The sequence below is a fragment of the Lactuca saligna genome, chromosome 2, assembly GCF_052625555.1.
Source record: "Lactuca saligna cultivar CGN05327 chromosome 2, ASM5262555v1, whole genome shotgun sequence".
Classification (NCBI taxonomy): Eukaryota; Viridiplantae; Streptophyta; class Magnoliopsida; order Asterales; family Asteraceae; genus Lactuca; species Lactuca saligna.
In genome coordinates this window covers 135,467,349-135,539,437 of record NC_136418.1, presented here as the reverse complement: position 1 = coordinate 135,539,437, position 72,089 = coordinate 135,467,349, and the positions used below count along the sequence as shown (strand labels likewise).

The window sequence follows — 72,089 nt, the reverse complement described above, 5'->3', positions numbered from 1 at the left end:
TAACTATAACAAATGATTCAATCTACATCCACAACATTGAAGAAGAAAGCAATATTTGTAAGAACCGATCGAGATGGTTGAAACATAAATAAATCGAATATAATACAAAATAGATGCTAAATAAAGAACTTATGGTGAACAACTCACATATCCGCCAGATTAACACGCAAACACACACATATATTAATTAGTAATTAGTAATTATAGATGAACACATATTGACGGGAATTGTAGACACACAAACAAGTATTCTAGGCCAAGATGGTCCTTCGATTATGCATACCGATGGGAATTACATATGAACACACACATAAATCGATCGATCCGAGCATACCAATAGGAACATCCACATATACACCAATCGATTTTTGGATGAACGACACAATGAGAGCGTCAATTTTTGAATCATACTGATGGGAATTCTAGATCAAGGAGTGGTGTTAGAGTGGGAGGAAAAAGCAACACAAATGTATTCATATTCAATTACCTTTTGAGAGGGAGAAAGAAGCATGTTGTATAGAGAAGGCTAAAGAAGCATCACAAATGAGGAAGGAGGAATAATCAGAATGGTTTGGAAATTATGTTTCTCTATCTTCATTATCTATTAATTAAACTAAAGGGTAAAAATGTCAATATATAATGTTTTTAGTGAAAGAATAAAAAATATAGGTGAAAAAATCAAAACCCTTTGAAAATTAAGTATTTCAGAATAACAGTTTAAAGTTCGAATCTTACAAACTTCAACTTTATAGTGATCTATTTTCAAACGATGTTAACTTTTGTGCAAAACATATATTCTTAAAATCTTATGATTTTAATATAATTTACTTTGTAGCAATCTATTTTCAAAACGATGTTAATTTTTGTGCAAAACACATATTCTTAAAATCTTATGATTCAAATATAATTTATTATTTTAAATTGATTGTTTATTGTATCAACTATGAATAGCAATATATCAATCAAGATCAAAAAGAGTTTTATGTTATTATATCATAATATAATTGATTTATAAAAGCACAATCAAGAAGGCACATGAGTTGTCCTTCGACTTTTAAGTTAAATATGTTTCAGAGTATCAAACTTGTAAAGATTAAACAGCACAATTAAATGCACAATTAAAGGGATGAAAGAAATTTATTAGTTAAGAGTAAAAAAGTCGACCAATTCCATAACTAGATGTTCCCACTTTCCATACCGACATAAATTTGCACTAAAGCCCCTGTAATATTAAAGTATTCTATTAAGGACCTCTACATTTTTATTTTTGTCCCCAGCCATTTTTCTGTGTCTTCCTCCCGAATTGTGTGGCTATATAATTGCTCGTCCCACGATCTCCTTCTTCCACATTCAACTGCTCCCCATCTACCCCTCTCTCTCTCTCTCTCTCACACACACACACAAAAAAACACACAAAAAACACGCACAGAAACACAGTGAAACAACAAGCATGGTGTTATCGAAGGCCGTGTCGGAGTCCGATGCCTCCTTGCACTCGACGTTTGCTTCACGATACGTCCGCACATGTCTACCAAGGTGCAAGCTCCTCCGATCGACCAGATCTTACAGATTCTGAAAAACTTTTGTATTGAAATTTGATTTCGAGATTAATTTTGATGATTGCAGGTTTAAGATGCCTGACAATTCGATTCCGAAGGAGGCTGCGTATCAGATAATAAACGATGAACTGATGTTGGACGGAAATCCGAGGCTGAATCTAGCGTCGTTCGTCACGACATGGATGGAACCGGAATGTGATAAGCTAATCATGTCTTCCATTAATAAGAATTACGTTGACATGGATGAGTATCCTGTCACTACTGAACTCCAGGTATCCTCATTTCCTCTCTTCTTCTTCCTCCGATCATATGCCCTAATGTTTTTTTAATACACCAGATACCTTGACTAGATCATAGATGACGTCGATCGACGATAAACAAAAGCGTGAAATTAATCAAACGTCATCGTCTACATCTGAACTAATTTAAAATTTATATGATCACAGGATTTTGATAAATATATGTTTGAATGTAGTCAATGGTGATGATATAAAAATGTTAGAAGAGTTGATACTCCATATCCGAGTGTTACTTGTTCATATAAATATTTGTTCACCAAAGTTATGAATCGATTCAGATACATGTAATTACAACTTAAAACTTATAAAGCTAATTGTTGATCAATTTAAAAATAAAAAATATTCAGCAATATGTATCACTATCTGGCCAGAAATAAGGATTATGATGGTTATAGATAAATATACACCTTACATTCACGAAATAGGGCATCCCGCATTAAAAGGTTTGATGTAAATTTGACCAATTATATTGGTCCTTCACATTCCATGCCATTTTGGTTATTTTAAAAAGAAAAATAGTATTTGTCCATATTCTGATATTCTTATTTTGATTATTCATTAAACCAAAGGCCAATATGTATTGTCGCCGGTTCCCCTTTTATTTAACTGATTCCATTCTTTTCGATTAAATTAATGAAATTATTATTATAGAGATACTAATCATATCAAAAAAATTTACTTGATCAAATATTCTAAAGGAGGGCTAGTTCCGTGTTTAAAAAAGGTAAAGATATTTATCATAATTTTTTTTCTTAAAAAAAATTTGTGTACTTTTTTTAAAATTTCTTTTACAAATCATCAAAACAAAAGGTTTAAGGATCAAAAATCTTTTTCAGACTTTGTTATTGCTATTCAAAAACTTTTATTCACATCAAGTTTATGGTGGATCGATTCAAAGTTCAGATGATGTTTATTTTGAAAATAAAATATAATAGTTTAAAAAGCTAAAATTGCAATTGATTTATATTTTGAAAATGAAAGTTATTAGTCAACAATTAACTAATTGCTAAGAGGAGACTATAGGGGCACTATAAACATAGATCTGTCCATACAACTATACTAGTTCCACTATCAAATAACCCAATCTTTATATTGGAATTACTATTTACATACAGTATTTTTTGGAATTCTTGTAAACATAAATACATAACAATAAGATAACAATTTTTTGGATTATTCTATAGCGTTTTAACTTTTTACTTTCTTGTACACTCCTGTGAAAAAAAAAAGATTTAAAAATAACAAAATCAAATATATGTGGATCAGTGGATTACTTTTACTAACGCGTTTCGACAAAAGAAGACTTCTATTTGAAGATATCGAGATAAACAGCAGAGGTAATTGATTAATTGATTTTTTAGAATGCATAAAAAATACTATAATATAAAACTATTTGATTTTGAAGAATATTTAAAATTAAATACAAAAAGAATTGATAATAAACTTTTTTTAACGCTTGAAATTATAAACGTGTTGTTTACAGAAAACATAAAAATAAAATAAACGCTTATTAAAAATATATATGCTATTTACATAAAATCAAAATATAATTATATAATTTTCTTCATTATTGTTATGATTATTATTATCATCATTATTAGCATTATTATTAATATTAATCCTGATCTTGAACTTGATGCCTAAAAAAGCATTCCAGCAAAAAAAAAAAAAAAAAACGTGACTAGGACGTTTAAAACGTTTGTGCAAACTGATTTTGAGTATTGTGTTTCAACAGATAATTTAATCTCCTTTTTTTTCAAAAAATTAATATACAAATTTTAAAATATGTATCATAAAGTAAATATGATCAAAAATTAAATGCAATTTGTCTTTGAGAAGTATTAATAAAAACCTTTAGGATTTGTCTTGATTTTCTGTTTTCTTTCTTTGTCTTCAACAAAACTTTTAGATTTTAAATGATTTTCCTGTCTCCTTTTCTCTCCTTGCAATAATTTCAAAAATATCATCATAACTGATATTTTGATTAGACAGGGAGATTGATAAGAAAAATCTCCTTTTCTCCCCTTGCAATAATTTAAACAACTGATATTTTAATTAGACAGGGATTTTGATAAGGAAAAAAAAGTAGATGGATATTTAATTTCTCATTTTAAAAAGATATAAATAGATAAAAGAAAATATATAATAATTGATCAAATCCGATTTGACGTAAATATAAATATATCCGATGTCATTTGCCATGCTGGTATACCCAATTATTGTCATGCATTATTCCCATTTCACCCCAATCCACTGTCTTATCCAATTGTCCCAATCCCCAGATGCCACGTATACCATCTTAATAACGTGCACCTTCATTGCCTCATTGGTATCTTCAACGGCTTTAAAAAAAATATATATCACAATAAAGTGTATATTTTAGAAATATTCAATCGCTTTAAGAGTGTACTTTAAGATCATTAGTCAAATTATCGACATGTGATGTATCATGTTATTAGGAAAAGTGTAACTTCCTATTTTGGGATTATCATTTAACATGTTGCCATTGAAAATTTTATAACGTTTCATAATTTAATATCACAAATAGTCGTGTATAGTAAGTGGTGGGGTCGAACTTCATTTTAAATCATAAAAGCAATAATAGTGCCAACCCCATTGTCAATAAAGTTAAATTAAGAAGAGTAATTTATTTAAATTAATTAAAGCACTATCATCCGATTGATATATTTAGAAAGACAGATCATCCCCTGAGAATCAAATCCCTCACAAATTCTATTCTAATCCGATTTACGATTAAAAAAATATGAGATATCCACCAAATTCATACCACATTTCATCAATATAACCATATTTTTAACGCGTGTCTGTCACATGGTTACTTTTTTCACATGCAAACACTTTTTCTAACAAAATCTTGTTAATTTTCTTGAATTTGTAAAGATACATGAAATCCTGAATTTTTTTAGTGTATCCGTGAGTTTAATAGATTTTCATAAGGTTGAAAATTCTCAAAATCATGAATATTAACTAAAAATATAAAAATTATAAAATGTAGCAAAAATGGTTAAAGCGTTTAAGGTTTATGTCGTGGGTACAAAAGACAATTAAAGACTTTTTATGTTGCCTTAACCATCTTTACTACACTATTTTTTTACATTTTTTGAAACATCGATCTTTACATTTTTAACATTTTTTTTCCAACCTCATGAACATATGAATAATATTCTCAAGTTTTCCAACCTCACGAATTCAAGGACTTTTTTTTTCAACAAGTAACACTAAAATATGGTTATTTTAGTTAATAACATGTAGATGTTTGATGGAGAATATATTAAAAGTTCTTATTCATATTATTGTATTATCAAAATAAATACAGAATCGTTGCGTGAACATGATAGCACATCTGTTCAACGCGCCACTTGGCGAAACCGAGACTGCAGTCGGAGTGGGGACCGTAGGTTCATCCGAGGCAATCATGTTAGCCGGATTAGCCTTCAAAAGGAGATGGCAAAACAAGATGAGAGAACAAGGAAAACCATTCGATAAACCCAACATTGTCACTGGTGCCAATGTTCAAGTAACCAATATTTCACCTCATCAATCAATACACATTAAAAAAAAATTGATATATATATAAAACATAAAAAAAAAATTAAAATTAAAAATACAATTTGTTTTTTCAAGGTATGTTGGGAGAAATTCGCAAGGTACTTTGAAGTGGAGTTGAAAGAAGTAAAGTTGAGGGACGACTACTATGTGATGGACCCTGAAAAGGCTGTGGAGATGGTCGACGAAAACACAATTTGTGTCGCTGCTATTTTGGGTTCAACCCTCAACGGTGAATTTGAAGATGTTAAGCGTTTGAATGATCTCTTAGTTGAGAAAAATGCAGAGACTGGGTACGTTTGAAAAATATCATCTGTAATTATGTGTATGTATTTTTATTATCTTATGGGAATGAATGTATGTAGGTGGGATACTCCGATTCATGTGGATGCTGCAAGTGGGGGATTTATTGCACCATTTATCTACCCGGAATTGGAATGGGATTTCCGATTGCCATTGGTCAAGAGTATAAATGTTAGTGGTCACAAGTATGGTCTTGTGTATGCTGGAATCGGGTGGGTGATTTGGAGGAACAAAGAAGACTTACCCGATGAGCTTATCTTTCATATTAATTATCTTGGTGCTGATCAACCCACTTTCACCCTCAATTTCTCCAAAGGTAAACTTATAAATCAATCGGTTACAAAAACTTGCAACCGACTTTAACAGAATTCTGTGACTTGTTAAATATGTGACCTTGTTTATAGTGGATTACTTTGTCTTCAACCATATAAAATAACAAGTTTTATGAATTTGTTTTTCAGGTTCTAGTCAAATCATTGCTCAATACTATCAGCTCATTCGCTTGGGTTTTGAGGTTAGTTTTCATCTTTAAACCTCTTCTAATACCCCTTAATTGCCTATAAATTCTTAGGTCGATATTACTAAATGGCAACACAATTTTTATCCATCTCATCATGTCACAACTTTTTTCTACATCGGAGGCTACAGTGTTTTCTTTTACAGTTTTCAGACTTGGTTTAGAAAAAAATAAAATAAAAACATCAGTAGCGTTGCAAAAATGTTTTTTTGGGTTTTTTTTTTTTGTAAGAAATTCAAAATTTTAATGGTTATATAATTAAAAAAAAAAAAAAAAAAAAAAAAAAAAAAAAAAAAAAAAAACTTTTTCTGGTGGCTATGAACAAATTTCAAACTATAGTGGTTATATAGAATTCAAAGATAAATGTAGCATTTATTTATTTATTTAATTTTTTTTGAAAAAAAAAAAAAAAAAAAAAACTTTCAGAATAAAAAATTATTGATGGTTAATTTTTTTTTGTATGAATTCTTACTAGGGATACAAGAGCATAATGGAAAATTGTCAAGAAAACGCAATGGTTCTAAAGGAAGGACTCGAAAAAACCGGACGCTTCAACATCATCTCAAAAGATAACGGTGTCCCACTTGTAGCATTTTCACTAAAGGATCACAGTGAACACACTGAGTTTGAGATATCAGACATGTTGAGACGGTTCGGGTGGATTGTGCCAGCTTACACGATGCCACCAGATGCCCAACATGTCACAGTTCTCAGGGTGGTGGTTAGAGAAGATTTTTCAAGGACATTAGCAGATAGACTTGTGGTGGACATATCAAAGGTGCTTCATGAGCTTGATACGTTGCCAGCCAGGTTGAGTGCCAAGAAGACAGTGTCAGAAGAAAATGGAATGTCGGTGGCGGCAGTCGATGCTGAACACGAGGTGACAAGGAAGATTACTGACGCATGGAGGAAGTTCGTATTGGATAAGAAGAAAACTCAAGGTGTGTGTTAGGGTTTTGGTTCGTAGTATTCTCTTGTGTTGAAAATTTTAATAAGGTATTGTTTTATTGTGTGGATTTTGGTTATTGTAATTTTTGGTTAATAAGTTTTTGTATGTTTGTTTTAACGGTAAAAATGTGATGATTTTAATGTGTTTGGTTTTCTATTATGAACTTACAATGATACTATAATGTAAATTTATTGATCTATGGAGATTGGAGACATTTGGGTTAATATTATTTACAATGTTTTTTTATATAAGAACAATGAAAAAAAAAAAAGACAACGTGATTTTTCAAAAATTTAAGAAGCTATGAAAATGTGGTTAAGCTATTAAAACATTAACTCTCAAGAAAACGTAAAGAACGGTCAACATTTTGTTATAATGTTTTTTTTAATAACATAGTACGATAATATTATTATGCAGAAAATATTCATAAAAAAGATGCCAAGAACGTTTTGAAGGACAAACAATACATGCCTATATGGTAGGACTTCTTAACCCTCCAAGCAAACAAGCTGTGAGATGAGCTCAATCACAAATCACAATTTCTTAAATTTTGTTTCGGACAATTGCTTATAGCCTACAATTTTTGAAGAATAAATTTTGTTTCGGACAATTGCTTATAACATACAATTTTTGAAGATTAAAATAAAAGATAAAGTGATAAAGAGTAAGATAATAGAGAAAAGTTACCATAGTAAAATGAAAGCTACCTAACTAATTGGAAAGAGGTGGAAAATAAAACATAGCAACGAAACCAGTTTGAGCTAATCTTGTCCGATTTCAAGTTGAAAAGGTTGCTAGTATAAGATTAACCATCGGTCTGTTTAACTCGGTTTGAGTCGGATGGGTTTGGAAAACCGGTTTAAAAACCAAATGTCTTTTGCTTTTTTTCTTAAATGGCCATATAGTCGTTTTTTGCTTAAAATACCATTTTGCCTTCATTTGTTAGTATATAGGTAAATGTATGTGTGTGTGTTTTTTTTTTCTGAACTGTTAACATAAAATTAAAAAGTAACAAAAGCTAGAGAATTACAAAGAGGAAACTGTTAATTTAGGATTTTGCAACCAACCTATCCAACTAACATAAAAATTTGGCTTCCTAGCAGTAATCCAAAAAAAATGATTCAGAAACTATAAAATCTCATTAGACCGCGTTTAAAGGTTGTTTATGACTAAATAGTTGCTTATTCTGAAAATACCAAATAGCCCACATAAGAGTAACCCCCACAACATCCACACACAATCTAATAGGCTTCTTAGAACAATAATCAGCCAAACGACACGTCCAATTCCTAAAATTATAAAAGAACAGAAGATCCAACTCCTACCGAGTAGCCAAGCAATTCCATAAATCAATCGTCTTCTCGTATGTGAAGAAAAGATGATTAATAGTCTCCATATTATTACTACAAATCGGACAAAGCAAAGACTTAATATCAATACCTCTTATATCTAAATTGACTCGGGTAGGGAGCTTATTCAACCCAAGTTTCCACAAAAAAAATATTGACGTTAATGGGAACCACACTATTCTATCTAGTCAAATTAGCATCCATGACCAAAGTATTAGCATCACTGAAAGACCGCATAGAAGCAACCACGAAACCATTATTTCCATTCAAAGACCACATCCATCCATCCATATGACCGGTGAAAGTCACCATACTAATGCATCTACACAAAGACGAATATTCCACAATCTCCTCCCCACCCGTTGGTCTTCTTCTCAAATTTGAGAACCGGTCAAGAATATGAATACGATCAGCGACATTATATTTTTTTCATCCAAAGCATGTACTCGCGGGAATTGATCTTTGAGCGAGTTTTCTCCACACCAAATATCATCCCAAAAAGAAGTGTGCATCCTATCCCCCAACCTACGAGTACAAGCAAACAACATATCCATACATTTCTATTTCAAATGCTTAACCGAATTAAGAATAGCAATCCAAGGACTACAACTAGAATTCAGTAAACGATCAGCACTAATACACCCATCTAAACCATAAATTGCTTGAACTGCTTTCACCCACAAATCATCTGGTTTTGATAGAAAACGCCAAACCCATTTGAACAATAAAGATCTATTTAATGCAAAATACTACCACAAACTTTTACTTCTCAAACAGTTGTTCCATTTTATCCACGTCATCTTATGCTCCTCCATATCACCTCCAATAAAAAAAACTTCTTATGTAACTATAACAGCCCAAAAACCAAGATAAAATTTTTCATTTTTAAACAAAGAAGTACAATCATTAAATTATGCCAAAAACCATTACATAATAACTATGTCAAATCATCAGAGCAACAACATCAATAAGTGCGGAAAATTATGAGGGGAAAATGATGTGCCATAACGCCTGGCCCTTTCCCTTATTGCCGGAAGTACCTAAAAACATAAATACAAACTGTAAACAAAAGCTTAGTGAGTTTCCTCAAGTACCACATACCCTGCAAAAATAAATTAGTGTTATGGGCCAAACCATAGTCTTACAAGTAGTTTCATGTCGAGTGTCAAATATCGGTCTTCCATACAGTTGCTAGGGGTCATCTGCTAGTCTTTTGTACAGTTGTTAGGGGCCAAATCATGGTCTTTCATACACATATCACAAATATAGCTATTACCCTATATCATATATAATGGATCGGCCTTGGTGCCTTCGACCCATTGATATAGTGAGAAAACTCACCTCAGTCGGCTGATAATAACCAACGGCTTGGCTAACGAACTGGAAGATCCCATACTGAACATAAACAAATCACCCTAATCAGAAATAGGTTATAACCCATAACCGTGGGCCTAAATCTCAAATCCATATTCCTAAGGTAAAAGCCCATTTTACCCTTTCATATATTGGACCTAACCAAACTTGGGCCAAAACACAATAATGGGCCCTAAGGCCCAGAAGGTCCAACTCATACAACTTAAGGCCCACTAACATAATTCTAAGGGGTACCTACTCTAAGCAGGTCAAAGCCCAAAAACTAACTAAGGCGCAAAGGTCCAAAGCCTAACCTAAGTCCAATATCCCACTGAGAGGCATACGCTCGGCGTACGCGTGCGTACACGATCGCTTGCAAGTACACATTATGTACCCCTTTGTGTTGACACTTTTTCAAACAACTTGTATTCTCAGGAAATCACTAAACAGGTAATCAAATGCATTTTGAGGATGGGACGTTAAGGCGTTAACATTTCATATTTTGTCAACATATTGTAATTGATTTGGAAACATGTAATTCATACAATGATGTAACTCTTTCAATTATATATATGTTGGTTGTGCTTGCTTAAATTACTATTGCAGTTGTGGTTATGATACTATACATGAAGTCCTCTACCCCCGGACGTTTCTGTCTCCCGATCCTGATCCGGATCCGGATCCCGAAGCAACATGTCTCGTCACCACCATACTGAAATATCTATACAAGTCATCAAATAAATAACATAATGTCGGGAGACCAAAACCCCAAAACCCTAGGGGTTGTGACTTCCTTGCTACGCGTATGGGTCCTGTGCTTTCAAGAGTACAGGCCTATACTACCTTCCACACCAACCCATATTTGTCTCAAGTATCACCACAACGCCCTAACAATATCATCAACATAGGAAATGCGCTCAACCCTCATTCTAAGGGGATACCAATTACCTCGTATCTAGACTCACCACTAAACACGACTCTCACATTCATGAAACTTCCATCATCCCCTGCAGCGCTAATGTACGCTAGCTGCACATAACGTTGGACCCAATAGACTTTTGAATATCCGATCCTTCCCGATTGTCGAATCAACATTCTCAGGCTATAAGGTCTTTATTATGCACAGTTGTGGTGCATACACTAAACATCTACAGTTATGATGTCAATTCCACATACAAGAAACCCTAGGCTAATAGGGATCATGCAATCAGGCAAATCTAACATGTGATTCATGAAGATCCCTGGCCTAGCACTAGCATGTTGTTCTAACATATCAGAATATCAAATAACTGCATGGTATTTTGGGGTTTACTTACAGGCTCTGTCTGATCGTACCCTCTACATCCTCCATCCTTTATTTTGAAAACCATTTTAAAACTTATTTCTGAAAATCTCCTTAATTTGAGATTGGATTCACATGAGTGTTCCTCCAATTCACTCAAACTAAGACTCTAATACCAACTTGTAACATCCATAAAATTCACACCAAAATTAAACTTTTTCAATCATAAATAAAAAACCCACATAGCATTATTTACAAAATGTTTTCAAATCATATCTCCATCAGAGTGTCCCAAAAATCACAACATAAGGATGAGGAGCAATACGATCACGCCATCGCCTTTCCACGATCTCCTGAAGTACCTGAAACAGTAAACTGAAAACTGTAAGTCCGAGGGCTACCCCCAAAATACCAACACCACACTGACAGTACCATAACATCCATAAAATTCACACCAAAATTAAACTTTTTCAATCATAAATAAAAAACCCACATAGCATTATTTACAAAATGTTTTCAAATCATATCTCCATCAGAGTGTCCCAAAAATCATAACATAAGGATGAGGAGCAATACGATCACGCCATCGCCTTTCCACGATCTCCTAAAGTACCTGAAACAGTAAACTGAAAACTGTAAGTTCGAGGGCTTAGTGAGCTACCCCCAAAATACCAACACCACACTGACAGTACCATAATAGTAATAATCAATCAATCAACATGCATACTAGGCCATCGGCCTGACTGGACCGCCCTACCGGGCTTACAGTCTGTCTGGATCTATCCCGAGCCTTCGGCATGACTGGTCCGCCACGTGAGCCTACAGTCTCCTCGGACCGCTCATAGGGTATGTTGGCCTTCAACACAAAGCACGACCTCCTCAACCCAACCAACAAGCAAATAACCATGTGCGCATAACTATCGTATACTGACATATCCAAACATCAAATATATCTATCTCACTTATCACAATCATAGAATTCTCCTGTAACTAGAGTACCAACCTAGCATGTCACTAACACACCAATCCCTATAGATCATAAAAGCATAACATACTGTCTACCTCGATTATGAACTAACAAATCATAACCACATGCAACATACCATAACAATAACAAATAAAGGGTCGGCCTTGGTGTCGTAGACCCTATCGATATAGTGAGGATAACTCACCTCGCAGATGTCGACTCGGAAGGTAAACTCCAACTCTCGGATCACTCGACACCGACCCCACCACCTATAACCATAGTTCAATATACGCATAAGTCTTTAACCTTATAAGGTACTCCATAACCCAATAGTCAAACCCTGATCAAGGTCAAAGTCCTTAGTCAAGGTCAACAGTCCATGTGGACCTCAACTCGCCACGTACACCCAGCTACTCGCCGAGTCCCTTGAAGCACAATCCAAATCGCCGAGTCATCGAGGTGACTCGTCGAGTTCCTTCGAATCCCGATCAGACCTTAAGGCCACCCGTCGAGTTCCCTCCCTGCGACTTGATGGATATACTCGCGAACATTATTCTTGGTTAAAACTCATCCGACTCGCCGAGTTGTTCTTCAGCTCGTCGAGTCTCATGACAATCTTCATCGGACTCGCCGAGTTGTTCAACCAACTCGTCGAGTTCAATGGCCATCTTCATGCGACTCACCGAGTCGACCCTACGACTCGTTGAGTTCATTCAGTCCTCTTTCCATACAAATCCATTTTGAGCCATGCAGCGGCTCCAAATCACAAATCCAAGCTTCTAGGGCATGCTTATCACGTAAAGTTGCAAACTTTACGTGAATGCATGGCTTTAAAGGCTCAAAATGGCAAATCTAAGCTATTGATGGGTCTTTATGCACAAAGGGGACCTCAATCACGACTAAAGCTGCAACTTTATGCCTCTAGAATCCAAAGAGAGTCCAGATCTGAAGTTGCAACTTCGAATCTAGTCCATAACTCATTATACCAACTTGATATTCCATGAAAACCCTAAAACTCACCCAATAAGGGAGATCTATAGGGAGAATGACGGATTGGGTACCTTTTGAAGTTGATATCTAAGGTGAGTGTTGATTCCCACACTCCAATTGCTTCAATCTCCTTCTCCTCTAAGTCTTCTCCCTCCAAGAAGTCTCTTTCAAGCTTCAAACACACACACACACACAAGGCACACACACACGGATAAGGCTCTCAAGGATTCTTTGGAACTATAAGTAGGTCCAAGGGAGGCTAATGTCCCTTTAAATAGGGGTGCAAACCCGTGGAATTAGGGTTTCACTTGCCAGCTCCTACTCGCTGAGTCCCATTATGGACTCGTCGAGTAGGTCACTTAACCCGCGATCCTTCTCACTACTACTCGACGAGTAAGTAAACCAACTCGTCGAGTAGGGCCTAATCCAAAAACTCATATTATAATACCTGAGAATCGGGGCGTTACACATATTCAACGGATGGTAGCTCTTACTTAGATGATGACGATGATATGATGATGATTGCTTTCTTAATAATGCACAATAAGAATTTTATTGACCAAAATCCTTGTAGGACATCTATGCTAAGTGGAAAAAAAATACATTCGAGAGATAATGTGCGGTAATCCTATCCAGTGTTATGAAGCACTTAGGATGAAACCACATGTTTTTTTTTTTTTTATTTTTTTTTTTTATTTTTTTTTTAAATTTGTGTGATAAACTAAAGATGATGAATTTATTGGAAGATCGAAGGGATGTTAGTGTAGAAGAAGGTTTGACAATGAGTTTGCGGATTTTATGTCATGGAACAAGCCATAGAATGATTTCGGATCGTTTTCAACATTCTACGAGGACTGTACATTAATGGTTTAAGTATGTGTTAAGAGCTCTGAAGGCATTTGCTTTTACAGTAGTTAAAACTAGGGCTGTCAAAATTGTACCACAGAAAACCAACCAACATGCTACCAACCCAACCAAGGAAGTTGGTAACCAACATATTTGGTAACCAACATGTTTGGTTGGTAGTACCATACAAATTAAACAATCTTGGTACGGTAATGATATAAAATTTTGAATATCATGTTAATAGCGTACCAACCAATTCATATATATATATATATATATATATATATATATATATATATATATATATATATATCGTATATTTCAATTGTAAATTGTGCTTAGTGTTTACAGTTTTAAGAACATTATAGAAGTTATTTGGTTGCATTAGTCGATAGTTATTACCATGTTAAAACACAAAATTAAAATGTTACTTTAGTGTTACATCAATAAAATTATTTTGTAAATTAAAACAACTATGTAACTAATTTCTTTACTAAACATCAAAATTACCCGGTGTATTTGCTTATTTTAAAATCTTACAATAGAAAATTAAAAAAAGTCGGTATATGACATTATCAATTTGTAACAACCAAACTTGTTGGTAGCAAAATATATTGGTACCAAGCATACTTGGTACGGTACTAGTAGGAAATTTTTTATACCAATTATAGTTTGTACGGTACATGGTTTAAGAAAAAACGAATTGGTACTGTGCCAATTCCACCCTTAGTTAAAACAACTAACAGAGGTGAAGTTCAACCAAAAATTTGAGCAAATTCGAGATGGTATCCATTCTTTAAGGTATTTATTGATCTCTTTGTTAACACTTATACATAAAACCTCTATCTCTCTAACATACATAATTTCAATGCAGAATTGTATCGGTGCTATTGATGGCACTCATGTAGCAACTTGGGCTCCATTATAAAAACAAAAGTCATTTCGAGGAAGAAAAATAGTGCTTGTTACACAGAATGTGATGGTGATTTATCCCCATGATATGATGTTTACTTTTGTGTATGTCGGTGGGAGGGAACAGCGAATGATTCTCATGTATTTTATGACGCTGTTATTAGACCCGAAAACAAATTTCCAATACCGATCGGTGGTAAGACTTCTCAACATTTCTTTACCTAATTTATTTAATCTAGTTTCTAAATACTCGACTTAAATATATATTTGCTTTATGTGGTGTAGATTATTTCTATGTTGTTGATAGTGGGTATCCAAATCTAAAGGAATTTTTAGCTCCATATCGTGGTGAGCGATATCATCGGTTTGATTGGCAAAGTGGAAGTGGAGTTAAAGTAAAGAAAGAATTATTCAACTTTGTACATTCATCTGTTCGGAATGTCATAGAGCGGGCATTTGGTGTTCTTAAAAAAAGATTTCACATTTTGAAATATATATCAAACTATCCGTTGAGACGCTAAATGTTGGTCCCGCATGCTTGTTGTGCACTGCATAATTATATACGGATGGAGGATAGGGCAGACACTTTATTCAATACATACAATGGTGAAAATTTTCAAGAACTCATAGAAGGCTTTAACGTGGTTCAAGAGAGTTTTCCTTTGGATATGACAGATCAAGATGAAATGCTTCAAGTTAGAGATTCAATTGCTAACATGTTATGGGAAAGACATACACAACGTCGCCGGCGACATTCACAATATTGATAACATTAAAATACTAAAACTTATCTTATTAAAATGTTTATTTTTATGTTATATCATACATTAAATTTTATGTTGCTTCTTATATATTAAATGTATGTGTGGGTGGGGGTGATAGGTAGAAAGATTAAGGGTGGTAGGTAGGGTGGGGTAGTGTAGGATGAGTTAGGGTAGAATGGGGTGGGATAGGGTGGGGGTTGGATAGGTGGAGGTGGGTGGGGTGGGGTAGTGTAGGATGAATTAGGGTAGAGTGGGGTGGGGTGGGGATGGGGTGGTGTGGGGTAGGGTGGAGTTTGTGATATTGGTTAAAATAACAAAAAATGGAAAATGAAAATTAATAGAAAAATGCACGTATAAACGCATTTTCTAATTTTTTTAAACATAAAATGAATAATGAATAACATTTAACTAAACGCGTTTTCTAAATTTTTCAATAAAAGATGAAAACGGAAAACGAAAATTAAATACAGAAAACAAAGAATGAAAACTGTTTTTTTCAATTCAACGCAGTTAGTTTATTCTCTTTTTATTTATTTATTTATTTATTTATTTTTTAATATCGTGGGACCCAAAAAATGTGAGAAATCGTTTCCTATCGGGGTGAAATGCCCGGAAAGCCCTCAACAAACTTCGATGGAATCTACAAAGTGAATGACATCTATTTTACATACACATTTATCTGTAGCAGACACCAAAGATGCTGAAGAAAATGGCCGTGATCCGGTGGTTAGTGGTGGCGTTACTGCTGGTTTTTCGCATCCAAGAAGTTCGATCAGGTGCCTCAGATCACAAGTACAAAGAAAAAGAGGAAGTTCCCATATACGCCAACAAAGTCGGCCCCTTCCATAACCCTAGGTATCTCTTATGGATTCTCTGACTAGATCGCTGTTTCATGCGCTTGATCTTGTGCATCATGATGCTTGTTCTCTACTCCATTTCTTCCATTTTCATGCTTTTGCTACAGTTTAGTGGATCTGTTTTGTTATTTGTTGGATCTCAGCTTCAGTAATGTTAGTTAGGGTTTTATGTTTCTGTAGCTGTAAGTATCGATCGGATGTGGTGGTCCCTATACTGCGACTCTGTAACTTCCGTCGGCATAGCAAGGAAAGCTGCCCAATTATGTGCAGCTTTTAATATGGATAAAGTGTATACCTAAATTGAGATACAATTCATGTCTGTCGGACTAGAAGTCTAGAATTTCAAATCATCATTTGAAATGTGTTTGAGCGAAACTGGATGAGTCTATGTTGAACAGAAGGTTATGAAAAGAATGATGGTATAAGATCGGAAGCACTAAAGGTTTGAACTTAAATGCTCCCCCATCCTGAATAAAGGAGCTCTTTTTACTGATTAGTTTCCAGTTGCTAATTGTACCTCACCATATAATCTGTTATACACACGTATATAGATCTTTTATGTCACCAACCCAAACATAAAGACCTGAGTTTGAAGTTTGAACAGATTATGTAGTTTATAATGTCAATCATTTATGAAACCTAAATCACGTTTAAAAGACATTCAATTGGCTAGTAAAAGATTATGAAGTACTACAAGAAATAGGCTTTTCAGTAATGAGGAACTGTTGCCTACATCATGCTTCCAATCTGTATATGTTCTTTGAAGTGCATTTTGATTCTTCATATTTATATACACTTTAGAATTTAAAGAACCTTAAACTCATAGTTTACAGCATATATACTTACATGCCTTCATATACACTCATTTTATATGTCTGTTTTCTTCTACAGTGAAACATACCGCTTTTTTGATCTACCCTTCTGTTTACCAGGTGTGTATGCTTGTTATCTTATTACTTACCTTTCATTATATTGTCTCTTGAATTTGTAAACTGTAATTCCTCATCCTCATTGATGCAAATGTTGATTGCAGCTCACTTAAAGGAGAAGCCAGAAGCTCTTGGTGAAGTACTGAATGGAGACCGATTAGTCAGTGCCCCTTATAAGCTTCCATTTATGGTTGAAAAAGACTCAGAAAGTGTTTGCAGAAAAACACTAACAAAAGAGGAAGTATTTAAATTCCGAAGTGCTGTTGCCAAGGATTATTATTTCCAAATGTACTATGATGACTTGCCTTTCTGGGGCTTTCTAGGGAAAGTTGAAAAAGACAAAAATGACCCTAGCGAGGAGAGATATTACCTTTTTAAACATCTTCACTTTGAGATCCACTACAACAAAGATCGTGTCATAGAGATAAATGCGAAAGCTGATCCTAATGCTGTGGTGGATCTCACTGAAGACAAAGAAGTTGAGGTGGAATTCATGTATACAGTCAGATGGAAAGAAACAAATATTCCTTTTGAGAATAGAATGGAGAAATACTCTCAGTCTTCTTCACAACCACATCATTTGGAGATTCACTGGTTTTCAATTATCAACTCATGTGTCACTGTTCTACTCTTAACCGGTTTTCTTGCCACCATTCTTATGCGTGTCCTCAAGAACGACTTTGTTAAGTAAGAAACGAAATCATTTATTTTATGTACACATTTACAATTACTTTTTTACCCTTTGTTAATTGTTGATTTGTGTAAAAAGGTATGCTCATGATGAAGAGGCAGCTGATGATCAAGAGGAGACAGGGTGGAAGTACATTCATGGTGATGTGTTTAGGTATCCAAAGTACAAGTCTTTGTTTGCTGCTGCCCTTGGTTCTGGGACCCAGCTATTTTCTCTGTAAGTAGAATATTTTTGAATTAAAGGAGAAATGCAAGAAATGGTTATCTTGCATTTAGCCCTTGAATACTTTTGATGTTCAATGGATTAGTTTCTGAATTGTGTTTGATTTTATTCAGTGCACTTTTTATCTTTGGATTGGCACTTGTTGGTGTGTTTTATCCATATAATAGAGGAGCTCTGTTCACTGCATTGGTTGTTATATATGCTCTTACTTCTGGGATTGCTGGATACACTGCAGCCTCCTTCTATCACCAACTAGAAGGAACAAACTGGGTATGTTACTCTACAAATTATAAGGATTATTGCTTCCATATTCTCTTTACGTTTTATTAAGCATCCAAAAAGTTGGACCTCATTTAAACGCCTATAGACTTGCCACATCAGCAACACATAAACATATGCACTTCATAAACCTAACTACACTATGTGAAGAACCTTTTAAAGGTTTGTAAATAACTACCCCTTAACTTAAATATTTATTCAACCTATATTTTTTTATATTAAATCATAAAACAGTTTCTCTTCAATTTTATGATAAAGTAATATAAAGTAAATATCAATAATATTCCATACATGTAACATTTAAAAGTTTTTGATGAGATATTTTTGACTATGTAATTTGTTAAAAGTAATTATGAATTATGTTAATTCACAGTTACCTTGATTAAATTTTTTTGTTAAATAAAAACTACAATTGTTGAAAAGCTACATTTAATTAAAAGGCACTTATTAAGTTAAATAAGCAAAATCCCAAACACCCCCCAAATCAAAAAATATTTCACTTTCTTTTACAAAAAATAAAAACATATTAATATCAATAACATTCGATATCGGTATCATTTTTGAAAACATACTAATAACATCTTTTCACTGGTGAGATTGATATCGTCAAAAACAAGTATTTTTCTACTATGTATTTACAATAACTTATGTTCCATATAAGGAAATAGATAAAGGTAACTAAAGTTAGTCTAAACTAAATTAACAAATTGATCATTGATCTAAAATATTTCAATTTTGATACACAGGTGAGAAACCTACTGTTAACCGGATGCCTCTTCTGTGGGCCCCTCTTTCTAACCTTCTGCTTCCTAAACACTGTTGCAATCGCATACACAGCCACAGCTGCACTTCCCTTTGGAACAATTGTAGTGATTGTTTTGATATGGAGTTTGGTGACATCACCTTTACTTGTTCTCGGGGGTATTGCCGGAAAAAACAGCAAAGCTGAATTCCAAGCTCCTGTTCGCACCACAAAATACCCGAGAGAGATTCCACCTCTCCCATGGTACAGAAAAACCATCCCTCAAATGGCCATGGCCGGCTTTCTCCCTTTCAGTGCTATCTACATTGAGCTTTACTACATCTTTGCCAGTGTGTGGGGCCACAGGATTTACACCATTTACAGCATCTTATTTATTGTTTTCATCATTCTCTTGATTGTCACTGCTTTCATCACCGTTGCTTTGACTTACTTCCAACTTGCTGCTGAGGACCATGAATGGTGGTGGAGGTATGTCTTGTTTTTTTTACCTTTCGAATCCGTACTTTTTTCAATATAATTTATTTTTGAATTATTTTTATTTTTTTCAGGTCTTTCCTATGTGGAGGGTCAACGGGTGTTTTCATATACGGGTATTGCTTGTATTACTACTATGAAAGATCTGACATGTCGGGATTCATGCAGACCTCCTTCTTCTTCGGTTACATGGCTTGCATTTGTTACGGCTTCTTTCTCATGCTCGGCATGATCGGTTTCCGTGCTGCCTTGTTCTTCGTCCGCCACATTTACCGCTCAATTAAGTGTGAATAGAAGCTCAATGTTCGATCCACTATATGCTCAAATAGGTATTATTTCATTACAGATATGGGTATTCTACTTTATGGAAATGTATTTTTATTTATGTATATTTGAAATTTTTTTCAGGGGCAGCTTCTTCAACCTATGAGAACAAAGTGTCCAAGTTAGATGTTTGATGGATGTTTTGATAGTTTATGCTGTTTTTCTTTTAATATATATATTTTTAAAGTTTGACGAGAGGAAGGAAATTGAAAAGTAGCGGCTCAATTTTGGCTTTGGGCATACATACTTGTCTTTTTCATTTTAAATCTGTACTTCTGTAGCTTGTAATTAATGTTTGTATTAGTTCTCACTTATTTACAAGCCCTCTACATCTTTCCCACCTGCTTTTCATATCGTGGTTTTTTTAACGATTAAGCCTAGGTATTGGCTTTTGTTTGCGTATTGTCTCCAACACCCGGTTACCACTTAGGTACATGATTACCATAGTTCACATGGCTCTTCATTTACACATACCCTCTTAAAGTTAGGGTTTTTATTGTCAACATTTTCAGTCATTGAGAGCTTAAGTGAGGACCCAAACAATTCATGTTTGAAGAGTGTTTTTATAGATCTCCTTCCTTGTAATGAAGCCAAACATTGATGCTTGAGGCAATAATTTCTCATTGGCACAAAGCAAGATGAGAGGTAAAAACCTATTCTTATTAATCTTTGACAAAGAATTACAATGGGGTATAAATACAATTACAATGAATGAACAAAAGGAAATAAAACCAATCTTAAATTAGGAAATGATGTTATCCCTTTTCGTCAATACAAAGATGGTTTAGGTGTTAATCTCTTTTGTATCATATGCAAATTTTGAAAGACTTGATTACACTTTCTTATGCAATTTGGTTATATTTTCTTAATGTTGTATATCCTAATTATAGGGTTTGCTTGAATAAACAAATAATATCCTTCCTTATGTGGAGCACATGCAATGTACTAAACACATATATTCCAATTTCAAGGAGGGTTACCGAATTGCTTATGAACATCTGAATTAAAAGAACCACATTACATTGTGCATGACTTATTTTGGGAGTGGAATAGCTTGTAAGGCAGTGGAAGATGGCATTGTTGAGTGTTCAATTTCATCATCTTGGAGGCCAGGAAGAAACCAGTCATAACTATGCTTGAAGAAATCAAATTATACATGATGGATAAGTTTTTTAGAATGCTTTAAAAGGTTGGTAGATGGGAAGGCGATGTATGCCCTGCTGATATTAAAAAGATGAGAAATTTTGGTGAAGATATGAGGTATGTACTTTTTATCCCTTTTCCTTTTAAAGACCGAAAATTATTTTCCCTAAGATGGATTTGGAACTAGGAATGGCTATGAACCCTATTGTGTGGATTTAGGGTTACATGTATGTTTATGTAAGTTGTGGATCATCTGTAGATACCTTGTGTTCATGCACAAACTAATATCTATTACACTCATAAAGATTTAACTAAGTTTATTAGCATTTGGTTTAGTAAGGAGATGTGCAAAGATACTTACTCTAGGAATTTGCAACATGTGAATGGAAATTTATGGGTAGCTACTCCATATACCAAACAACTCCCCCAATAGCTAGAAGAATGCCAAGTAGACCAAGTATCAAGAGAACAATGCATAATTCTGAAAATGATGATAAGTACTACCATATGGGAAGGTCTAGAATAATCCAATATACAAATTGCCAACATAAGGGTCAACAAGGTTTCATGTAAAAATCCGACAGTTGCCCTAAAACCAAACCCTGAAAAAAAAAAAGACGGAGACCTAAGCTGGATCCAACTGTGAGTTACTAGACAAGAGCAGGTCATAGGGCCTAAGAAGAGGTGCTAAGGGTAGAGGTCAGATGTGAAGAGGTGCTAGGGATAGGGGTAAGATGGATAGATGTCCATGTTGTCAAAGGAATGAAGGTTCATGATCACAACAAAAGGGAAAACAATTAAGTTAAGGTGCAGGAAACACAAGTACCAAATGGTGTAGAGAATATGTAAAAAAATACACAAAGTTATGAGCAGCTTATAATGCACAAAAAATAGGAGGAAAAGATTTGGGTAGTTAATTCGAGATACGTGATAGGACTGCACTATTCGTAAGGGAAATCTCAGAAAATTGTATTCAGAAAGCTAGATGATAAACTTTCTTATGTTATTGAGTGTCTACAAGGACAAATTGACATGATATACAGAAAAAATATGCCCTAGAACTCTTCGTTAGAGAATGTATAGGTTTAAGATTACTAATTAGTTTGTATTCTATGAAATGCTTTTGATTTCTTCAAATTTGAAAAACCTTCAACTTATTCAACATATTCAGTTTATATGCATGCTTCTTAAAACCTCATTTCATCACTTTGTCTTCTTATACAGTGAAACATACCGCTTTTTTATCTACCTTTCTGTTTACCAGGTGGTTAATTCTTATTGTATCATTCTTTTCTTTTTTGTTTCTTTGACTTACTGTTCTTGCCACTAAACATCATTGATGCAATTGTTGCTTTCAGCCCATTTAAAGGAGAAATCAGAAGCTCTTAGTGAAGTACTAAATGGAGACTGTTTAGTCAATGCTCCTTATAAACTTGACTTCATGGTTGAAAAAGACTCTGAAATTCTTTTCAAGAAAAAAACTTACAAAACGTGAAGTATCTAAATTCCGAAGTGTTGTTACCAAGGACTATTATTTCCAAATGTACTATGATGACTTACCTTTCTGGAGCTTTCTAGGGAAAGTTGAAAAAGAAAAAAATGACCCTAGCGCGAAAAGATATTACCTTTTTAAACATCTTCACTTTGAGATCCTCTACAAAAAAGATTGTGTCATAGAGTGTCACACCCCCAAACCAGAACAACGGAAACGTCTGGGGCGGATGGAGTGACTTCATGTATAGTATCATAACAATTGAATAGTAATGAAACATAGCAACACAAACATTCATACATTTAGGTTTCAAGTATTACATTGTTTACAAGCACAATTGTTCAATAGTCGAATACAAATAACTGAAAAGTAGGAAAAACATCAAATGATGACGCCGACCCTCAAGAAGGGTTGAGTACCTGCCTACTAAATCCCTGAGAATACAAGTCGTTTTGAAAAGCGTCAATTAAAAAGTTGGTGGGCTCGTAAGCATTTTTGAAAAAAATAGTTTTGCATTTGTTTAGAATAGTTCTTATAGTACTTTCAGAAAATCCGATATTTTCTAAAAAAAAAGTTTGTAAGCCTCGTTCTAAAATCATGAATATATGCATCCATGTCCTTTGTTTTCTTTTGTTATACTTGTAAAGAATGCGTTCCCATAAAATCCAATATTTTCATTAATATGAACTGAAATTGAAAGTAATTCTTTGGTATCTTTTCCTTCTAAAGTAATAATATATAGTTCCAGAAAAATGCAGTATTTTCCTTAAAGATGAATTGTAGTCTTAAACCTTAAGACCACGATGGAAGTGAGTATCATAAAGAAAATAGTTTATAGTTTCATTTCTTTCAATAAAACCAATGACGTATAAGCTTCCCATAAACCAAAATCATTTTCGTTAATCCCTACGTGAGTCATTATAACCATGCTTGATACGACTAAATTGTCTGTGATAACGTTCTTTAGGCGTCAGTTTCGATAGGATATTTGTCACCCTAGACTGGCCCCGTCTACCTGTAGCGAACAACTCATGTGTAGGGGTGTCAACCTTGTATAAGTCTATACACAATTACATTGCTCTCCTTTCAGGAGACTCTGGTTATAACTGCAGGACTCCCGGTGTACGCTAGATAGGTACAACGAAGGAGAGCCTCACAAGAGCGTTAACAGATTTACGTGAACTATGACTCATTTTACTTTTAAAACAAGATACTTATACCTTTAAATAATTATCCGTATCTACGAAAGGTATGGTTTGTGACTTCGAAACCATACCAACTATAATTTATCTTGTTGGTTTGAAACTATTTATATAATCTTTTATATCAATATAAAGGAGTATTCTAGCATGAAATATGAAATCAAAACATAGTATTTTGGTGTTAAAACCCACTAGATTTGTGATTGACTATAATATACCATTTTTGCTAGTCAAGCCATCTTTTAATAAAAGTTCCCAAAAGCCATGTAGTGTTACAAATCATAACTTTTCTTATGATTTTATAACACATTTATAAAAGTAATAGTCATCATAAAAGGTAACTAGTTGTAACATTTGATATAAAAATAACATAATATCTAGGGTTTTAACCCATCAAAATCGTGAATACAAGTTTACGACCATTTTACAAATATAATTATTTTTAGTAAAATATCAAATCACGTATTCATGTTTTGCACCTTTTTACCAGTTTGAAAGTTTTGAGTCAAAATATTTTCATGTTGATTTTTATGATGATCCATAGGATAACATTTCTTTTTCACAATTAGTTGTTCCATTTTCAACATAATATTTAAGATGCATGCGATTGTCCAAAGGTTAAACACATAACACATAGGTACATGCTAATATCTAGTGGTTGAACGAGATTTGACTTGTATCCCCCCCCCCCCCCCCCCCCCCCCCGAAAAACAACGAAAAACACGAAAAGATGGGGTATGAATTTCACCTTGGTTTAGTTTGGTGGATGATTTGAAATAAGTAGAACAAGATTTCGAGCTTGGCACTTGGTTGGAGTGGATGAACTTCTAAGAATGATTATTACCCTAACAACATAAACAAACAATTATATGTGTAAAAATGGTGGAACTAATATATAATCATATATAAACACTAGGGGATTAGGATAATACTTACTCAAAAATCTAAGGAAGCTTGAAGAGTAAATCCTTTGAAAAGTGGAAATGGGTTCTTGAAAGAAAGAGGAACTTTAACAGAAGATGGAATAAAGAAACGATGAGGTCTTTTAGAGATGATCTCGTTGAAATAGACAGAGTAGGTTTGATGTGATGTTTTATTTATCTGGTGGTTATATTATGGATATATGTTGGGTTATATGCGTAGATTACTATGACTTGCATGAGGAAAATATGGGGTATCACATCTTAAAGTCAACTTCTTTTGTCTTATTCATATCCTAGTCCGTAAACCCCATTAACTAAGTCTAATTTGGAGTTGTTTACGGTTGAGGAGTGCCCCATGGAAGGGTTTACGGTCTGTGCATCCCTCATGGAATGTGTTTACAACCATAGGGTGGTCCAATAAGGAGTTCACGGCCAAACCATGGCCCATTAAAGGGGTTCATAGCCAAACATTGATCACTAGGAGGTGTTTTCGGTTCTAGGTCCTTTCCTTTAGTGTTTTTGGCCTTAATGGGTTAATTCTTTTGGGTTTTCGGCCTTAGTGGATCATTAGGAAGTGTTTACGGCCAAGGGATGGCTTATTTGAAGTGATTTTGGTCATGAGATGTTCTACAGTAGGGTACTAGGCTAGATGTTAAAACAATGTTCACATTTCTTGAATTTTGTTCCCCCACTTTGATTATTCGTGTTTTATTAAACTTTTTTACTTTCAAGGGGGTTATCTTATATATATGGTCTTCAAAGTTTAAGTACGTATAATAGCTTATATAAAACATGTTCTTCATGGCTTTCAATATTCCAGGATAGGTGGGATACTAGGCTAAATACTAATAGACAATATTTTGAATCCATGGTTCCTGTTCCAATCTATTAGTCTAGTTTTGCCTTGATAAACTTGTTTACTTTTCAAGAGTTTATCTTATCCATGATTTCCAAACTGTACATAGCCTTATACATGCACTCATGCCCTTTTGGTTTTCAAGGTTTTATTGTAATAGGGTTACAATTTAGACCTTGCTTGATCCAAAACTTTCAGGTTGTCACATCATCCCCCCGTTAGAGGGAATTTTGTCCAGAAATTAGCTTTTTCAACGACTCTTGCAACTAGGAGAAGTTGCGGGTACCTTTGTTTCATATGGTCTTTCCGTTCCTAGAGGAATTTGGGCCCTTGCTTGGTGTTCCGGCAGACCTTCACTATTAGTATTTGACATTGCTCTTTTGGTTTCCTTGCCCATGATCCCACATGTTCTTCTTCAGGGTGAAGGTTCTTGTTTACCTTGATCCAATCGAGTGGGACTACAAGAGGTTGGGCGGTTAGTTACCTATTAGGGTTGGATACATGGAATGTGGTTTGCACGATGCTGAGTCTTTGTGGTAACTGAAGTCCATGGGCTTCTGGACATATCCTAGCAAGGATCTCAAATGGCCTAATAAAGGTTGTGTTCCTGATGTCCTATAGGTAGTGTTCATAGACCTTAAGGATGGTATTATAGAATTCTGAGCCAGTGGTACGCCGACTTTGCTTGTTCCCTTAAAGTTGGTTGGATAAGTTTTCGATTCAGGATAGGGATATCGATCTTTGAGGGTGGGTCTGTTTGACTCTTAGCAGTCGGTGGTCCTATGGGCAATTGTAACGCCTGTGTTTCCGGGCTTGCCATTTTTAGCAATGTAATGGTCTAGGTTAACCTTTGTAACCCGTTTTGAAATAATAAGATTGTATTATTTGAGTATTATGTGTTTTGTGCTTAATTGCTTAATTATGCGGTTTGATTAATTAAGAATAAAAATAAGTGTCAAAATTTAAGTGTAAAATAAACTTGATATCTTTAGATAATATTGTAGTAGTTGAAACAAGGTTTCCGAAGATATAAAGAATGCCGAAATCCGAGTTATAACGAGGAAGTTATGACCTGTCGAAGTTTCGCGACAGAACCGGCACCGCTGATTAACGTAAAAAGTGAAATTTACGTTAGAGCGATATTTAGCCTTAGTGATCTAAACGAGAATCGAAGATCTCGTTGTTAGTATCAAAGCGATAAAAAGTTAGGCGAGAACGGACGTCAAACGAAGAAGTTATGAATTTATAACGAAAGTTTCTGTCCCGGCCTATTAAAAATAAATAATAAAATAAAGTCAAAATTAGCCGACGGAGTCTAAATGAAAGTTGTATAGCGTAGTCTCACCTTTCCGTGGATATAAAGAACGTCGAAAACGGAGCTCGTATGCAAAAGTTACGCAAGTTTGAAGTTTGCTTAATAGCGTACGCCCCGCGTAATTTGGGGTATGCCCAGCGTACTCGTGAACCGCCTCAGCTACGCATGCAATGACATCACTCGAACACATACGCATGCAATGACGTTGCGTACGCCCCGCGTAAATCGCAGATCCAGCCCCTATAAAAGGAAGTCGAGTGCAGCCGATTCAGTTGCTCATTTCTTCCCGTTTTCTCGCGTTTTTGCATCGTTTTTCGTACCAGAAATATCCCGAAGCCCCGGTAATATTCCCGAGTCCCGAAGCGAGTCCCGAGATCCCGAAGATCTTGAGAAGTGCGGTTTCCGAGCCGAATATCTGCCCGCGAGAAGTTCGATTTTCGTAGAGATCTTCCAGATCTGCGGAGGATTACTACTTCTGCAAGTCGTAGTGCTGTCCGATCATCTTCTGATCAAGTGAGTGTATACTACCTTTCATAAACGCAATAATAATACAAGTATGGTTTGAGTGTATTAAGTTTATTGCCGTTTATACGTGTGAATGCGTTGTTACTTTCTTCCAACGTATAATTATGAAGTATTTTATACGAGATACGTGTTATGTGTATATTTTGTTGTTATGTGTGTGAATGTATATTCACTTTCTTCTATCTTACAGATCTGATTATTTCTATACGAAATACGTGTTATGTGTGTGCGCCTCATCTGTTATATGGAAAATGTATTGATCAAGCATGCTATACAGGTTTTGAAAATATGTATAAAAATGTATGTTTTTATCTACTAATATGTTGGGTAGAACATGGGTAGATAGTTGGTGTGTAATAAACAGATGAGAGGCTTCGTTGTTGTTTTGATCCAGTCATCTAGCGGAATTTAGATGACGACCACAGACTTTTCTAGACAGTCTAGTGGAACGCTAGCATGCTCATAACCTGTAGGTGTTAATGAACTTGGGTGTTCATTCGTTGTATTCCATCCCCCTCATGGTTGCCTTATTTGACTTATATTGCTGAGGAAACCCCGCAGCATGTGTTGTCACCCCGATGAAAATATTCTTAGATTAGGTCCCTTGTGTTAGTTATTTTAGGGACATAAAGTGAGAATAACGGGAATGGGTAACTGGGTTATTGTTGGTTGATAATAATAAATTTAATTATTTATTGTGGGTTGAAAACCCTATATGCTCACCAGGCTCCCAAGCCTGACCCACTCAGTTTTATTTGTATTACATGAAGTGGCGGAAGGGCATGAGATGGACGAACCATCAAGTTGTTTTGTTTACAAGTCTGCATATGTTTATATTTGTTGAATGACTTGTAATGTATTCGTTTATGCTTATTGGTCTATATCGGAACATGACACCCCGAGTTTTGATTATAATGAAAATACATTTCTTTTATGAAATGCTTCGGTAAACATTGTTTTATCATGTTTTGTTTTTGGGAACAAATTCCGCAACTCTTTCAAATCAAAAGGATTTACTCTGAAAATATTTAAAAGCATAAATGAAAATCGGTCTTTTCTGGCCGAGATTTTGGGGATGTCACAGCAATTCACCTTTCCTCCTTATGAGTTGGATGGGTGCTTTTTGAGGTTAGAGACTTGGTCTGATAGTTTCCTTACTTGTTAGGTCGTTCTATTGATCGGACAATATCTATCTCTGTGTTGTTGCTAAGTGGTATTGGGGTTTGGCTATGGGGGCGGCTCTAAGAGTCAAGTTAAGTTCGAATTCATCTTGATGCATGGGTGATGTTCTGAAAGACCTTCTGGAAATTACTTCAGGAAGGTTGTAAATTTATGGGTTACCCTTGATGTCTTTTGTTTCTTGTCTTTTATTGCTACTGTGGGGAAAGGGTGTGGTATATCTTACATAGGTACTTATGAGTCCAGACGCAAAAGATGATTCAGAGATTTATCATTATAGATTGAAAGGGTTTCGTTAATTGGTCGGGTGAGGCAAAGGGTCTCTTCGTAGCCCATGAAATTCGGTATGGTGAGGACCAAGCAAATCCTCATAAAAGGACAACGTTGGGACTTCTTATTGTAGTCGATGTTAAGTTGTCTTGAAAGGGAGATGATTTTTTAGAATGATAGTGTATTTTATATACATTTTTATCTTTGTTATTACTACTGCGAATATTTCATACCGAGATTAGTGGGTTCTAACAACACGAGTGCTTGGATAACTAATGATGAAATCTCGTAGTATGTTCCCTACTAGGTCTCTTTATAATGGTTTGGTGTAACCTAGTCGTATATAATTAAGAGTGAAGAGACAGTCGACTGAGTGACCCTGCCCTAAATCCACAACCAGACAAAGAACATGAATTAAGGCGGAATCACATACTCTTAGCCTGTAGAATCTTAATTATACATGTCATGTTGAAACATTTTACAAGTTGGAAAGTAGGTGACGGGGAAAAAAGAAAAAGTAAAACACTAGAGTTGGAGGTGGTATGATAAAATTCATAATAAGTTTTAAGTTTATAAGACAAAATGGAAATAGTTGGTAGGTGGTAAGGAGTAAAATTAAGTTATTTTGAAAGTTTGAACACTTTTATACTTTTCGAGTTTTTGTTTTCGTAATTTGATTCAGCTTATCTCATCCCTAATTTTCATTTTAATTTTAATACTTGAGTTTGACCCATTACAAGTTTATAATATATACTATAAAAAATGATATATAATTAAACGAGTCATATTCGAGCTGAAAGTTTTGACCCCGACCTAACCCGTTTAATTTTCGTGTCGTGTTAACCCATGTACATAAACATGTCAAAATTTGTTACCCCAACACTAATTTCATGTCGCCTTATTGTATTAGGTTTTGCTAGATAAAGTTGTCATCATCCTTTCTTTAAAAATTACTAAATTTAAACGGGTTCTACTAGGGGTGAGCGCAGTGCAGTTATTAGCCAAAACCTCACCACTAATCGCAAATGCGGTTAATCCATTTTCAAAACTGCTTGATGCGGTTATTTTTGCGGTGAGTTTTTTTTTTATTTTATTTTTTTTATTTTTTTATTTTTTTATTTTACGGTTATTAACCACATGAATTTGATGCGGTTATTTTGTGTGGTTTTTAACAACAATTTATAACTCAAACGGTTTTAAGAGTTCAAACATATTACTTGTAATGATAAAAAACCATAAGATATAAGACAATTAACTTAAATCACAAACAACTAATATCTTAAAAACGTAAAATCAATAGTAATTAACAATAAATATCTTAAAATTGTCTAATTTTATCATTTTTCAAAATTAAATATAAAAAAAACCAATACTTTTGTCTTCTAGTATTTTATCCATTTTTCATCTATAAAACTTATCTTATTTTTAATATTTACTATATAAATAATTAATAAAAAATTGTATATAATATATGCGGTGCGGTGCGGTCCGGTTTTTTTACGGTTTTTGTAAACTAATAAATGCACTGCATCGCAAATTTGCGGTTTTTGAAAAACAAAAAACCTCACCATCGGTTTTTATTACGATTGTGGTTTATCGGTTACGGTTTGTACGGTTAATTTTAATTACGGTGTGGTTTTTGACGAGTCGTAAGCTCTACCCATTTAGTACAAAGATCGATACCCCTAAAACGTGAATGTTGCCCGATTTGCCGTTTTAGGACTTGCTAAGCTCATTCTCTTTTTGTTTTCCAATTTTCTTTTTTTATAATATCGTGGGACCCAATAAACGTGAGAAGTCATCGTTTCCTATTGGGGTGAAATGACCGGAAAGCCCTCAACAAACTTCGATGGAATCTACAAGGTGAATTACATCTATTTTACTTACATATTATCTGCAGCAGACACCAAAGATGCTGAAGAAAATGGCCGTGATCCGGTGGTTAGTGGTGGCGTTACTGCTGGTTTTTCGCATCCAAGAAGTTAGATCAGGTGCCTCAGATCACAAGTACAAAGAAAAAGAGGAAGTTCCCATTTACGCCAACAAAGTCGGCCCCTTCCATAACCCTAGGTATCTCTTATGGATTCTTTGACTAGATCGCTGTTTCATTCGTTTGATCTTGTGCATCATGATGCTTGTTCTCTACTCCATTTCTTCCGTTTTCATGCTTTTGCTACAGTTTAGTGGATCTGTTCTGTTATTTGTTGGATCTCAGCTTCAGTTATGTTAGTTAGGGTTTTATGTTTCTGTAGCTGTAAGTATCGATCGGATGTGGTGGTCCCTATCACTACGACTCTGTGACTCCCGTCGGCATTGCAAGGAAAGCTGCCCAATTATGTGCAGCTTTTAATATGGATAAAGTGTAAACCTAAATTGAGATACAATTCATGTCTGTGGGACTATAAGTCCAGAACTTCAAATGATCATTTGAAATTTGTTTAACTGAAACTGGATGAGTCTATGAATGATGGTAAAAGATTGGAAGCGCTAAATTTGCACTTAAATGCTCCCCCATCCTGAATAAAGGAGCTTTTTTTGCTCTAAAAAGTCTAAAAGACTGATTAGTTTCCAGTTGTTAATTGTACCTCACCATGTAATTTGTTATACACATGTATATAGATCTTTAATGCCTCCAACCCAAACATAAAGACCTGAATTTGAACAGATTATGTAGTTTATAATGTCAATCATTTATAATGCCTAAATCAGGCTTAAAAAACATTCATATTGGCTAATAAAAGATTATGAAGTACTACAAGAAGATGGGAGTATCATGCTTGTGGCTCAGCAACACAAGAAATTCACTTCAGCCCTTTTGTATTGATGATTATGTAACTTATTCAGTCAATCTCAACAAAAAAAAATCCTAAAGTCTTTAGAAAACTTATCGTTTTCTTCTATGTAGATACTAGATAGGTTTTTCAGTAATGAGGAAGTGTTGCCTAGTGCCTACTTCATGTTTTCCAATCTGTATATGTTCTTAAGTGCATTTTGTTTTTTCATATTTGTATACTCTTTAGAATTTAAAGAACCTTAAACTCATAGCTTACAGCATATATACTTACATGCCTTCTTATACACTCATTTTATATGTCTGATTTCTTCTACAGTGAAACATACCGCTTTTTTGATCTACCCTTCTGTTTACCAGGTGTGTATACTTGTTATCTTATTACATATTACCTTTCATTATTTTATTTCTTGAATCTGTAATTCCTCATTGATGCAAATGTTGATTGCAGCTCATTTAAAGGAGAAGCCAGAAGCTCTTGGTGAAGTACTGAATGGAGACCGATTAGTCAGTGCCCCTTATAAGCTTCCATTTATGGTTGAAAAAGACTCAGAAATTGTTTGCAGAAAAACACTAACAAAAGGGGAAGTATTTAAATTCCGAAGTGCTGTTGCCAAGGATTATTATTTCCAAATGTACTATGATGACTTGCCTTTCTGGGGCTTTCTAGGGAAAGTTGAAAAAGACAAAAATGACCCTAGCGAGGAAAGATATTACCTTTTTAAGCATCTTCACTTTGAGATCCACTACAATAAAGATCGTGTCATAGAAATAAACGCGAAAGCTGATCCTAATGCTGTGGTGGATCTCACTGAAGACAAAGAAGTTGAGGTGGAATTCATGTATACAGTCAGATGGAAAGAAACAAATATTCCGTTTGAGAATAGAATGGAGAAATACTCTCAATCTTCTTCACAACCACATCATTTGGAAATCCATTGGTTTTCAATCATTAACTCATGTGTCACTGTTCTTCTGTTAACTGGTTTTCTTGCCACCATTCTTATGCGTGTCCTGAAGAACGACTTTGTTAAGTAAGGACTAAGGAATTATATCCATTTATTTTACGTGCAATTACTTTTTTACCCTTTGTTAATTGTTGATTTGTGAAAAAAGGTACGCTCATGATGAAGAGGCAGCTGATGATCAAGAGGAGACAGGGTGGAAGTACATTCATGGTGATGTGTTTAGGTATCCAAAGTACAAGTCTTTGTTTGCTGCTGCCCTTGGTTCTGGGACCCAGCTATTTTCTCTGTAAGTAGAATATTTTTGAATTAAAGGAGAAATGCAAGAAATGGTTATCTTGCATTTAGCCCTTGAGTTATTTATCTAATACTTTTCATGTTCAATGGATTAGTTTCTGAATTGTGTTTGATTTTATTCAGTGCACTTTTTATCTTTGGATTGGCACTTGTTGGTGTGTTTTATCCATATAATAGAGGAGCTCTGTTCACTGCATTGGTTGTCATATATGCTCTTACTTCTGGGATTGCAGGATACACTGCAGCCTCCTTCTATCACCAACTAGAAGGAACTAATTGGGTATGTAAATGTAATGTTACTCTACAAATTATAAGGATTATTGCTTCCATATTCTCTTTACATTTTATTAAGCATCCACAATGTTTGACCTCATATAAACGCCTAAAGACTTGCCACATCAGCAACACATAAACTTATGCACTTCATAAAAGTTCTTATGTTTTGGCCTCATAATTGATTTAGTCATTATATGTTTTTTTTTATTCAATTAAGTCCCAAAAACCGGGAATTGTATTCAATTTGACCGTTTTACCCGGTCAACAGGTCATCCTACTTTCAAAAGTTACATTTTTGGCCCAAATTTTAAATTTTATTACAAATTTGGTCAAAAATTTACTCTTTTGGCCAAGATTTCATAATTTTGTTATGATTTCATCCTAAATTAAGTTTTTTACATTTTTTTTTTTCAAAACAAAATTTCAAATATGTTTTGTTTGTTGTATAAAATCATATTTTTACAAAAAAAACTTATTTTTCACATAAAAAACCTTCTTTTTTGTATATAATTTTTTTAAATAAATACCTATTTTATAAAAGTTTTTAAGGGTATATAGGGGTATAATAACGTATTTTACATATGTGTATTTCATGCATTTTCACATAACTATGTTTTTATAAATAGGTATTTAAAATAAAATAATGTTTTTGTAAATATGTATTTTGCATATAAAAATGTTTTGTTTTAAATATATATAGAAAAAGAATGTTTTTGTGTGAAAATTGTGTTTTTTTTTTGTATAAATATGATATTATCCAACAAAAAAAAACATATTCGAATTTTTATTTGAAAAAAAATATGTAAAAAACTAAATTTAGGATGAACTCGTAACAAAATTTTGAAATCTTGGCCAAAAGTGTAAAATTTGGACCAAATTTGTAATAAGATTTAAAATCTGGGCCAAAAGTGTAATTTTTGAAAGTTGGATGACCTGTTGACTGGGTAAAAGGGTCAAATTGAATACAATTCCCGGTTTTTGGGACATAATTGAATAAAAAACCATACAAGGACTAAATCGATTTTGAGGCCAAAACATAAAGGACTTTTATGGAGTTCTCCCTTATGTTATCTAAAAGTTTTGTTAACTAAAAACTACAATAATTAAAAAGCTACATTTAACTAGTTTGTGAAAAAAATCTAAAAGTCTAAACATGTGAAATCATCAACTTTAATTATTTCATATAACAAATCAAAAAACATTTCACTTTCTATATAAAAAATAAAAACATATTAGTATCAATAATATTCGATATCAGCATCATTTTTAAAAAAAACACTAATAAGATCTTTTCAATTATGATATACAGGTGAGAAACCTACTGTTAACCGGATGCCTCTTCTGTGGGCCCCTCTTTCTAACCTTCTGCTTCCTAAACACTGTTGCAATCGCATACACAGCCACAGCTGCACTTCCCTTTGGAACAATTGTAGTGATTGTTTTGATATGGAGTTTGGTGACATCACCTTTACTTGTTCTCGGGGGTATTGCCGGAAAAAACAGCAAAGCTGAATTCCAAGCTCCTGTTCGCACCACAAAATACCCGAGAGAGATTCCACCTCTCCCATGGTACAGAAAAACCATCCCTCAAATGGCCATGGCCGGCTTTCTCCCTTTCAGTGCTATCTACATTGAGCTTTACTACATCTTTGCCAGTGTGTGGGGCCACAGGATTTACACCATTTACAGCATCTTATTTATTGTTTTCATCATTCTCTTGATTGTCACTGCTTTCATCACCGTTGCTTTGACTTACTTCCAACTTGCTGCTGAGGACCATGAATGGTGGTGGAGGTATGTCTTGTTTTTTTTACCTTTCGAATCCGTACTTTTTTCAATATAATTTATTTTTGAATTATTTTTATTTTTTTCAGGTCTTTCCTATGTGGAGGGTCAACGGGTGTTTTCATATACGGGTATTGCTTGTATTACTACTATGAAAGATCTGACATGTCGGGATTCATGCAGACCTCCTTCTTCTTCGGTTACATGGCTTGCATTTGTTACGGCTTCTTTCTCATGCTCGGCATGATCGGTTTCCGTGCTGCCTTGTTCTTCGTCCGCCACATTTACCGCTCAATCAAGTGTGAATAGAAGCTCAAATCTCAAAGCTATGAGAACAAAGCGTCCAAGTTAGATGTTTGATGGATGTTTTGATAGTTTATGTTGTTTTTTTATTAAATATTTTTAAAGTTTGATGAGAGGAAGGAAATTGAAAAGTAGCTACTCAATTTTGGCTTTGGGCATACATACTTGTCTTTTTCATTTTAAATCTGTACTTCTGTAGCTTGTAATTAGTGTTTGTAGTAGTTCTCACTTATTTACAAGCCCTCTACATCTTTTCCACCTGCTTTTCATATTGTGATATGACTTTGTGTATGAAGTTTTAATTCCTCCAAAAGCTAGTTCAAGTAGTATTGTTTAGAGCTTTTGGCTTTTTATGTAAGGAAATCATATTATCTCCAACACCACCGTTGATATGGCCTTTCATTTACACATACCCTCTTAAAGTTAGGGTTTTTACGGTCAACATTTTCTTCATTGAGAGCTTAAGTGAGGACCCAAACAATCCATGCTTGAAGAGTGTTTTTATAGAGCTCCTTCCTTGTAATGAAGCCAAACATTGTTGCTTGAGGCAATAATTTGGTTGGCGCAGACCAAGATGAGAAATTTAATATCATGTACATAGATGTTGGAGAGGAAAACAAATTCAAAAATAAACCACCTTCTGGGTGCAACAGTCCTGAACACACTCTGTGGAGTATCTGATGCTTACATCTATGATTCGGAGGTCGAGAATGACGAGGATTGTGGTTCTGATTTTGAAGACGACACCATGGAAACGGGCCATCAGTCTAAGGACAAAGTATGGGAGGTAAAAACCGATTCTTAATCTTTGATAAAGAATTACAATCGTTCGAGAGTTGTCCAGAGGTCTCGAGATGTTTGAACTCCGATGACTTCGGCCATGGCTTCCACCGTTAAGGAGGATTGAAGAAGAAGTATGACAATTTGGTCTTTTTCAAGCCAGTGAGGGTTTGAGAAGGGGGAGAAGAAGAACCGTCGATGTGAGATATAAGTTTTTGATGAGAAAGGAGTGGATAAACTTGATTCTTCCATAAGATATAACTGGAAGATGATAATTTGTTTGTAAGCATAGAGAGTCCTGTTTCAGTAGCCATGTAGGTAGGGTTGAGAAAAAATTGGATCTATTAGCTGATACCATATGAGAGGTAAAAACCTATTCTTATTAATCTTTGACAAAGAATTACAATGGGGTATAAATACAATTACAATGAATGAACAAAAGGAAATAAAACCAGTCTTAAATTAGGAAATGATATTATCCCTTTTCGTCAATACAAAGATGGTTTAGGTGTTAATCTCTTTTGTATCATATGCAAATTTTGAAAGACTTGATTACACTTTCTTATGCAATTTGGTTATATTTTCTTAATGTTGTATATCCTAATTACAGGGTCTGCTTGAATAAACAAATGATATCCTTCTTTATGTGGAGCACATGCAATGTACTAAACACATATATTCCAATTTCAAGGAAGTTATACCGAATTGCTTATGAACATTTGAATTAAAGGCACCCCATTACATTGTGCATGACTTATTTTGGGAGTGGAATAGCTTGTGAGGCAGTGGAAGATGACATTGTTGAATGTTCAATTTCATCATCTTGGAGGCCATGAAGAAACCACTCATAACTATGCTTGAAGAAATCAAATTATACATGATGGATAAGTTTTTTAGAATGCTTTAAAAGGTTGGTAGATGAGAAGGCGATGTATGTCCTACTGATATTAAAGAGATGAGAAATTTTGGTGAAGATATGAGGTATGTACTTTTATCCCTTTTCCTTTTAAAGACCGAAAAGTTTATCTTACTAAAGTTGTTTACATACTAATTTGCAGGAATTGGATTATTTCCCCTAGGATGGATTAGGAACTAGGAATGGCTATGAACCCTATTGTGTGGATTTGGGGTTACATGCATGTTCATGTAAGTCGTGGGTCATCTGTGGATACCTTGTGTTCATGCACAAACTAATATCTATTACACTCATAAAGATCTGACTAAGTTTATTAGCATTTGGTTTAGTAAGGAGAGGTGCAAAGATACTTACTTTAGGAATTTGCAACATGTGAATGTAAGTAATGGGTAGCTACTCCATATACCAAACCACCCCCTAGCTAGAAGGATGCCAAGTAGATCAAGTATCAAGAGAAGAATGCATATTTCTGAAAATAATGACAAGTACTACCATATGGGAAGGTCTAGAATAATCCAATGTACAAATTGCCAACATAAGGGTCAACAAGGTTTCATGTAAAAATCCAACAGTTGCCCCACAACCAAACCCTAAAAAAAGAAGGAGACCTAAGCTGGATCCAATTGTTAGTAGGGATGACAATTCTCGTCACGACCCGCGGCACGACACAAAATAATTGGGTTTGGGTTGAATTTTTCAACCCGCCAATCAGCCAACTCGCCAACCCGGCCGTTTATTAAACGGGTTATATATGAGTTTCTCAAAAAATAAACGTGTTGACCTGCCAACCTGTTTATATTTTTAATAATATATATAATTTTATTTTTAAATGTATTTATGTATCAAGTATCATGTCGATTCTTTTAATTGGGCCAACGCCCAATGCCAATACCATAACCTTGAAAGTCCTTACGCAAATCCCATTATTGGACCAATTTACTAAATTGGGCCCAAATTCCTAATTGTGCTTAACATAATGATCCATTGATCCAAAACATAATATTCATAAAGTCCAGCAAAGGCCCAAATCCAACTAGCCCAAACCCAAAGCCCAAAATCACCAAAGTCCACAGAAGGCGTACGCTGGGCGTATCCCAAGGCTACACGGGGCATACACGAGTATCACATTAACTGGAAAACGGGATCATTGACTTAGTACACTGGTCGTACAGAACCTTACGGTGGGCGTACGCAGGGTTTCACCAAAACCCTAATAAGTGCTTAATGACTTAAGCACTTAAGCTCAAACTCCAGATCCAGTGACCAAATGTGCCTAGGACTCATAAAGTCTCGAAATTTATCACTTTGGATGTCTAGAAAGCTCTTAATCCATTAAGACTCTTCTACACCATGCATGGGATATCTTAAGCCATTGGGACCTCATTTTATCACTTGAGACCTCTTCAAGGTCTAGAAAGGACAACTTATCTCGTCCAAAATGCATCATGCACCATATTGGGGGTATTTGGGATAAGAAATGGTTCCATAATGCTAGAAAGGCTAGATCAATGACCTACAAGCATAAAGTTTGAAGCTTTTTACCTCCTGGAGCTTCTAGGGCACAACAAAACTTTAGATCTACAAGCCAATCTCCTTCTTCAACTATTTGTTGCAATGGCTTCACCTTCAATAGCTCAAAATACCCACCAACTGACTCTCACACATAAGAACTAGGGTTTGGGGATGTTTCTTGAAGATGGAGACTGAGAAGGAGGAGAGAAAATGAGTCATAAGGATGTTTATATAGCCCTTAACCTGAGATATTAGGGTTTCCTTCAGATATGAGTACGCCCAACGTACACAAGTGTACGCCCAACATACTCCTTCTGGTCCCAAAATTACAATTTAGCCCTTAGGCTCTTCATGGCTTTACCCTTCCATCCCCAGTGAATACAAACGACAAATCTTGGGATGTTACATGTAGTCATTAAACTACTTGACAATCGTACATCAAGTCTTCAAGATGAATCACTTCTTCACCCATAATTCTCAGACTTCATTTTTTTTGACAATTCATATAAAACTTGATTGCTAAATGGTCCAACTTGTTATTATGATATATATTTTCTTAGATTGGTAGAAAAATAGAAGTTGAACCTATTATAAATAAAAAATAAAATATTCTACACATTTAAAGAAAAATGATAGTTTGTTGCCATTTAACATATTTCCACATTAAAAACAGATTGGATTTAAAATCTACAAAAATACACTTTTAATTATTATTATGTCGTTTGATGAAAATACCAAATTCATTTTGTAAATAAAGTTTCTTTTTAAAATGATCCATCTTATTGCAATTCATACCAAAAAACTATGAAGTTATTTATGAAAGAATGCATGGGATTTATTAAAATGCATGATTAAAGATGCTGGTCATTAAAGTATAGAAACAAAACATGAGGGAACATTTATGTAAAATTCAATTTTCCGAAAAGTACACGATAACCCCCTTCAACAAACATTTCCGGAGTATATAAAGTACATGATATATGTTGACATACATGTAAAATATTGCATCTACTGGTGTCCATTGTATCAAACGTCTAAGATGTGGAAGAAAATGTTGGTGGTACGGTTTTGCTAGTGGCAATACTAGTGGCTTTTAGCATTGAAGAAGTTCAATCGGATGCCTCATATCAAAAATACAAATCTGGTGATGAGGTCCCAATTTATGCCAACAAAGTCGGTCCTTTCCATAACCCTAGGTAGGCATTATCCTCTATATGTAGATTAGATCTCTGTATTATGCGTTTTCTTCTTCACATTATGTTTCTTACTACTGCTTGCACTGACTTAGTGGATCTATTTTGATAATTAAGGTTTCTATGTTAGTAATTTGTTGGATCTCAGTTTAAAATATGATAATCAGGGTTTTATTGCTTACTTCCAAGTTTTATCGGCTGAACTTTAGATTGGTCGATGATCGTTCAGCTAATTCGTGTTTGCATTGTAAGAAAATTCACTAAGTTATGAGAAACTTATAATCCACAAATTAAGGGGAGGAAAAGAGTTGTGTAGTTAATTCGTTAGCCAAACTGAAATGAGAGATAGGATTGCACTATTCATAAGGGAAATTTTAGGAATTTGTATACAAAAAACTAGAAATGGTCCTTGATGAACTTTCTCATGTTATTGAGTGTCTACAAGGTAAAATTGACATGAAATATAGAAAGAATAGGCCCTAGAAATCTTAGTTAGAGAATGTGTAGGTTTAGGATTACTAATTTGTGTGTATTCTATGAAATGCATTTGATTTCTTCAAATTTGAAGAACCTTCAACTTATTCAGCATATTCAGTTTATATGTATGCTTCTTGAAACCTCATTTCATCACTTTTTCTTCTTCTACAGTGAAACATACCGCCTTTTTTTATCTACCCTTCTGTTTACCAGTTGCTTATTTCTTATTGTATCATTATTTTTTTTTGTTTCTTTGACTTACTGCTCTTGCCACTAAACATCATTGATGCAATTGTTGCTTTCAACCCATTTAAAGGAGAAGCTAGAAGCTCTTGATGAAGTACTAAATGGAGACCTTTTATTCAATGCTCTTTATAAACTTGACTTCATGGTTGAAAAAGACTCTGAAATTGTTTGTAGGAAAAAACTTACAACACAAGAAGTATCTAAATTCTGAAGTGCTGTCACCAAGGACTATTATTTCGAAATGTACTATGATGACTTACCTTTCTGGAGCTTTCTATAGAAAGTTGAAAAAGACAAAAATGACCCTAGCAAGGAAAGTTATTACCTTTTTAACATCTTCAATTTGAGATCCTCTACAACAAAGATAATGTCATAGAGATAATCGCGAAAGCTAATCCTAATGATGTAGTGGATCTCACTAAAGACAAAGAAGTTGAGGTGGAATTCATGTATAAAGTCAGATGGAAAGAAACAAATATTCCTTTTGAGAATAGAATGGAGAAATACTCTCAATCTTCTTCACAACCACATCATTTAGAGTTTCACTGGTTTTCAATTATCAACTCATGTGTCATTGTTCTTCTCTTAACCAGTTTTCTTGCCACCATTCTTATGCGTGTCTTGAAGAATCAATTTGTTAAGTAAGGACTAAGGAATAGTATCCATTTATTTTACATACAATTCCTTTTTTTTTACCCTTTGTTAATTATATTATTTGCAAAAAGGTATGCTCATGATGAAGAGGCATCTGATGATCAAGAGGAGACTGGATGGAAGTACATTCATGGTGATATGTTCCGGTATCTAAAGTACAAATCTTTGTTTGCTACTGCCCTTGGTTCCGGGACCCGACTATTTACTCTGTAAGTAAACTAGTTTTTGCACATTTTTAGTACAATATTTAATCCTCATTATATTGATTACTATTTTTTTTTAAATATCAGAGAACTTTTTGTCTTCATACTTGAATTTGTTGGTGTATTTTATCCATATAATCGAGGAGCTCTTTTCAATGCACTTGTTGTGATTTACGCGCTTACATCCAGAATCGTAGGCTACACCGCATCGTCTTTCTACCACCAGCTAGATGGAAGCAACTGGGTATTATACAAATTTACCAATATAACATTTGCTTCACCACATAGTTTCAAATCTAACATCTCTCAATCTCATTCATCAACAGGTGAGAACCCTGCTATTAACCGGATGCCTCTTTCGTGGGCACCTCTTTCTAACCTTCTACTTCCTAAACACTATTGCATCGCATACACAGCCAAAACTGTACTACCCTTTGGGACAATTGTAGTTATTGTTTTGATATGGAGTTTGGTGACATCATATTTACTTGTTGTAAGACTACGGGGGGTAGTCGTAGCATTCACTAGCGGTCAGATAGTGACAGAGTGTCGTGAGATTGCGGATGTAGCTGTAGCATTTACTAGGTTCGTAGATGGCATGAGCGTGTTGTTGGAAAGAGGAAGGAACAGTAGCACCCAACAGTTTGGGTGTACCAGTAAGGATATGGAAATCTGCGGATTGGATTTCGAAATTACCTAACAGATTAGATCTGGTTGAGCTAGTGATAAGACTGTAGGAACGCCACTACAGTTATGAGATCAAGGAAGCAAGAGATTGCTTAAGGTCGTTTGTGATATAATCCTAGCATTGGTCATGTAGCAATCACTTTTAGCCTTGGATTTGGTAACGTTAGGATTCGACACATGGACCCGATCGGTTGGATCAGGAGGTTGTTTGAGCCATAATGTCATGATATTTAGTGGCAACTAGTTCCAGAGAAGGATTTCGTTCAGAAGTCGACTAAGTAGGGAGCCCTTTGGCTCTGCTTCTGGGCCGTAACCTGGTGTTTCAGATGATTGGTGAATGAATTGAGACCAGGGAGGTCTCGTTACTTTTTGGAAAACAGACATGTGGAAACATATTGCTTCAGGAAGTTCAGTGTTCGAGCAGTTTCTGTGTTTGGGCGGTGTTAGTATTTGTGTTTTATGTTGCAAGTACAGACGAAATAACTGGTTGATTGCGAAGTGACAAGTCACTCACATCGAGATTAGCTGAGCCTTGAACAAGTATAAGTGATCTGCAAGGATAATTAGGTCTGTGATCATGTTTTATAGTGAGAACCTCAAGCTATCAGAAGTTTAGGAGATAGTTGTGGGATAAACGGAATGGATTCATCAATGATGATTCAGTATGAGTGGTCTGTTAGGGATTCAGACCACCTCGAGACTACAACTTTCAGACTTATTAGATGTATTTGCTGCAAGGGTTCGTTTAGTTTTGGGTTTTAGAACCCTGTGAGCGATGATTTGGGTTGCCTTAGAAAGGATAGGAGGTACCCAGGATTATGGCCATGTTACTTAAGTGGCTTGGCGTATAAGAAATGGTAAGGAATGATTTCGAGGACGAAATCTAATTTAAGTGGGGGAGAGTTGTAACGCCCCGTTTATTTAATAAATAAATAAACAAATTAATGAATGAATAGTAGCCCTAAAATTTATAATTATATAGCAAAGTGTGGATCTCGAGGAGTTAACTATCATAATTTTAGAGGGCTGGGATTAACGTGTAAAATCCGGACTTAATTTATAAGTAATATTAAAGACAGGGGTTGCTTGGTAATAATTAGGACTCGATAGGAAAGGAATTATGAAAACAAGGGCTAAAGAGTTAATTAAGGACCTCATTTGAAAATAATTGTAGAGGGAGGGACCACTTAGTAAAATATGGGGCTTATTTTGTAAAGGAGTTACATGGATAGGGTTAAAAGGGTAAATATTAGATTACATTTGAAAGAAAAGGGAAGGGAGGGATTGCTGTTGCCATTATGGAAAACTTTTATATGAGTCGGGAATTTAGGGTCCTGTAACCTTAACCCTAGAGGGGATCTACAACCGCCACTTCTCTCCATCCTTATGCCCCCTCATCGGTGCCACCACCACCCCATTTTACGATTGGCGGATGGCTGCCATGCAAAGACAGAGTCTCCACTGCTATTCTTCTCCTTCTTCTTCTTCAGTCGCTGCCACGAGACGTTGCATCCACCACCCGCTACTTCGCAAGTCAGAGTCACCCAACCGCCAATGGAATCCATAACCACCACCATGGCGTGCGCTGCTACTCCTACCCTTCAATGACGACAAGGCCGTTGCCTGCTGCTGTGTTGTTGATGAGCGCCTTTGCGGCGTGGTTGTCGGAGGCGCAACCGAATCGTGAAGGTGCCTCCGCCACATCCCTCATTCTTGTTGCGTCATCACAGGTCCAATGCCGCCGTTAGCCGCTTTTGTGACTCCTTCGAGCTCTATCCGTCGATGTCATCGATGATTGTAGGTGCTGCCATCACTGCCGACCAAAATACACCACCAAGAGGGTGGCTGGGTTCTTGTTGCAACCTGAGCATGTGTATGTACCTGTATTTCCACTGTTGGTGTGTGATATGTGTGCTTGGGAGGTATTTATCGCCGGAAAGCAAGTGCACCATCATGGTGGTTGCCGCCGGTTATAGCTTTTCTATCGCCGTATGCCGCCACTGGCTATCACTAGGATGGCTGTGTGTGTGTGCTTATGTTAGTGTGCGTGTGTGTTATTGATATTCGAGTTGTAAAATGTATTAGCAAAAGAATAATGAAAGAAACTCAAAACCACCATCACCGTGAGATGGTGGCTACCGCCTCCTACCGCTACCGGCCGCCGTTTCGGGTGGCGGTGTGCCTCGTTTGTATTATGACTCGTTTGGGATGTTTGGATTAAATGGGCCCAATTAAGCTCTAAATGGCCTAAAAGCCCAAACATGATACTAATGGGCCTAGTAAAACCCTAATGGGCCTAATGATCCTTAATTGATCAAAAGACCTAGCTATTAGGCCTATTGGGCTAAGATGGGGTTGGAAACCCTAATTAGGGTTTAGAAACCCTAATTTTGGATTTATGGGCTTGGACTTATCGAGACCCACATTTGGGCCATTGGAATGGAATTGTGTATTAAGCCCAATCACACCATATGATTTAATTAGAAGGATGATGGAATTAATGAATTAAGTCCTTAATGGGTTAAGTGAGAAACACTTAACCCTAATTGTCATTTTATGAGAAACCCTAATTTCACGTGGGTTTATTTTTGGACCTTTTTTTTGGGCCTTGATGATTGGATTATTAATGGGCCATCCAAGATCAAGCAAATGGACTAGAATAATTAATGGGCTTTGAGGTAAGGCCCATATAAGGAGTTGGGCCTAATTTGGAAAATTGGGCCATATCTTGGGTCTTTATAATTATGTGACATTGGGCCATTAGATTGTTGAATGTTGGACTAGACTAAATGGTTGAGCCTTATGGTAAGACCTTGTAAAGGTTTGGGCCCAATTTGGAAAATCAGGCCATATGTTGGGCTTTGACTCATAGTTGACTCTTGGGCCTTTGGATTGGGCCTTGGGATTGAATAAAGCTAAGTTAGGGGTAAAGTAGTATTTACCCCCAAGTATGTATTTATGGTTATGTGTTGGAACCCAATATTAATTGGGTGATGTTTTGATTTTATCAGTTCGGAAATATGTCATCCAGCAGCCGGGGGTTATGTCTACGGTACATCCGTAGTGTGAGATGAGTTACCTTCTAGTAGAGGTGGGTCTAAGGCACCAAATGCTGGCCTACTAGTAGGTGACTATGTATGAGATGATTTTCTTTGTGATAATTTTCTGGTTTGCAAATATCTGATATGCTCTATGTGCTAGGATGCTCTGTTATATATGTTAGTAATATTAGGGTGAAATAGTCTCCGGATACCAGTTGAAAGATTCCGAAGGGGTCTTTAGAACCCATGCATGCGTAGCAGTATGTTATGTTATGTTATGTTATTATGTGGTAGTCGTAGGAGGTGAAATAGTCCCCGCTTAGCAGTTGAAAGATACCGAAGGGGAGGTTAGCTCCCGGTTACCGGTTGAAAGATACCGAAGGGGTAGATCGGGAACCCAGATATGCCTGATAGTATATTTATGTATGTTATGCTATGTTATTATGCGATAGTGATAGGGGTGAAACAGTCCCCGAATACCGGTTGAAAGATACCGAAGGGGTAGGCCAACTCCCGTATATGCTTGGTAGCATGTGTGTTGCATGGTATGTGGTATGATGGGGGAACTCACTAAGCTTCATGCATATGGTTTTTAGTTTTGGTTTCAGGTACTTCGTTTTCAAAGGAAAGGAGCTAGCTCGATCATAGCGCATCACACTATGGTTCTCCGCACATGAGATATTTGGGATTACACTTTGATAATGTTTATGATAACATGTTTTGATTATTTCTATTTTGGTTTTGACATGGAATGATATTATGGATGTTTTCTTATACTGTTGGTTTTATAATACATTATTTAAAAATGAAAATTTTCGCCTTGAATTTTGGGATGTTACAGGTCGCCTGTTACACGACCCACTAACTTTGCCTGGAGTGGTGGTACCTATTATTCGTTGGTGGGGGTGGTCCGGTGATACGTAGATGACAGAAGCAGTGAACCAAAATACAAAGTTGATGAAAGGGAAGGTTCCAACACAACAATCGATCATAGTTCCCCCTAATATCTCCATCCTTTCGATTTCACTAAACAAACTCCACGTTAACGAAGTTCTTACGGACACCAATTATGTAAATTGGTCACAAGAGAAGGAAAAGTTTCTCTTCGCCAAGAAAAAATTTGAGTTCATGGACAGGACCATCAAGAAAGATGGGAATGGATCTTCGAACTACATGCCATGGATGCGATGCGATGAAATGAAATGCTAAAGGGGTGGCTTAACACTGCCATGGAGAAGAATATTCGCAACAATGTGAAGTACGCAAGCAATGCATCACAAATGTGGTCGGATTTGCTCGACAGATTCGAAAAGGAAAGCTCTCCTAGAGCATACAAACAAAAACAAAACATTACAGCCACTCAGCAAGATGGAGCCTCTTATCAACATATTTCACAAATCTCTGATCACTATTGGATGAAACTTCATCTGTCTAACCCTTCCCTCGTTGTTCGAGTGAAAATTGTTCTGGTGACATTGGAAAAAGGATACACGATTTCAAAAAAAAGGAATGATTGTATTAGTTCCTCATGGGTTTATATTCAGACTTCAATGTTATCAAAAAAAAAAAAAAAAATAGCAACCAAACCCACTCCAAATTTGGGCACTGATTATCACCTAGTGGCAGAAGAAGATAGACATAGGTTGATCTCAAGTGACAAGAGAGCTCAACTTGAATCCGCTGCGTTCAAGGCGTTTCAGAGAAGATATGGAAACCCTAATGTACCTAAAGAAAGAAGCTTTTCAAAGAATGTTAAAGACAACAGAGAAAGAAGAGATAATGAGAATTGCACATTTTGTGGGAGGAATGACCACAAGAAGGAATATTGTTTCAAGCTAGTAGGATACTCATAATGGTGGTCTGGGAGAAAGGAGAAAGCAAATCCGAAGGCTAGCCTACACTGAACCTAATTCTAGTCCCATACAAGAACCAACTAACCAATAATATCAACTATTTGTGAAACACTTTTCTAGTACCAACATTGACAAGGTAACATGATGTGTTTCCAACGTGGCAGGTAAAGAAAGCAATAAAGGTGATTGAATTATTGACTCAGGTTGCATCGAACACATAACTTATTTACTAGGTTATCAGGAGAACACGAAAAGAACTTTTTTTGAGTCCCCAGTTGTTATACCCAATGGTGAATCCATTCCTGTCAAAGGGAAATGTGATTGTGCTCTCCCAGGGGAGTAAAAGTGAACGAGGTTTTATGTGTTCTGAATTTCAAATGCAATTTACTTTCTGTTAGTCGCATAAGTAAAGATCTCCAATGTGTAGTTACGTTATTTCTTGATTTTTCTATGATGCAGAGGTTACTAGTGAGGAACTTGATTGGTGTGGGTAGATGCGATGGTGGATTGTATCGAATAGGGATGAATAAGGAATGCAATGCTATGGTGATTGTCACGAGCACATGGCACAAAATATTGGGTCATGCCTTAAAGGATAAGCTTTCTAGAATTGAGTTAGTTAAAAATAATTCCATTAGTTTTAGTAATGAAGTTTGTGACTCTTATGCTAAAGTAAAAGTTACCCGAATGCCTTTTCCTATTAACTCTATTAAAACCAAAGAAAATTCTGATTTGATCCATTGTGATATATGGGGTGGGTATTGTATACCATCTTCTACAAAGGATAATTACTTCCTTACTATAATTGATGATTTTAGTAGAGTTGTGTGAGTCTTTCTTATCAAACATAAAAGTGATGCTATCAAGTGTATTGATTGTCACAAAATGATAAAAGTCCAATTTGAGAAACATATAAAAAAATTAGATGCGGAAATGGTGGGAATTCACCTCCAATCTTATGCTTCAGTTTTATAAGGAAGAAAATATCTTATTCGAAACAACTTGTCCACATACAGTGCATCAAAACGGTGTCGTAGAAAGAAAAACACAGACATTTGCATGAGACAGCTCGAGGAATCTTTTTTAAAGAAAACATTCCAAAAATATTTTGGGGAGAATGCATTCTAATGACTATCTGCATTATCAACCACCTTCCTTCTAAAGTCATTAAAAATAAGACCCCTTACAAAATCATTTGGAACTAAATACCCCAATACGACCATATGAAAGTTTTTGCCTATCTTGTGCATCACAAAAATACGAATACAAAGGGAGAAAAATTAGAGAAGAAAGGGAAGCCTGGTGTGTTCTTAGGTTATCCACAAGGAACCAAAGGATACAACAATTTTGGTGTTGAAGCAAAGAAAATCATTGTTAGTAGGGACATGCTTTTTTGTGAAGATATTTTCCTACTCACGAGTAATCATGCTGAACATTACAACAAAGTTAAATATTACAACAAAGTTGAAGAACCTACTAATTATCATGACGACATATGTTATGAAAAACACACCATCAAGCAACCATTGGAATCTATTTTCATAGAAGAATCAACACACAATGACTATGATGGTCTCGTTAGCCCTCAAAATAGGGACATTGAGGAAGATATGCAACATAATGACACTAAAACATACCCACATGTCGAACCTGCCGATCTCACAAGTGATCAGATTCAAATTGATGAGACAGAAAACGGGAATAACTCAAGGAGCACCAAGATAAAATCACAACCACAAAAATTCAAAGATTATTTTGTCAAGCTACCCCCTTTGATCAATCATCATCAAACTGACTCCAATCAAGTGACCTCAATGGTACACCATATACCAAACTTTGTTTCTTAAGAAAGTTTTTATAAAAATCATAAAGCTTACCTAATTATCATTACCTCAAATGATGAGCTAAAAACTTTTGAACAAGCTTCTCAGGATGAACGTTGGCAACAAGCTATGCAACAAGAAACTCGAGCTCTTGAGAATAACGAAACATGGGCTCTTACTGATCTTCCAAAGGGAAAATGGGCTATTGATTCAAAATGGTTTTACAAAATAAAATATAAACCAGCTAGCGAGGTCAAATGGTTTAAAGCTCGGCTAGTCGTAAAGGGTTCACTCAGATGGAAGGAGTAGACTATCACAATACTTTTGCCCCAGTTGCAAAATTGGTCACCATGCATACTCTATTAGGAGTTTCTACCAAGAAGAACTGGTTCAAACAATAGCTCGATGTCAAGAATGCCTTCTTGCATGGTGACCTGGATGAAGAAGTGTATATGAAAGTTCCCTAAGTTTTTTCCAAAGAGAATGATACTCGTATTTATTGCCTACAAAATTCTCTTTATGGTCTAATGCAAGATTCATGGAACTAGTACCACAAATTGACAAAATTTCTTTTGAGCATAAGCTTTTGTCAGTTAAAGGCCGACCACTCATTGTTTTTGCAAAACCGAGACAAAATTTACACTGCCATCTTGATTTATGTAGATGATGTCATTATAGTTGGTGACAATTTTGACCAGATTCAACAACAAAAAAGGCAACATGATGAAGCTTTTAGTATTAAAATCTTGGAAAATTAAAATATTTCCTTGGTATAGAAGTGGAAAAAACTTCTGATGACTTAGTTCCGAGTCAACAAATGTACATCTTAGACATTCTCAAAGATAGAAGAATGTTGGGTTGCAAATAGAGCTCATTTCCTATTGAACATAACTTGAAGTTAGACCGCAGAGAAGAAGAATCTCTGGTTGATGCTAGTCATATTGTAGGCTTATTGGTCATCTTCTTTATCTTCAAGCTACACATCCTGACATTACATATGTCATTAACTTTTCGAGTCAGTCTATCTGCTTTTGATCCTAGTCAAATTCATATGCAAGGCGTGACTAGAGTGCTAAGATACCTAAAGGGGACACTGGGTTAATTAATTCTTTTACCACAACCAATTTTCAATGCTTTCTATAACTCTTATTGGCTCGGTTTTCCATACACAATACGTGAAACATCCCAAAATACAATCTAAAAATTTCATTTTAAAAATCATTTAAGAAAACCATAATTCATCAACATCACAATAAATATCATAAGTCATGTATCTCAAATCATCATAACAAATAGTGTATCAAAATCATGTGGCAAAATATCAGAGTCTAAATATCCTAGGCTGAACGAATAGTGTGTGCACTGCAATCATCCCGAGCTCTTCCCTTTGCTACCGGAAGTACCCGAGACCAAAACTGAAAACTGTAAGCACGAAGCTTAGTGACTCTCCCCAAACTAACACATACCATACACATAATCACATAATCGCATATAGCATACATTGGGCCTCACCCTACTACATCGGGCTATGCTCGACATCAGCTTGTCTGGCATCAGGCCCTGCCTGGCATCGAGCCTCACGCGGCATCAGACTGCTTTCGACATCGGGCCCCGACCAGCATCAAGCAAAGCTCGGCATACATATGAGCATAGCTACTAATACACATAACCTAAGCATAACCACTTAACTATAGACGTATACACATTCCTCGGGCCCCGCCCGACATCGGACCAAAATCCGGAAACATACAAACACTCCTCGGGAACCACCCTGGCATCGGACCGTAGTACGGAAATATACAAATACATAAACATTCAAGATTCACAAAGACAACAAGTATACTAACATTCTTCAGTTACCGTCCCGACATCGGATCGAAATCCGGAAAAACATATAAACCTACATCAGGCCCCGCCCGACATCTGACCTTAATCCAAAACATAATCATATACATAAACTGGTCGGGCTTGGTGCCTTTGACCCATTCCTATTGGAGGAAAACTCACCTCGTAGAGCTAATAGCTGGAATCTCGAGTGAAGATTTTTTGATGGCTGCTCCAATGACTCCCCGACTATTATCATCACCATAATCACTAAGTCAAAAACTGATAATCCTTCTAAGGGTAAAATAACCATTTTATCCCTGGTCAAAGTCAACATTCTGGTGAAAGTCAATGTTCTAAGTTGACTTAACTCACTGAGTTGTCTTATCAACTCATAGAGTCTATAAATCCAAAAACCTAAAATTACGATCCAACTTGTCGAGTCATCCCCTTGACTCGATGAGTTCCCTGGCTACTCATAGTCGCGATTCAGTGAATCAACTCGGCGAGTCCCTTCACAAACTCATCGAGCTCTACCTTAAATTGAATCAGGACAAAACGACTCAACTCGTCGAGTCACTCTCTGAACTCGCCGAGATCCCCTATGTGATTGAGCCATCTTAGCAGATTAAGCTCCTATCCTTCAGATCCAAACTCCTTACTCCCTATACATACTGGAAATTCCATTTTAAGGGTAGAGTTTCCAAATTTACCCATTCTTAGTCCTTCTTAATGGGTTTAGCTAAAAACCTAGTTCTCTACGACATAGATCTTGGTCCAAAAGCCATAATACTCCAAGCTAAGGCATACTAACATACGTAAAGCTCCTAACTTTCCTTCCATTCATGGCCTTTTGTGGCTTAAAAGGCCATAATAACACCTTAAAGCTTGCATGGGGATTCCATGGTCATAAAGTTTGCAACTTTATGCCATGAAACCCCTTCTAATACCTAGATCTAAAAGGTAGATCATTTGGGATGTCCATATCCCAAGGACTAATCTTTTTGGACCAAAACCCCCATGAAATGATAAGAAGGAGATCTAACAAGCTACTAAGCAAGGTTGAGGCTTGCTTACCAGAAAATGAAGAGGATGAGATGTTGCTTCTGGATCTACAATCTTCTCCTGGAATCCTCTAGCTTCTTCTTCTTCTACACGCTTCAAATCACACAAAGTTAACTAAAAATTGCTCACAAGTTCACACAAAGCTCTAAGGTTTTGTGGGTTTGGGTTTGGGACTTGGAGGCTGGAAATGAGGCTATAAAGTGGGGATTAGGATGCTTAAATAGGGTGCAAAACCCCGAAATTAGGGTTTCATCCTGACAGCCTTACTCGTCGAGTCGAGGCTTTTCAACTCACCGAGTAGGCGACTTAAAATCCCGCGGCTAATCTCGTTTCTATTCGATGAGTCTGGGGCATCCAACTTGTCGAGTAGCTATACAAAAGTGAATAAATTATAATTAAATGCGTACTAGGAACCAGAAGTTACAATACGTTCTTGAGCATGTTACTTACTTCTGCTTGGAAGTGCTCTAATTTCTTGGAAAACTAAAAAGCAATCCGTCGTCTCTCGCTCTTCCGCTGCAACTGAGTATCATGCTATGGCCTCGATTGTTAGTGAAGCTTTGCATGTTTGATGCCTCCTCAAGAACTTACAAGTTTTCCTAGACTTGTCCACCAATTTGTTTTGCGACAAGCAGTCGACCCGTCATTTTGCGAACAATCCGGTTTTTCACGAGAGGACGAAGCACCTGGAAATGAATTCTTTCTTTTTTCGATAACGAGTTGCTTTATAATGTCCCATTTTTCCCAATGAAAACTTTCTATTTTTATTAAGCTAAAACTTACCAATTTATAAATTAATTATTAATAAAACTGTTTATTCCAGTTTACATTTATTCAAAATCAGAGTATTATGATGAACGAGAAATCCTTATTGCTGCTAATGGGTGTGTATAGTCCCACCTTCGCCTTCCCATAATCACCGATGATACCTGAAATAATAAGCAACTAGATAAGCATGAAACTTAGCGAGTTTCCCTAAAAATACCCCATAGGATAAACATACAAGCATACATAATGGACCAAAACCTCCTGGTTGGAATACCCAGGCCTAACCAGACCCTTGAACTAGAATGCCAACATGCAATAGGTCCAATCAGACATCGTGCTGGAATACCCAAGGTTTGTTGGCCTACCGCCTCAACCCATCCGCTCTTCCAGAGTCTTCGTGCCTATGACTTACAGGCGGCCCACACTAGGTATCTTGGCCTATAACACAAATCAGGACCACCTCAACCCACAACTACTATATGTCAACATATAAAAAACAAGGATCTAGTAGGCACATAATACAGATAAACATCAAACATACAACTCATTACCTCCTACATGTCCTCCCATAGAATACAATCTTGTTAACATCCGTCCTCCATGAAATGAGTAACCATAAGTAACCAAAGGTGAGATAGCCACCTGAACATATGATCCTACTTTGGAGCCACAACCAAACAAGGATCAGGCAAGAAATCCTAGATCAAGAGTTCTCTGACTATCCTATGTGACCATAGATATTCCCTAGGGCACTCCACCAGAGGATAACCGAAAAGTACAGATAACATACAGATCTATAGATCACTATGGCAAGGCAACATACTCGATACCAAGATACATATCTAGTAGATCACTACAACATAACAACATACGCGATACTAGGATACAGATATAACAAATCACTACAACTTAACAACATACTTGATGCCATGATACATATCTAACAGATCACTATAGAATAGAAGCATACTAAGTATCAAAATCCAAGGAGTGCATGACCATATATATTTAGAGGTGGGATAGCTATCCGAACAGGTGGTCCTACTATAGAACCACAACCAAACAAGGAGCATGTAAGAGATTCTAGACCAAGAGTCCTCAATCTATCCTACATGACTATATACAGTCCCTAAGACATCCTTCTACTAACAGATAAACAAAACTAATGGGCCGACATTGGTGCCTTCGACCCACGATATAATGAGAAGAAATTCACCTAAAATGAGAAACCCGAGAACACCATGATACGCTCCCTGCTACACTGCTTGCTCCCGCGGATCCACTAACATCAGAATCAATAAAATCTTAATCATCAATCAAAACCATCAAGTTTGACATAAAGTCAAACTTGGTCAAAAAGTCAACGATCAACTGGGTCAACAAAAGTCAAAGTCCAAGGTTGGTTGAGTACGCCCCTCTATAGGTCACCTATTGTAACACCTCAAATTTCAAATAATTTTTTTTTTCATTTTTAATTAACCAAACATTATTCATAAATCCAAGTCATCACAAAATTTTAAACCATTATCAGAACAATATTAGAGTATCCCACAATCCACAAGACATAATAAGTTGACGAATGTGTACAATTATGCCTCCACCTTCCTGGAACCTACAAAAGCACTCAAAACACATTTATATCAACACTGTAAGTACGAAGCTTAGTGAGTTACCCAAAATACCACATACACAAATAATTAGCCGCTTATGGCTAAATCTCGATAAGGACCCTCCGGTCATGTGTCTCAGTGAAGACCCTCCGATCTCACGTCTCGGTATGAACCCTCTGGTCATAATCTAATATATGCACAAATAATATAACAACATAAGTCACAAAGACAAGATGCATAATAACACATATCTTGGCATAAGCAAATAAGACCATCCGGTCAATGATACGAGTAACACCCTCTGGTTAATAATACAAATAAGACCATCCTATCAATAACACGAACAAGACCCTATGGTCAGATATAAATGACCACACAAGTAAGTATAGGTGAGAAGACTCACCTTGTAAAATAAACAGATTCTACAACTACTCTGTTGCAAACCGGCCCAAAACACTAATCCAAACCCACATTTAAACTTGATTATGATCTAAGACTAAGTCTAAACATTAAGTCTAAAGATGGCCTATTGATCCGGCCCATAAATGGACCAAACCCATTGGGCCCACTAAGGACCAATACCAAATGGGCCCACCAAGGCTTAACCCTAAATTTAGGTCCTAAAAATGGCAAGCCCAACAAGAGTTCAAGACTCTAAGATTCCTCTGATGAAAAGCCCAACACACAAAGCCTAAACCCAAGACCGAAGCCCAAACATCCACAACTAAACGAACGCGGGGTGTACCCCCTAGTTACGCTCATTGTACTTGAATATATTGATCAGGGTCTCAAATTAGTACGCGGGACGTAGTTACATTTACGTGGGGGCATACATGGAATTTCTCTAAAACACGATTGATGACTTAATCCTTTAAGTCCTTTGCGCCCAAACCTCAAAAAACCTTTAATACAAGCTCTTAATGCATAAAGTCAGCACCTTTATGCATTTACATGACTTAATGGGACCTAAAAACCAACTTAATCCATTAATTATTGGATTAGGTGTTTAAGCCCATAACTATAATTGGTATATACTTGACTCGAGAGTAGCATGGTCCATTTTGGGTTGCATATCACCAGGACAATTTAATAGGATGGATACTTGAGTAAGAAGTTACTTATGATTTATTAATATATTATAAGTTCTAATATATTAATGTTAAATAATATTATTTAATTATTATTGATCAAAAATTAATTTGGAATTAATTATGTGATCAAAAGAGATTAATTAAATATATGAGGATGGATTTGGTAAATCAATGATTCTTATAGTGTGGGCCAATTGTTATTTAGGATGGGCTAAACCAATATGGTAGTCCATTGATAGTCCATAAAGGTTTAACCCGTGGAGCCTAAGTAATATGAAAGTTCATGGGCATTAGAGTTTGCTTGGATGTAATCCTAGACTTTGCCACACTATAAAAGCACTCCCTTAGCACCCAAAATCGGACACTAGAGTTCTTGGAGTTCATTAGAGCCGATTTTGGAGCTAGCAACATCTCTCTCAAGTTCTCCTTTTTCCTAGGTGTGTTGTGAACCGTTAGAGGCCAAATACAACAAGTTCTACAAGCTACATAAAGAGGTAGAGTCCTAACTAGTATTTTATGTTGTTTATGTCAATTGTATGCTAGTTGTAGGCTTAATGCTTTGGAAAAAAATATTGCATGTATAATTAGAGAAAACATAGATCCAAAGCATGTAGGGTTGTATGTGTACCATAGGATGTTGTAGTATACTAAAACCCAATACTGGTATCAAAGCCATTGGTTGTTTTCTATTATATTTGATGCATGGGTTAATTTTTAATGATGAAAAAATCAATTTTCTGGCCTCTGACTGATGAACTCACCGAGTCCACTAACTGACTTGACGAGTCCACTGACTGACTCGACGAGTCCACTTAGTATAATGTCAACGCAACGAGTCATGATCATGCACTCTACGAGTTGATGCTTCTGATGGCATATTTTCAGGATTTTTGGCCTGTTTTGGATTCGGATCAATACCACAATGTGTTTTAGTTCATTAAATCTGATTTTGTTGGTATCGTAATGATCATGCTTATCCAATTAAAAGATAATTGTCATAGTTTCAAGATTTGTATTAGTTTATATGATAGGCTAATTTCTTGCAAATTATTGATATGAATATCTTGACTTCTGAGTTTAACTAGATCATAGAAAAATTATTTGATAATTTTTATTAGTTAGAATATTTGATCTAAATGCCTTTTATGAACTCCATAACTTGTCCTCAATTTATGGAAAATGAAAAGTCTCTCTTTTAAATGGTTTTAAAGTCTTCGATAACTTGTTATCAAGTTATGGAACATGAAAATTATTTCCATTAAAAATGCATTAAACTCATAAGTTATAGAAACCAAAAGTTTTTGAATAGTTCAAAACTTGCACTCAAGTTTTGGAATCTGTAAAGTCACCCTTATGAGTACGTTAGTTCCAAACCATAGAATTTTAAAAGTTAAAATTCAACCCTTATACTATTGTAATATTAAAGTTAATATATATATATATATATATATATATATATATATATATATATATATATATATATATATATAAGAGTAAGTCAGTCTTACCGTTGGCAAGCCTCATTCACGAAGCAAGTCTATAAGCTCGGGGGGGGGGGGGGGGGGGGGTGTATAAGGTTACTTCCTATAAAATGACAGTTTAATGGGTGTCCACTCTCACCCACCGCTTCCTTGATTGGTGGAGGGTCGTTAGCCGAACGGGTATGATAGGACACAATTCTCATTATAAGTATAATGATAATTTTAAAGTAACTAAAATTTTATTAATTCCCAATCTTAGTTATCTTAGAAAAAATGTGAGTATGGTGTTATCCCGTGAAATTGCATTTTGCACCTTGGTAATTCGTTAGTAGAGCGTGTGTGGTTAACCGACACACTCATCTAGGACTGACAGTGTGTGGCAAAGGGTAGCTTGATGTTAATCATAGATCAATGGAGAGTTTATGTTTAACCGACACATTGATTCGGTGATTTGTAACATTGGGTGTACCAAGCTAATTTGCATGGTTATTCATACCTTGTTTGTGATCCTCGGCATCCCAATCACAAACTTGAAGGGTACAATCGAGATTTAAACATGCCATTGAAAAGCTCAATGAATCTCAAAGGATCTAGGAATTTCAAACTAATTAAAACTTAATAATAATTTCGTTTTTCATGGTGAAAATTAGTAAATTGTCATTTACCTACCTTTAAATATTATACAATTGGATTACGGAATCCCTCTTCCGAATTGTAACATATTGTGTTGGGTCCTAGACTTAATATTTCATTTGGGTGTTATATTAAGGACTTAAATCAACTAACTTGAATTTCTCCATTGTAGATGTCTAGTTCAGACAACTATGGTCTTCCCAAATCTTTTAGAACAAGCTTTCCTCTTGAACACGATGTTCAACGATTGGATCGTGGAAGTGGAAATCATACTTCACTTCCTCCACCTCCTCTTATTATTCTCCCTGAACCACAAGCTCGAAGACTTGAAAAGTTCAAGATCACTCAATCCCTATTGGCTAGTAAACACAAAGATGGATAGTCTATATGTGCTCATGTCTTGGACATGAAGCTGCATATTGATAGGCTGGGAATGTTGGGTGTCATGTCCCCAAGGAAGTTACCTATTGACTTGGTTCTTCAGTCACTTCCTGAGTCATATAGTAGTTTGTTAAAGACTACTATATGACATATCACGACATGACTCTTCTTGATCTTACCTATTTGCTAATTGCTACTGAATCAACAATGATTTGGCGTAATGGTCAAGCAAATTTGATGGGAAGATCTACATCCCAAGCTGACTTGGACATCCCATAAAAGATTCATTCTCCTAAAGGAAAGGAATTGGCCATGGTTAAAAGTTTTTATCATAAGAGAAAGGCCAATTCTGAGACTGTTCTATGTGCCATTCCAAATGAGCTTGTATGTTTCTATTTCCAAGGAAAGGGACATTCGAAGTGAAGCTGCCATGACTACCTAAGAACTTTAATCAAATTGTATGGTTCTATTTCAGGTATGTACACTATCTAACTCTGTTAAGCTCGTAATTGTTGATTCTTAATACTTAATGTGACCAGTTTTTCATTTTAATGTTTTGTAGGATCATGCAAAAGGAAGGAAGCTTAAAAGTAAGAGCATGATGAATCTAATCGCAAAGAGATGTATTTCGGTCGTATGGTTCGTAGATCGGATTTTTGATTTGCTGCTTAGGAGTTATGATAGATTGCTTAGAAATATGCAGTAACATAGTTTTCATTTGTAATTGCATTGTAAGGAAAAGTTTTTTCTACAATTTTACAAATAAAAGAAAATCTTTGATTTGATTTTATTTTAAAGTTTCCTTGAAATGGCATTTGTGAAAATTAATGTTTGTATGTTTCTATTGTTAGCAATATGGATTTGATTCTTCCGTTTGTGGAAGTGTCAAAATTTACCAAATAAGGAAAGATTCTGATCACCCAAGTTTCAGCTAGATAGAAACTTGGAATCATACAACTTGTATTGTATGATGAATGAGAACCTTTGTCTTTGGGAAATTAAGACTAATTCCTTGTTCATATGAATATGTGAGTCAAGTGAAGGACTAGGAGATTGGGTACACTTAGTTGTGCGCTGGTCAGGTCCACCACAAAGATTGATAAGACTATTCATCATGATTTACTAAAAGTTAGTAGATATGAATATGCTTACAAGTTTAAGTATAATTTTGAAACATAGGAAAAGTTTCAATGTATGGCAGAACGAATGAGAATAATCAAATTAGGTAGAAAGATAAAAGTTTCTCCAATATGAAAAGATGGGAGGGTACTTTAGTATCGTGTTTTATGATCATCTTAATGATTATGGAAAACCATATCACAATTGATCCTCTAAGGATATATTAGTGCATTTGTATGGATAAGAAGAGGAATTGTGAATTCATTCCAAAACAAGTCTTAGAGTCATACTCCAAGATTGTGACTTGAGTTATATAATCTTAAGAAGGTTTAAAACACTCATCAAATGTTGAGTAAAATGTTTTTGCTCTTGTACAGTTGAAATTGGTAAGTTGTGATGTCTAAGTAAGGATTAAGACCAACTAAGACCAATTGTGTGAAGTGTTTATCTTGATAAAAATCCGCACTAACTCTTGAATATTTGCTTTGTCAAGGAATGGTTCATGAAAAGAGAATCTTATATGTTAAGAGGTCAGTGAAAGTCTTAAAGATCTTGAAAAAATTTATCTTGATAAGAATCCGCACTATCGTGTTGCAATATTCATGTTTTTGTGCTCATTCCAGTTAAAAGTTGACTATGCATGTGAGTTCTATGAGTTCTCAATTGTTTGAATAAAGCAAAGCACCTGGATCAATAAAAGTTTCATTGATTAGTATGGTTGAGCTGCTTAACAACTTGGAAGACATGGTAGGCCCTTGTGCTACTAAGTGATAGGAAATTAAGATTAAAAAAGTTCAGTCCATATGAATTTGGATTTATCAAAAACCTTGCCTTGTGATTATGATTTGACAAAGTCACATGGATAGGATCACATACACCATAAAATCTAAGTGTCATAAAGTTTCTCTCTGCTTCATGAAAATGATTGTAAGGAAACACTTTCACTAAGTAGATTCTAAGGAGATAGCAATTGTGGTACTTCCATTCTCAAATTCGATTATAATTACAAAATCCCTCTTCATTGTTCGAATTGTGAGAAATGGAAAAGGTCTAAACATTTGAGACTTATTGTTGTAAGTTCTAAAATTGTTTAGACACACATGTAAGCTATCTAAGGAAAGGTGTATGAGTTTAAGAATATTAGATAAAATCTTATCGAAGCATCTCGTATCAAAAATCTAAACTTTGGTAATGAAAGTCAATAAGTATTGATTTCTAGAGGTCCAACTGATTTCTGGGTACATGTTAAAGCTAGTGGGAGCATAAGTGTTATGCAAATAAGAATATAATTATTATGCTAGCGGGAGTGGCATTATTATGGTAAATGTTGCAAGTTAGAATTGTTAATTATAGAAAACAAAAGTTTGAAATTTCACAGTTGCAGGGTTTGAAAAGTTGTTTTGCTATAATTAAGGGAGATGAATTCATACTTCATTTCAAATCTAAAAGCTTAGATTGAGATTTTAATCAAATTTAGTCAAGAATATGTATATATGGATGTTATGTTGAAATGGTTCAACATAAGGAAATTCTATATGTGGAAATATTATAGCAAGAGACTGGTAAAGTATCACGTCTTTATGTGAGACATTATGAATCGTATCCCATATGCTTCAAGTATAGGATCGATTGCATATGCTATAATATTTAAGTATTCAATTTTTCCAAATGCCTAGGGAATTAAGATGGAAAAAAGGACTAGAAATGGATATGACTAAAATGATTAAGCAATTGTCGAGGACAATCTGAGGTTACCAAGGATTGATTGCTCATGGACAATTGGAAGTATAGTATAAATTTTAGAAGGACCATATTGACATATTCTGAAAAGAGGCAACTATTGTTCAGAAGTGATAATCAAAATGGGAATATGGAAATGTTTCCATAGGTGGAAGTTATTCATTAAATCTGTGTAAGATTAGAAAGCTTAATGCAAGAAGGATGTTCAAAGGAATGTACTTTGAATGTGAGACTTCGTTTCCATGGAATTGCTCTCCGTTGGAATACTTTGTAATGTTTGTTGCCAACTCTCTATGACTATTGTGCATAGTCATTACAAGAGGGTCATTGCATATAAGTTTAGAATCTAATAAATTACAGTAAATGGCAAGAATTGGTATTCGTACATTTACGGTAAAGATTTGGAATTGTGAAATGAGTTTCAATGAAGATGTTTTGAATTGATCTATTTCACAATGCAAGAACCATAGATAAACATAGTGTACATGCTTGGAGCATGGGACAACTATTATTTTATTTTAAGTATTAAGTTGATTAGTCGAAACATTATACAATGAATAAAATGTAATCAATATGGTGATTAAATAAAAGGTGTTCTATTTATATTCATAAGTTCTGAGACTATATTGGATTCGAATATTCTTGTGTTTCATTTTGCATGCTTTGACTTCCCGAATAATAAGATTATTCAAACTATCCACACTCGATTAGGTATTGAGGCAAGACTGTTATGAATGTGTCTGTAAGAATGTCTAAGGTGTTACACATAACACAAGTTTGTTATAGTATTCATGAGTACTCCTGTAATAAGATTTGAGTATTGGATTCATCCCACGCTCATTTGAATCACTTCATGAATTTATCACGAGTGATTGTGGGACGATAGTATCTTATATATTTTTGAAACCAACACATGTGAGTTGTAATTTACAAGTCGGTTGCACATTGACATATGTAAACGCACCAGTAACTTGGTATTATAAAACATATTGTTGTGTGTGATTTGATGAGTAAGTACAAGCAAACATATGAGTCAATGTTTATCCATTCCTTTTACCCTTAGAGGGATAAAAGCGATATCTTTGGGCCCCTTGATGATTTAGTGATGACAACCTTAAGTACTTGGCCAAGCCTAGACTGATTTGATTAGTTCAATTAGTCGGTCGTCATAAATCGAAAATTGGGAAACAACAGAGGGACAGAGATAATGATTATAATCCATGTATCATGTCCATATAATGTATATAATGGAGAAATATATGACCCCTTATCTAATGAATGCGTCATTTACGAGGTCAGACTTCGACAACGACTTTTAAGAGCTATGATTGCTAGTTGGGATTTTGGATTCGTACTTGCAATAATAGTTATTAGACTTATCAAAGTGGGAGACTGTTGGAAGGTGTCTAAGCCCATAACTATAATTGGTGTGTACTAGACCCGAGAGTAGCATGGTCTATTTCGGGTTGCATATCACCAAGACAATTTGATAGGATGGATACTTGAGTAAGAGGTTACTTATGATTTATTAATATATTATAAGTTCTTATATATTAATATGAAATCATATTCTTTAATTAGTATTGATCAAGAATTAATTTGGAATTAATTATGTGATCAAAAGAGACTAATTAAATACATGGGGATTGATTTAGTAAATCAATGATTCTTATAGTATGGGCTAGTTGTTATTTAGGATGGGCTAAGCCAATATGGTAGTCCATATATAGTCCATGGATGTTTAACACATGGAGCCTAAGTAATATTAAAGGTCATGGGCATTAGGGTTTGCATGGATGTAATCATATACTTTTCCACACTATAAAAGGACCCCCTTAACACCTAAAATCAGACTCTAGAGTTCTTGGAGTTCATTAGAGCCAATTTTGGAGCTAGCAACATATCTCTCAACTTCTCCTTTGTCCTAGGTGTGTTGTGAACCGTTTGAGGCATCACACTTGGGGTGATAAGTTCTTAGAGGCCAAATACAACAAGTTCTACAAGCTACATAAAGAGGTAAACTCTTAACTAGTATTTTATGTTGTTTATGTCAATTGTATGCTAGTTGTAGGCTTAATGCTTTGGAAAAAAATATTGCATGTATAAATAGAGAATACATAGATCCAAAGCATTTAGGGTTGTATGTGCACCATAGGATGTTATAGTATACTAAAACCCAACATTAATACCCAACATAATCCAACTAGAACATGTATGGATCATTTCTAAACATTAAGTAAGCATTTTTATGAACTAGAAATATCAGAAGAGGTAAGATCTGTGACTCCAAGCTCCTGGAGTGGATCAAACTCACAAGGAGAACTTAATACACCATAAAACCCTTAATATTTCCCTAAAATCAAACTTGCACAAAAGAAGTCAAGATGAGAACTTTATACCTTGGGTGAGCTGGAAATGAAGCTGAAAGTCTGGATCTCAACTTCCTCCTTTGAACCAGAAGCTTTTACCAAACACCCTCTTCTTGGAATTGAGCAAGAACATACCAAAAAGCAGACTTAGATCTATTAAACACTCTAAATGACATTAGAGTTTCCGAAATGAGGCTAGATGGCAATGAAGGCTAAGAATGAAAGAGCCTTGAGGTCATAAAGATGCTTAAATAGTGACCAAACCGTAAAAATTAGGGTTTAGCACTCTGATCATTACGTTGGGCGTACCCCGGATTATGCTAGGCGTACTCACCCAGGAACGTGCCTTCTGCCATGCACGCATGGGACTGAAACACAAGCCTTTTCCAATAAGGGCCATTTCTACAAAAATCTTCAAAATACCATAACTTACTCATCTTAGGTCCATTTCCAATGAACCTTATATCCATGGAAAGGTGGCGAGAAGCCCTACGCTTTTAACAACACACCCTTAAAAACCTCCTGAACAAAACCCAAAATCCATAAAAGACCGAGCCAACACCTTTACCGATATTCTTAGGCTCTAAAGCACAAACTGAACTCTTTTATCACACAACCTACCTTACCCGCATCCACAAAGGGTCTAAACCTTTCTTCTTTAAAGCCTGAAAATCTTATCATACCCACCTATGAATCTTGAATCACAGAACGACCCGAAATAGGATGTTACACCTATTCAACGAATAAAGACCAATACTTAACTATGGCTCAAAATACCTATAAGTCAAGCTTGGTTAACCCTGGTCAAAGTCAGAAAATCAAAAGTCAAACTTGGTCAAAGTTGCTGAGTACGCCCAACGTACTCAGCTCGTATGCCTCGCATACACGAGTGTTGACCCAAATTACGGGATGGTTGACTCAGTACGCCCGTCGTACCTGGGTCACGCCTAACGTACGTTGTCTGTACTCCATTATCCATTAAGAGCTAATTCCTTAATCCATTTTGCTTAAAATCTAGATCCAACCTTAAACTAACGTCCTTAACCATCAGGTTTCCAACTTTATGGTCTTCCATGGTTAATAAGTGCTTAATGTCTAAAACCCTATGTTCTTAACCCACTAAGACCCTTTAATGCATGCGTGGGATAAACATCACCTTCAAGATCACATTTTTATGCTTCAAGACACTCCCAAACATCTGAAAGGACATATGAAAAGGATTAGAGTACCACATACTCATAATACCAAGCTCATGGGACCAAAATAACCACAAATCTAAGGCCAACAAGATCTAAATGAAATCAACATCAAGCTTAGAACTTTATACATCCAAAGGGTGTCTAAAGATGATGGAATCCTGGATCCAAAGTGTTCCACTCTTCAAGGATGATCTTTTCTTCCAACTTGCTCCTTCAAGGACACCAAAATATACACCAAAGCTAAAAAATGTACTAGAGAGGATTAGGGTTGGCTAATGAATGATTTTCCAGATGGAGACTGAAGGATGAATGAGAAATGAGGAGTTAATGTTGTATATATATGGACCAAACCCTAACAATTAGGGTTTGAGGATCCACTACGTATGCCCACCATACTTAGCTTCACCCAAGTACGCCCACCATACATAATGTATGCCCAATGTACTAAGTACTTAGTCAAAATCACCAAAATGCCACAAAGGGCCAAAATGCAAACAACTATCATACTAAGGAGGCTAAAAGATAAATACTTGAAAATCAGGATGTTACATGCTTGTCTAGAAGTCACGTTAATGAAGATTGATAGTAAGATGCAAGTTGCAAATTTGTTCACAAAGCTCTTGGTGTCAACTAGCTTTAGTTTCTATTTGGCAAGATGGGCATTATTAATTTGCATGCTCCATCGGAAGTATTGGATAGTGATAGAATTAATATTGATAACATATTCTCGTTATTATCTTTTCCTTTTGTTTAAGATGTTTTTTTTTGCTTCCTTATTTACACTCCTTTTCTATTGCTTTTTGATTAAGCAATCAATAAAATCGAATTACTTCCCTCGTACCATCGGAGTTGTAGAAAACATACCTTGATCACAAGCTTTGTATTTATGATATTTCTACTTGCATTTCGAAGCAAACTTAATTGTCACTTGTGCTTGAAGTCATTCACGTTATCTCTATGAAAATAAGTGTTAAGGTGTTGTATGAGGTGACTTGTTTCAACCTATTCTTTCAAAGTTTTGTTCCACTCCTTGAGCTTTAAACCAAAAAATTGTTTAACAAGAAATATTATTAACCATTGAAATTTATTGTATTCCACTCCTATTCTACAATTTGTATCCTTGTAGTATTATTATAGCCAAGTCCACAAGGTCCTATCACTTTTCATAAGTTTGTAAAAAATGTTTGGTACGCAGTGTATGCTGAAACAAACGGAGATGAGAAATAAAAAATCCATAACTTTCCATTCAAAATCAATCGTACATGATAACATAAAAGAAACCAAACCAATAACAATCATCGAGGTGAACTAATTACAGCGATCGTTTGGGATTTAAGCATTCAAAAAAAAAAAAACGTTGCCCAAGTTCGAACCTCACCAGCTTCAACCTTGGATGAATTGCTGTTTGGAAAAAAAAATCAGCCCACAAACTAACACTTTATTCTAGTGGCCGCTTCTGATCTTATTCAACAAAATCCATCTTTATCTACTTTCTGTTCACAAATTAAAATACCACTCTTCGATAAAGTCAAAACATCTCATCAATTGCAAGCAACTCAACAGACATGGGCTGGAGTTGTACTATCCTACACGATCAATGATTGATGGTGGGTATCAACGCGCTTCGTTTTCTCTGAAATTGTAGAATTCTTGCGCACATGAGAAGCTGTTTCTATGCGTTTCTTGAGAACTTGACTTTTTCGCAGCTTTTGTAGGAGTTGTAGATCTGTAGAATAGAAAGAAATTAAGTAGTCGAAGAAAATTGCGAGAAGATCAGTCAAGATATTTTTTAAATATTTACTGGTAACCTTCGTGGGAAAAAAGGCCGATCAAATAGAGGCATCAACTGAGCTCGAGGGATCATCTCCTTTCTTAACATTCGAACCTCTTCTTCCTCGATCATCTGGTTTCAGTTTTTCAATCAATGTAAATGTTCAAATGAGATCGTATATGTTTTCCTGTTCTATTTATGGTGGTTCTATCTATATGTTGTTGTGTAACTGTGTATGCTAAACGACCATATCAAGAAAGGGATTGATGCTAAATTTAACACGACTATACTTGCCTTCTGTATCTTCTCTATTTGCCTCTTTTGTTGCTCCATAAGATAGAGCTTGGTTGCAATCTGTATGCAAATAGTCTTAAACTTTAGTAAATCGATACAGAAGATACCCATTTGCTAACCAAAATGTGGTCATAAATGTCACCAAATGTCATTAATTTAAAGCCGAAAAGGACCTTTTCAGTAGGTTTACTTGAGCAAAACTCACCGAGTAGTTAAAGAAAGCACGTTTGACTGCTCTTTCCTTCGTTTGGAGTTTGACTTCCATAGATTTGGTGTTTTCTTTCGGTAGTGTTTGGCACTTGACATACTCAGGCTTCATATTTTCTTTTATAGATGTCTTTGTTGTGATAACCTGAACTAAGATAAATTCTTTTACTTCTAGTCGCAATAAATATTAGATACGATATCACATTGGAAGTGAAGCTCTTTGTTTTTATGGCTCTTAGTTCTTGTGATCAACATTTACATATAATAAATAAATCCAACTTTATTACAGCTATTCAATCAAAAGGTCATACCGAAGTTTTTGTTTTGATGGGAAGCGAAGAGGGGTCGGATTTCACAGGTCTTGGTGGTGAACGAACAGCATCACTGCTGTAAGAAGTATTCTTCACATACTTAAACCAACAACACGAAGGGAAACATGTTAGAATTCTTAAACCTGGAAGAGAATCAGTAGATGGTGAAGAAAACATAAAGAAAGCGAATTAATCCATGATGATATTGACCTTGTGAGAAGTTTTTATTCTAGGGGTTTCCATAATGAGTGTAAATAACTTAAAAGAAGTTAAAGTTGAAGTGAAGTGAAGTGAAGAGTGTGTATAGTGTGTGTTATATATGGGAGTAGGGGTTGGAGATTTGTAGCCATCTGAGTTTCGGTGGATGTTGGAACATCATCAGCTTATTGGGAAGGTTGCATGCTTTCTTGCACCAAACTTTCTGATGAAACCCATCCTTCGTATCATTATCATTAGGACGAGGTGCATTATATAAAATGAAAAGAATCTTATCAATATGGATATTAATATTGCTATATTCGTCTTCCCATAGAGCATCAATTTGTTAGCTAATAGCAGGGGAAAAACATATTCTAGGAAGTCGCTTTTATTCACGGAAAGAAACAAATACACACGTACACATATATAAACAATATCTTTAAATATTATTAAAAAACCCTTGATTCTAAATCCAAGAAATCAAAACTATTGCATTTCAATCATATATTTTCTAAATTTGGATTATTTGCTGCGTCATCTTTATCAATCTTTTATTTTTGTCGATCAATTTTATAAAATGTATATGACGTTTTAAATTAAAAATTATATTAATAACAATAAATCTCACCAAAAATAAAATAGATTAAATTAGGAATTCTATTAATAACAATTAAATCTCATCCAAAAATAAAATGAAAAAAAATACCCCACCCCACCCCACATTATCGCCTACGCTATCTTCATTTTTCTTTATATAATCTATCTAACCTAAGTTTTGTATTGGAGAAGAAAATTGGGGAAAGAAGAAATAGAATACCTAGGCTTTGATCTATTTGGATCAGTCTTGTATTCAGTTATCATGGAAGAAGAATGAATGATATAGATATAAATTTTCTTTGGATTCTATTTTAATTTGATCGTAGTTTAGATCGATTTTGGCTATGTTTTAGATTATGCTTCTTTTATTCTGTTTCAATTATGAAGTTCCAATCTATAAAATCTTTTGATATAAGTTCAAATCGATAACGACTATGTTTTCTGAATCTTCTACGATTTTTGTTCTTATGATCTGTATAGTTGATTTTGATTTTTTAAGTTATAGGCATATGAAAATATCAAGGTCATTGATTACGTTTCAATCCTATATTTTCTACATTTGAATTATTTATTAACATCATCATTGTCAACCTTTTTATTTTTCTCCACAAAATTTATAAAATGTATATTACATTTTAAATTAAGAATTCTATTAATGACAATTAAATCTCAACAAAAATAAAATAAATTAAATTAAGAATTCTATTAATGATAATTAAATCTCACCCAAAAAATAAAATGAAAAAAATACCTTCTCCCACCCTTCATTACCAGTACCCCTACGCTCTCTCTTTCTTATATATATATATATATATATATATATATATATATATATATATATATATATATATATATATATATAACCTAAATTTTGTACCGGAGAAGAAAATGGGGAAAAGAAGAAATATAATACTTGTGGGCTTCGATTTGTGTGGATCAGTCTTGTGTTTGATCTAGCGCGGGCAAATATGTACCATAGAGAACCAACCAACATGTTACCAACCAAACCAATTAATTTGGTAGCCAAGTTGTTTGGTAGCCAATATGTTTGACTTGTAATACCATTCCAATTAATTAGTCTTGGTATGGTAGTGGTATGAAATTTTGAATACCACGATTGTACCATACCAACCAATATATATATATATATATATATATATATATATATATATATATACACACACACACACACACACACACAAAGAAATATGAGTTCTCATATCTTCATGTTTTAATTAGAATAACAACTAACAGATCTTAGAATTACTAAACTAACATATTAACCGACAAATTTCTTGATACTTATTGTTTGATGTGCATGAGATCCGTGATACATACACTAAAACTTAAAAAGGAATAATAACTTCTCATTCCTTTTACTTGTACTGTTAACATTTGTTTCCTCTAGCAACTTGCTAGGGGTAGACCTCTTTTTAATCCTTTTAGTGGTTTCCAAAAAAAAAAAAAAAAAAATACTACAAGAAGCGATTGAAGCAACGGCCAAATGTTCACAAATTCAACTTATATTCATGTATATTACATATTAGTTAAAAACTTTGGAATATACCAAATACCAATATATACCAACCAAAATTGTTGGTAGCCAAATTAATTGGTATCAAGTACACTTGGTACGGTACTGGTAGCAAAAATCTTATACCAACTATAGTTGGTACAATGTACGGTTTGGAGAAAAAAAACTCGGTACCGTACCAATTCCACCCCTAGTTTGATCATCATAGAAGGAGGAATAATATAGAGATAAATTTTCTTTGGGTTCTACTTTAATTTGATCGTAGTTTAGATCGATTTTGGCTACGTTTTAGATTATGCTTCGTTTATTCTGTTTCAACTATGATGTTTTAATCTATAAAACCTTTTAATTTAAGTTTAAATCGATAATGGTTATGTTTTTTGAATCTGCTTCGATTTTTGTTCTTATGATCTGTACTGTTGATTTTGATTTTTTAAGTTATAGGTATCTGGAGAGTAAAAGGATGGACACATCAGCACCACTACCTCTCATCCATTGTTTTGATTTGGAAGATATGTCCATTAGGTAGTGAATTTGGAAGATAATGTTGTCAATGATTTTATTTGTAGCTTACCAAGTCGTGAATGAGAAGATGTACTTGAGTCAATGTTTATAATGCTTTAACCATTCGATCCATTCTTGGACTTGGAGATGAAATTCAAACCCTTATACCAGTGAGTGATCCACATATCCTATAACTTAGCAAAACCCAGAGGTGATATGTGTTTTGATTTACTGTAAAAAACATATTTTTTTTTATAAAAAGACAAATTGGGCTCTCAGAAAGAAGTTATTCACCAGTTCCTTTTTAATATTATAAGAAAAACATATTTTAGACTCAATATCAAAGAAAAGACAAAGTTTTAGTATACAATGTAAATAGATTAAATCGATAAACCTTATTGAAAAATGTTTGGGATTGAATACTTTTTGAAAAATGTATACTAATTTTTCTGTTACATATTTTTCTGTTTCTTCAAGGAAGCATGCATAGAACTCATATTGCTATTTTTTTTGCTTTTATAATACATTTTAGTTTTGAACTTGATACTGCTATTATTTTTTTTTGCTTTTATAATGCATTTTAGTTTTGAATTTGATGCTATGCAAGTACTTGCATTGTCTGGGCATGCCGAGAAGTATAGTAAGAACCTTGCACAACCATATTCTTTCGTTTAACTGGTTTAGAGCTTATTATTGAGTTTACTTTCTCAAAGATAAATGGCTACACCCTACACTCTTGAAAATAAGGTTGGGAACATTGTGAGTATCAAGGTTATTGAACAATAAAGAGAAGATATTAGTATAAAAGTTGCAATATAAACCATTTGTAATTACATAATAATAATTAAACAAAGATATGTGAAGGATAATCTATACAATTTAAATTGCAATATATAACATAAAAATCCAATGAAAATTTTATTATATTCCATTCCATGCCTCACAAACATGTTTTTAGAATGAAATTATTCATTCTATTATCTTACTTTTACGATTACCTATCCACTCCATTTCTCTGTTGTTCCATTCTTTGTAACCTCACATATCTTAAAAAAGTAATTTAGAAATCCATCACAAAAAAAATGTTTTATATACTTCTATAAGGGAAGAAGAAAGATAAAACTAAATGAATGTATATTGTTAACTACTTATGATGTTCTGTCATTTCTATTTGCATATTTCTAGTTTGTTTGTAGTATTGTCTATAAAATATTGTTGTTATATCGGAAAGTTTATTTTCCTATTTTCATCTTTTTGTGTGTATATTTTAATCTTTCAGGTTTTTTAGATTATATGAGGGACCGTTTCTGCTTAAGAGTGGGGTGAAGTCAAGGTCCTTAAAACTGAAGGGTAGTTATATTTAGACCCACTTGAATATTGAAGATTTTTGTTGGCATTAATTTCAATAATCATATGTACCCTAGAAAAGATATCAAAACAATAGTTTATTTTTTATAACGTTTCTTGTATTTATTTTTTAAATGTTGCACATGTGATGGCTACAAGGTGTGGTCACCCCTGTATAGGATCAATGGTAATTTGGTAACTCTATAAATATTACACTTTATTAAAGAGTACAAACGAATATATTTGACTTTTGGTACTTATCAAAGAGGCAAGAGTATAATGATCCTTTTAATATAAATTGTTTATTAACTTCTATGTCTATAACATAATTACTACATTTTGATTATGCTTATTAAATATGTCATAATATTTTATTTATTATGAATTTATGATTTTTAGGTGTCAGGAATTGTAAGAGTTAGAGACTGTTTTCAATTCATTAATACCATCGATTATTTCAATATATTTTGGGCTATAAGTGCTTTAGATGTCAAAACTTTTGATTATATTTGATAAATAGTAGTTAAAGGGGGTTGTGTTTTCTAGATTATTGATTGTTATATTGAAACAATATATATATATATATATATATATATATATATATATATATATATATATATATATATATATATTTTAAATTAACAACATTATCTCTACCATTTAGTATGGAAACCATCATTCATGAACTGAATGATATATCTTTTACTCTAGAGAATCCTACACAAAATATAGTGATATCTTCAAAGGTATCTTACCTAGCTTTTTTAAAGCCTATGGCACCACCAAGTTCTTTTAAGAGGTTAGTTTTGACTTTTCCTCTTCATTTCAATTGAATGACTAAGCTTAATGTACAATGTCTATCTGTTTATATATTTTATATAAGGTTGGAGGTTTCGAATGATTTTGCCATTTCAATTGGAAGTTGTTATACCCAAACGTATACTAGTGGTGAGTACCTTGCTTCATTTTTTTTTTTTTTTTTTTTTAAATTTTCATGTTTTAAGAATTGATATTCCCTCGTTATAATAATAACAAACAATAATAATAATTGCTATAATGATAAAAGTTCAATATTAGAAAAAGGCTTTTCCTATGTACAACGTCTAAATATTTCTCATCTATATCTATATCTATATCTATATA

General features: G+C 34.9%; 5 protein-coding genes and 1 pseudogene across 6 annotated transcripts; 5 read left to right on the top strand and 1 right to left on the bottom strand.

The window, feature by feature from the left end:
* The first annotated feature begins 1,333 nt into the window (after positions 1 to 1,333).
* On the top strand, positions 1,334 to 7,348 carry LOC145031722 (glutamate decarboxylase). The gene is made up of 7 exons (XM_078980329.1): positions 1,334 to 1,536; positions 1,627 to 1,831; positions 5,196 to 5,396; positions 5,504 to 5,718; positions 5,791 to 6,044; positions 6,190 to 6,242; positions 6,721 to 7,348. Exons 1-7 carry the CDS (start codon positions 1,451 to 1,453, stop codon positions 7,195 to 7,197), a joined length of 1,491 nt encoding a protein of 496 aa, XP_078836455.1. The 5' UTR covers positions 1,334 to 1,450; the 3' UTR covers positions 7,198 to 7,348.
* Positions 7,349 to 16,301: 8,953 nt separating this feature from the next.
* LOC145031720 (transmembrane 9 superfamily member 2-like) lies at positions 16,302 to 20,517 on the top strand. Its single transcript, XM_078980327.1, has 8 exons — positions 16,302 to 16,512; positions 17,406 to 17,446; positions 17,548 to 18,130; positions 18,213 to 18,350; positions 18,470 to 18,626; positions 19,382 to 19,866; positions 19,947 to 20,201; positions 20,281 to 20,517. The coding sequence occupies exons 1-7, from the start codon at positions 16,355 to 16,357 to the stop codon at positions 20,164 to 20,166; spliced, it is 1,782 nt and encodes a 593-aa protein (XP_078836453.1). The 5' UTR covers positions 16,302 to 16,354; the 3' UTR covers positions 20,167 to 20,201; positions 20,281 to 20,517.
* A 10,461-nt stretch (positions 20,518 to 30,978) lies between these two features.
* LOC145031721 (transmembrane 9 superfamily member 2-like) lies at positions 30,979 to 35,776 on the top strand. The gene is made up of 7 exons (XM_078980328.1): positions 30,979 to 31,171; positions 32,212 to 32,252; positions 32,344 to 32,926; positions 33,009 to 33,146; positions 33,278 to 33,434; positions 34,740 to 35,224; positions 35,305 to 35,776. The coding sequence occupies exons 1-7, from the start codon at positions 31,014 to 31,016 to the stop codon at positions 35,522 to 35,524; spliced, it is 1,782 nt and encodes a 593-aa protein (XP_078836454.1). The 5' UTR covers positions 30,979 to 31,013; the 3' UTR covers positions 35,525 to 35,776.
* Positions 35,777 to 39,573: 3,797 nt separating this feature from the next.
* On the top strand, positions 39,574 to 42,199 carry LOC145030121 (transmembrane 9 superfamily member 2-like; annotated as a pseudogene).
* Positions 42,200 to 48,303: 6,104 nt separating this feature from the next.
* Positions 48,304 to 49,661, top strand: LOC145030120 (uncharacterized). The gene is made up of 3 exons (XM_078978541.1): positions 48,304 to 48,897; positions 49,012 to 49,155; positions 49,497 to 49,661. Exons 1-3 carry the CDS (start codon positions 48,304 to 48,306, stop codon positions 49,659 to 49,661), a joined length of 903 nt encoding a protein of 300 aa, XP_078834667.1.
* Positions 49,662 to 65,400: 15,739 nt separating this feature from the next.
* LOC145031719 (TPX2 (targeting protein for Xklp2) protein family) lies at positions 65,401 to 67,228 on the bottom strand. Of its 2 annotated transcripts, none has more exons than XM_078980325.1 (6): positions 66,977 to 67,228; positions 66,767 to 66,865; positions 66,454 to 66,600; positions 66,249 to 66,308; positions 65,992 to 66,086; positions 65,401 to 65,909 (listed from the first exon to the last, which is right to left on the bottom strand). In XM_078980325.1, exons 1-6 carry the CDS (start codon positions 67,007 to 67,009, stop codon positions 65,798 to 65,800), a joined length of 546 nt encoding a protein of 181 aa, XP_078836451.1. In that variant the 5' UTR covers positions 67,010 to 67,228; the 3' UTR covers positions 65,401 to 65,797. The 2 variants fall into 2 exon arrangements, with proteins under 2 accessions (XP_078836451.1, XP_078836452.1); XM_078980326.1 differs by having other exon boundaries at positions 66,767 to 66,856.
* Positions 67,229 to 72,089: the final 4,861 nt, after the last annotated feature.

What these genes read in the sequence shown, in the direction of transcription:
- LOC145031722 (XM_078980329.1), top strand. Translation starts at nt 1,451, where the DNA reads ATGGTGTTATCGAAGGCCGTGTCGGAGTCCGATGCCTCCTTGCACTCG. An exon ending in GTCCGCACATGTCTACCAAG is followed by an intron (nt 1,537 to 1,626) that starts GTGCAAGCTCCT and finishes TGATGATTGCAG; the next exon opens with GTTTAAGATGCCTGACAATT. An exon ending in TCACTGGTGCCAATGTTCAA is followed by an intron (nt 5,397 to 5,503) that starts GTAACCAATATT and finishes TGTTTTTTCAAG; the next exon opens with GTATGTTGGGAGAAATTCGC.
- LOC145031720 (XM_078980327.1), top strand. Translation starts at nt 16,355, where the DNA reads ATGCTGAAGAAAATGGCCGTGATCCGGTGGTTAGTGGTGGCGTTACTG. An exon ending in TCTACCCTTCTGTTTACCAG is followed by an intron (nt 17,447 to 17,547) that starts GTGTGTATGCTT and finishes TGTTGATTGCAG; the next exon opens with CTCACTTAAAGGAGAAGCCA. An exon ending in GACCATGAATGGTGGTGGAG is followed by an intron (nt 19,867 to 19,946) that starts GTATGTCTTGTT and finishes TATTTTTTTCAG; the next exon opens with GTCTTTCCTATGTGGAGGGT.
- LOC145031721 (XM_078980328.1), top strand. Translation starts at nt 31,014, where the DNA reads ATGCTGAAGAAAATGGCCGTGATCCGGTGGTTAGTGGTGGCGTTACTG. An exon ending in TCTACCCTTCTGTTTACCAG is followed by an intron (nt 32,253 to 32,343) that starts GTGTGTATACTT and finishes TGTTGATTGCAG; the next exon opens with CTCATTTAAAGGAGAAGCCA. An exon ending in GACCATGAATGGTGGTGGAG is followed by an intron (nt 35,225 to 35,304) that starts GTATGTCTTGTT and finishes TATTTTTTTCAG; the next exon opens with GTCTTTCCTATGTGGAGGGT.
- LOC145030120 (XM_078978541.1), top strand. Translation starts at nt 48,304, where the DNA reads ATGAAAGTTTTTGCCTATCTTGTGCATCACAAAAATACGAATACAAAG. An exon ending in CCAATCAAGTGACCTCAATG is followed by an intron (nt 48,898 to 49,011) that starts GTACACCATATA and finishes CAAGCTTCTCAG; the next exon opens with GATGAACGTTGGCAACAAGC. An exon ending in AATATAAACCAGCTAGCGAG is followed by an intron (nt 49,156 to 49,496) that starts GTCAAATGGTTT and finishes AGCTTTTGTCAG; the next exon opens with TTAAAGGCCGACCACTCATT.
- LOC145031719 (XM_078980325.1), bottom strand. Translation starts at nt 67,009, where the DNA reads ATGGAAACCCCTAGAATAAAAACTTCTCACAAG. An exon ending in AAATAGAGAAGATACAGAAG is followed by an intron (nt 66,087 to 66,248) that starts GCAAGTATAGTC and finishes AACTGAAACCAG; the next exon opens with ATGATCGAGGAAGAAGAGGT. An exon ending in CGGCCTTTTTTCCCACGAAG is followed by an intron (nt 65,910 to 65,991) that starts GTTACCAGTAAA and finishes TCTATTCTACAG; the next exon opens with ATCTACAACTCCTACAAAAG.